This window comes from Haemaphysalis longicornis, unplaced genomic scaffold (assembly GCF_048455015.1).
Source record: "Haemaphysalis longicornis isolate Haplotype H1 unplaced genomic scaffold, Haemaphysalis longicornis Haplotype H1 scaffold_5, whole genome shotgun sequence".
NCBI classification, from domain to species: domain Eukaryota; kingdom Metazoa; phylum Arthropoda; class Arachnida; order Ixodida; family Ixodidae; genus Haemaphysalis; species Haemaphysalis longicornis.
This window is the reverse complement of record NW_027526385.1, coordinates 20,286,137-20,358,225: the sequence shown is the minus strand read 5'-3', so window position 1 is coordinate 20,358,225 and position 72,089 is coordinate 20,286,137. Positions and strand designations below refer to the sequence as shown.

The following is a 72,089-nucleotide window of genomic DNA, read 5'->3' as shown; positions in this document are numbered from 1 at the left end:
CTACTACTACTACTACTACTACTACTACTACTACTACTACTACTACTATTACTACTACTACTATACTCGGTTACAACTCAAGAACGGCACCACCTCATGTAGTGTATCACTCCGCCAAAGCGCCGGACCCGTGACGTCAGTGCGCGCGCGTTTTGAAAGGGGTTTGCTATGAATGCGTGATATCGTCTGCCTTGTCTTACGCAGTTTGTTTGTCGTCACTGGAGTCGTTTACAAGCATATTAAGTCCAAAAAATCACGGGAACGGCTCACGCCATGTTCACAATATTCCCAGTAACACCCTACTTGCGCCGCGCGGAGAAACATCCGGCTACGGTGATAAGGCACAGCGGCAACTTCCGGTGCTGTTCTTAAGTTGTCAGCGAGTATACTACTACTACTACCACTACTACTATTACTACTAACACCACCCCCGCTACCACTACCACTACTGTTATTGCTACTGCTACGGCTAATAATCTATGCAATTGAATTGGAAAACATGTATAGACATGGGAAGGCCACATGGCCGTGGTTGATGGGATGAATGGGGAAAAAGGAGATCGTGGTCAATCAGTCATGATTAAGGCTGGTTGGAGATGATGCGTGACATCTTGGAAGGGGTGTTCAGACTACACCTCCCACTATCCTTGCAAGACCACTCTCAGTTTTAAAAAATCACCTAGTGCACGCAGGAAATTCGCGTCTTCGTAATGGGGACATCAGAAGACGGTGCAAAGAAGTTGGAGGTGACGGCGGCCCATTATGGTTGCCGTGGATGCTGCAGTTGATATATGACGCACTGCACCGCGTGTCTTAGGTGAATGCTGGCCCACATTATGCAATAGGCTTGCACGTAATACTCATGCAGGGTTTAGGAGCCCGCACAATTGGCCATTTAGGAGTAAGAGGTGAGTTAACTATGCGGTTCGTGTGCCTGTCGAATAGAACATCGAGCACGTCTTTAGATGCACTTACTCAAAATATAAACTCATATTTCCTTAATGGTTTCATGAAGACGGAATACCAGTTGGGTTCATTACAAACACTGCTTTGCCCTGATAACAGTGACACTAATTTTACCGAAAACCTCGAAGAAGTAACGTATATACAAAAGAAAACAAGGGAAGCTGTGGTGACTCTCTAGCCACTTCCGGGGAACTTTTCTATGACGTCACAGAATCTTGTTTGTTCCATTGGCTGCCGGCGACCTAACCAATAGAAAAGAAACATGACGGGGCGATGGTAGGAGGGTCTTCTGATCCGTTTGGTTGCACCACTCGGATGTTAACGTAGAGTGAACGCACTTGTAATTACGTTTTCAGTGCTGGCCTATATTACGTCACTCCTGCCCATAAATGACGTCACTGTAGCGGGAAATTTGAAAATTTGGCAGAACTTCTAGTGTTTTTAGTTAAAAACGTACTTTGTGAATAGAATGGAGGTGAGTGAGGTACTGAAGGCCGGTGCTACCGATTTAAACAAGGATTTATTTGGTCTTTATGGTCCATTTAAAAAGAAAGAAAAAACGCGGTGGCAGCGCAGCGAAAGGTTCATCGCGACTGCTTTGAGTAGTTGTGTTGAAATTTTTTTCTTTATTTCTCCTCATTTCATTCATCACACTGACTCAAAAGCACACATTCATTGTCACTGGCTCGGCGGTAGTATCTGTAGTTGCAGTAGCATCCCGAACGGCAGCGCCCGTCCTTGACGATCCAGCCAACGTCACCCTTGGGGTCGCACTGATACTCGAAACACAAGCAGTCTTTGCAGGTGTAGAACTCTTCTGACTCTGGACACTGTCCACCTGAACGAGGAAAAGCAGGTGTTAACCACTGTTTCCCTGTGGTACACACAAAATAAGGAAGTCACGAGTTATTGCACACTGCAAAGATGGATGACCCGCGATCGATGCTCTTTAGCGCATGACATAAAGGCCATGCAGAATTCAAGCATAAATTTGCCGTGGTTAAACGCTGTTAAGCCAAATTTGTCGACCGAAAGCTTGGTTTTGGCGCCGACCGGGCGCAGTGTACGCGCACACAACTGTACCACAAGATAAAACAAAGACACCGCTGCGCGCAGTAGCCGGTAAAGGTGCGAACACGCAGAGAACTTCAATGCATCTAGCGCCTTTGATGCATCCGTACGTCGACAGCTCCCTCTGCCCCCCGGGTACGCACATCCCCCTTTGGTGTACAGAGGCTAATACCCCTGTCACACGCGCCAACCTAATGTCATTTTAGACGAATGAGATTCGTTTCAAATGACATTCGTTTTCTGCATAGGTGCTACACGAACAAACCAAATGTCATTTACGTGTGATGTCAATGGCAATCGGTAGTATACTTGGCGCACTCGAAATTGCATGGAATGGTGATGTAATCCAGATAAGCGTTTATACTTTGAGAAAAAGTATCTAAAATGCTTTAGCATGCGTTATGCGCACTCTTTTTAGGCCGTAATTTGTTGCAATAAGTCATACGAAGCCAAGACAAATAACAAGCAGATCCGCCATGATCCATACCGCAATTTGTCCACAAACATGGCGGCGCGCGGGGACGACGCCGCGATGAGCGACGTGAAAAAGGCTGTCGCCGAGCGAACGTCTCGCTCTCGGACCATTGCGTGCGTTCGTTTGGGTTTCCCGCGGCATTGCGGGCGCGCGCATTTTCCGTCCCCATGCCGACGGCAGCCATGTTGAAATGGTTGAAAGTTGGAAAAGCCGGGAACCCATGCGGTTACACTGAAAGCGGAAGTAATTCATTCAAAGTGCTCAATAAAGCAAGCGAAAGCTTTTAAAATAGGCAATATCAAATAAAAAGTGGCAAACAATAAGTTTCTTATTTTTTTAAAGATATTTTTTTCTGGTCGTCTGCTGTTGAGAGTACGCAGTTGGTCCGAATTCACAGTCGAATGAGTTCTCTGGACACATTCGGTACCGAATGTCATTCGCAGCGAATGTCATTAGACTGAGCCCGTGTGACAGCAGACGAATGTCATTTGAAACGAATCTCATTCGTCTAAAATGACATTAGGTTGGCGCGTGTGACAGGGGTATAAGGTAAAATCATCACAGGGCATTGCGAGGCTATGTTGGTGCACAAGTTTCTCGCTTGCGTGTATTTGAGAAAGAGGATATTTGTTTTGTTTTGTTTTCGTTTGATAACATTAAGCATGGCTAGCTATAAAAAAAAGTTATGCTGTCCGTAAGCCACGATTCGCTATCACAGCCATGATTGCAATCTTCTTTTCCGTTAATTGCTGGCTTAGCCGCAATTCGCTTATGTTCATTGTTAAGAGGGGAACAAGCAAGGCCCAACCGTAATGAAAATTTCGACCTCTTCAAAACCCTACTTCCGCGTAGTTGGACTAAAAACACCGCAAGATGCAAAATATGACAGCTGAAATATGCGTGTGCACCCCTCTATCGACCAGCTAAAGTCGGGATTTTGAAACCGAAAATCTGAGGAAAGCGACCATCCCAACCGGGCTCCTGAGCAAGCCTGCGGGCAAGCTCTAGATGCGCGCACGCTGCCGAAGTCGAAGGAAGTGCCCACAGCATAGCTCTACAGTGGCTCTACCGCTTCACCAGCAGCCTGGCTGGCCAAAGCACAAAGTAGCCGCCCGGCCGGAACGTCACATGCACTTCATGCGTGGAGGAAAGATAGCCCAGGAAAATCCCCGGGGGCCACTGCCGCATTGGAAGAAGTAGGAAGGAAGTCACGTGGTTTCTTAATGCTCATCGGAGGTCACTGCCAACCGCGTACTAAGCAACGGCGCCGAAGTCTGGCCCACTGAGACACCACGTCGCTGCACGGCCCAGCCGGTAGCCAATGTTCGGTAGGAGGAGGCAACACAGACGACAGTGGTGCGAGCGAAGGCGGTGGAGGTTGCGCGTGCCCCCCAAAAAAAAACTGAGCAAAAAAGAATGACCTCCGAAAACTGTGTTTCCGGCTTCAGAGAAATGACGTCAAGGCCTCTCCTAAGCTTTCCTTTCCTCCATGGCTTCATGGCTGTTTACGCGACCGCCAGCAGGCGCAGCATCGTCTGCTATGGAAATATATTTTAATGCTGCTGGCTGATTAACAAAACGTTTCGCGGGGCTGCCATGTCCCACTTGATTTGGTGGTACGTACTGCACGTTCGAAATAAATTTAACCGATATGAAATTTCGGTGCAATTGGCATTTAATCCAATGCAGGGATGGCTTAGTGAGACTGATGGCATGCCTTTCTCCCGCGTGACCAGTAGAATTATGATCTCTCTTCTCAGCGATAATATCGTGCCCCTTAAGGTGGGAGCGTCTCTGTGCATTTATGTGTTTTTATAGTACACCTGGCATGCAGTTCTATGCTCTTACCCATATCTTTTGAGTTAGATTTGTTTCTTGATCCTTCGTCGCCTGCTCTGAACGCCACACCTGCAAACAAAGAGGAACAGAGACACTTGTTGGTCATACAGAAGACAGGCGATTTAAACAAACAATAATGGCCAGCATTTAGTGAAGGGATGGTGGAGTAGGCATCTGTTGGTCGAGGTTACAAAGTGGCGAATTGAAATGTCGCCTACGGCTGCACCACAGACAAAGGGGGATAGCGGGGATGTGGATCACGGAGGTGCGTATTGACTGCTCTCGTCTTCTCAAAAGGAAAGTGACACGTAAAGAAGTGTGAAGTGTTTCCATATTTAGTGGTTTGGCAAAGTTTTGCCTACATAAACTTCTCGTTCGAGAATTCCGTTAAGTTTTTTGCCTGGCGGCTGGATCGATGGGCAGAAAGACAGGCAGACCAAAATTTTCTGGTTTGAGTTGAACAAGAAAGACGACGGTATTAAAAACCATCATCATCATAATCACCAGCTTGCCCACGCCCACTTCAAGGCAAAGGCCTCTCCCATAGATGTCTAATTATCCCGCTTCTGTGCTAACTGCGACGAATTTATCCCCGCAATCTTCTTAACCTCATCTGCCCATCTAACTTTCTGCCGCCCGGCCATGCTTCCCTTCTCTAGGGATACGCTCCGCTACCCTTAAAGGAGCCATGAAGAGAAAACAAAAGTTTGTTTTATTCGAAAGATTAGGTGTTTCATAGTACCCCAAGCGCTTTCCCGGAAGCAAATGATGCTTTATTCACTGAGAAATAAGGCAATTTAAGCCAAAATTTTAAATCTCCCGCTAAAATTGAACATTCCGGGACGTGTACAATGGCGTCATAGAGCCGGTCCATGAAACAGATACTTAGTATGTCAACTCCATATAGCACCCACACGCGGGAGTCGATCGAGACGGCGGCCATTTTAAAAATACTAGTAAAACCTAGTGCACCCGCAGCCCTAGTTGTGGAATCGCCTGATCCGGAGAACAAAACTCTCGCCGAGGAGCTCGGGCTTGCATTTAACAACCTCACACCACTAAAACACTCAATGCTGCTAAGTGCACGAGCGGCAAGAGTTGTGGGATAAGCGGTGGACGGGAAAGCGACCATTCCGCGATAGCCACAACAGACGAACGCCCAGCCGTCGGCACCGCTGCCTCGTCAGCCCCGTCGCGACGGACGAATATAGACTGGTACGTAAGTGCCGTATTTTGATTACGATTAATAATAGTTCAATTTCAGTAGCAGTATCACTTATGCCAGTTGGCCGGTGTCGTGTATGGAAAGCCATTCGCGCGAGCTCTCTGCTTCGACCAGAAAGATACGAGCGTCAATGCGCGGTGTTCACGGCATTTTTTTCCCCAAGGTCAGAGCGATTTGACGAAGTCGGCGACGAGCGCCAGCATGTCCCAGGAGTGAGCTAACGTAAGGGTCCCTGCCGTAATCACTTCCTCGGAAATGAAGCGAGCACACTCGTACTTCCTTTAGCTCTCTTTCTCCTCCGTTTGCAAAGTTCACAAAACGTAGCCACTTGCTTCGCCTAGGTTCGTCGTTGGGCAGCACATGAAAGGAGATCTCCTCACCGGCGGGGATGTCACACTCCCTCGACGATTTGCCCGTACTACATGGGCATTTCAAAACGCAGCAACGAAATTTCATTGTAAAGTACTCGAAGAAACTGAAGTTTTCAGTGGTTGTAAACTGGAAACGAGCTCGTAACGACAGCAGCAAGCCAACACCATTCGAAACTTACGCGACGACTGGCACTATCTCGTCGCTTCTTGCTGTTCCTTACTCCCCTCGTTTCTATTTTTACCTTTGCTGGTTGGCGATATGACGGCCAACCTCCTGTGAAGGGATTACGATACGAAGCAAGGTCGCGGCTGTGCGTGCTGGAACGGTTCGTTGGCCCCGAAGAGCCTCGAACCCGAAAATTCGTCTGCGCGACAGCGAGATGTCGAGCTCGGCCGGCGCTAGTTTCGTACGCATTGGCGCACACGCTTGCGTGTTCGTTCGGACCTTCAACCGTTTACTTCACCGTTCTTTGTCATAAAAAGAATGTGCAGTATGTTTCACGGGCATTTAGCTCGCTATGCAAACTGTAAGCCCTGCCTAACATGCGTTTGCTTTTGCCGGCCTCCGCCAATCGCAGAGCATTCCCAAGTGACATCACAGGTTCTGTTGCGGAAAATGAGCTGGTGGGTCGCATGGTCATTTCCTTTTTTCTTAATTATGTAGCTTATTTGAGCGAAGTTTGCGTTATAAGTGGTGTCGTTATGGTTCTAACGAGGCAATCTTTCGAATGAACCAAACTTGTGTTTTCTCTTCATGGCTCCTTTAATGACTAACGTCTTTAAAATATTCGGCAGTAACATGGCGGGGACAATGGGGCGTCAGGTCGCTGTCGCGATGGTCGTCAGAAACGTACATAGAAAGCGTATCTGTTGTAGTGTGTAGTGCCAATGCTTTGAGGACGACAGGAACTAGTGGGAATCATAGTGCGTGGGTGCGCAGGAGCCGAGGATTTCGTCCACCACTCGCGGCCGGAAGTATGGTCTGCCGTTTGAGGGAGAGAGAGAGAAAACGTTTATTGGCAGAGCATTTACGGTGTTCATGTAGGAGTGGTTCCCTCTTCAGAGGAATCCATGAGCTGTCTTAGCACCGGCTGCCCTTTCAGTGAGCAGGAGCTGGTCCGAGAGGCAGGGGCTGGACAGCAGTGTCTCCCACTGCTCTTCAGGACTTGAAATGGGGGAAGGGGTGTTGCTTGGTAACAGCGCAAATAAAACAGGACACAAAAGGAAGAAGGAACGGACACAGCGCTGTGTCCGTTCCTTCTTCCTTTTGTGTCCTGTTTTATTTGCGCTGTTACCAAGCAAGACAATGTACCAACTCGCCCAGTCGTCTGTTTTGGGAAGGGGTGGTATGTGCATGTTTTTTCTACACTCTATGATATGTCGTAGTGTACCAGGTTCTTGTCAGTATTTGCATTCTGCTGGATACTGGGTGGGGGACATCCGGTGAAGCCTAATTGGATGCGGAAAGGTGTTGGTTTGTAGGAGTCTGTTGTTTGTTGAGATTTCGTGAGGTTTAGGTGAGGTAGCGGGAAATCCGTCGATTAAGTTTGTAATATTGTATTATTTCGTGGTATATGTTACAAGAGGTACAGGTTTCTCCACATCCTCCGAGGCCTGTTCAGCAAGTTCTCGGGCTTTTTGGTTGGCAAATTCGTTGCCCTCCATGGAAGCATGTGCAGGCGTCCACACAATCCTTATTTTTCTGTCAGGGAATTTGGTTGAGAGCATGCGGTGCGTTGCTGGTGCCACCAAACCCGACCTGAAGCTCCTGCAGCTTCCTGTGAGTCTGTTCCGACCACCGTGGCTTCCGTCTGTGTGAGGGCCAGTGCCACAGCTAGCTCCTCCGTTTCTTTGGTTTATGCGGTTATTACGGTGGTATTGACAAGGAGCTCTGTCTTTGTGGTGACTACCACTATATTTGCTATTCTACCACGGATTGTGGCTGCATCTGTGTAGACCGTTTCGGGGAGGGTGCCGTATTTCTTGTCTAAGGCTTTCGCTCTAGCTTCTCGTCAACCGGGGTGGTGAACCGGATGCACGTTCTTTGGCAGTGGATTGGATAAGATATTATGCCGCCACCGCTCAGGAAGCTGCTTGTTCGGCTTCATGCCTGGGAAGCTCCATTTGATTCGGTTCAACAGTTTTAAGTGCGATGCACTTTATAAGCGACCCCAAACCATCCACCGCCGGCGGCGTCGGCGTCCGCAGCCCTGCTCTCCCTAGCAACGGCGCAGAGCGGAGAGCAGCGTCGGTAGCAACGGCGCTGCTCGCTCGCTCGCTGCCCCTTCGCTCGCTCCTCCTCTCTCCTCGCTGGCTGCAGCTGCGCGCGCACCCCTCTCTCTCGCGCGCCCGCCTTCTCTCTCAGCCACCTGGCTCGGCGCGCTCAGCGCGGCGCACCCCCCTTTATATGCAGCGATAAACCACCAGACCTCCGTGGGTCGGCTCGCGCGCGCTCTCTCGCTACAGTCTCCTGCTCGCTCTGCTCCAGTTTAGACCGTTCGCTGGCTGGGCGCCTCTCAAGGCGATGTCAGAATTACTACGCCGTGTACTCTCGGCGCAAGAAATGCATTCGCACTTCCTCACGATTCCCTTCGGGGAGGTGGGGGCAATTTTTTTGGCCGGTTTTTGTCATTGCAAGCCGTGCTTTCTGGCTGGATAGGTGGTCTTATATGAGCTCGTCCACCGTGTTGTGCAGACCCATGCGAAGGAGCCTACCGGTTGACGCGCTCATGGTGATCCCAAGGGCTTGCTTCGTGGCTTTACGGATGAGGGTGTTAAGTTTTTCCGTATCTGTCTCGGTTAGAGTCATGTAGGGCACTGCGTATGTCAGCCTCGATAGAACAAAGGCCTGGATGAGACGGATGGTATCGTCTTCTTTCATGCCCCGGTGTCTATTTGTGACTCTACGAATCATATGCACAACTTGTTGGGTAGTTCTAGTCAGGCGCTGGAGCATTATGTTCCATTTTGCATCCGCTATCGCAAAAAGCTCAAGCATTCTGAGTGAGGTGCAGGGCCTAATTGTGTGTCCGTCTAAATTGACTTCGATGTTGTCCGTGTGATTTTTAGTGCGACGACGCCGGACCACCAAGAGTTCTGACTTCTGCGGGGAACACTCCAGTCCACTTTCCTTTGCGGACTTGAAGTCTCCCTAGTGAAGGCAGTCTTGAAGTCTCCCTAGTGAGTCAGTGCCAGTCCAAATTGTTATATCGTCTGCGTAGAGACCATGGTTTAATTTGGGAATACTCTCTAGCCTTGCCGGCAGACCCAGGAGAGCAATGCTATATAGGAGCGGGGAGAGGACCGAGCCTTGGGGTGTACCTTTACTTCCGAGGGTGATGGGATCTGAGGTGATATCCCCGATTTCGAGTCTGGCTGTGCGGTTTGAAAGAAAGTCTGCAATGTAGTTGCATGTTCTCTCCCAGCATCCTGTGTTGTTTAGGCTTCGTAGAATTGCCTTGTGCGACACGTTAATAAAAGCCCCTTTGAGGTCGAACGCTAGTATTGCTCGTGGGGAGTGTCGAGTGGCGGGGACGAGGATTTCTTCTTTAAGCTGAATCAGCACGTCCTGGGTTCCGAGATGCTTTCGAAATCCAAACATGGTGTCAGGCATTTGCTGGGTTTCATCCAGGTATTGCTGCACATGGTTGAGCACAACCCTTTCCATCACCTTTCCCACGCAGGATGCGAGGAATATTGGCCGCAAATTATCAATATGCGGGGATTTGCCTGGCTTGGGAATAAATCTTATCTCTGCTTTTTTCCACTGCTGTGGGATCTTGCCATTAGTCCAAAAGTCGTTAAAATACCCCAACAAAGTCTCGAGAGCATCGTCGTCAAGGTTGGCCAATAGTTTGTACGAGGTGTGATCGGGTACGGGAGCGCTGTTGCGCTTGTTGTCGGAAATTACAGCCCGGAGTTCGTACAGTTGGAACGGTTTGTCGAGGCCTTCATTTGGCTTTCCAGTGTAAGGTAGTAGGTGGAAGCTGTTTTCGGTTAGGAGGTACTTTGTTTCGAGATCCTTGAGGAGCTGGTTCGAGTATCCTTGATATGAATTGATTGTGCGGATCATATGGCGATTGGTTTCCCCCTTGCTGGTTAGAGGGTCGATCAAGTGACGGAGGAGAAACCAAGCCTTTCTGGTGGATAAGGTTCCCTGCAGGCCGTCACAAAGTTGAAGCCAGTTTTCCTTGCATAAAGACAAAGCGTATTCAGCCGCTTCTTTGTTGATTTGAGCGATCTTTTTGCGGAGTTTTTTGCTGTGCCTCTGTCTTTTCCATCTCCTGGTAAGGCTTCGCCTGGCTTCCCACAGGTGGAGAAGTCTCGTATCCACGTGGGGTGTTAAATACGTAGTAGCAATCATATGGGTGTGGGTTTTGCAATCCTTCATTATTTCAGCGGCCCAATCACCGTAGGACGACCTCTGCCGAGAAGCACCATTCTCTTGCGTGACGTTGTAGAACAGAAAATCGACCACATCAGTAGCACAGTTGGTTGGAAGCACGCCAGTAATTGTGTATACTGTGTGGAATAATTTGTGGCCACTGTAATACATTTACTGCGTGTCGCAATAAATTTATTACAGAGCAGTAAATGTATGACAGTCAATAAATGTGCTACATTTAATAAATTATTGAAATACATTTTGTAACTACCATCTGATAAATAAATCTATTACAGGTGCAATAAATGTAAAGAGTCCGAACAAATCTAAATCTACTATACATTTCCGAACAGTAACATCGCTGTAAAGCAAGCCGTCCATGAGTTCGGGACATAACCAGAACACTCGTTTCTCCAATCTTTAATACAGCTCTAATAAAAAAATCGGCAATTTTTCGCAGCTATCTCTTTTCAACAGAAATACGCCCGTCAGGCGTTCTTCATTACAAGCATAACTCCAAACTCACACGTTTTCCACATTGACACAATCTTCTAATATTAGAATCTAGTATTAGCGGTGCCGAGTTTGGTGACAGAATAAAAACGCACTTACTCTTGGAGGCTGACGGGGTGATTAACGTGAGCAGTAGAACGATAAACAATAGAATTCCGATCTTCATGAATCCCGTGTATTTTGACGCCAGCAGAATTGCGCCACGTCACACCAATATCTATACATTAGAAATTTATTAATATCGCGTGTTCAATATTGAATGCAGTACGAAGACGAAATACACCGGTTTTCCGAGCCTCTAGTTGCGAATCCCATCTCCACCTGTTGTTAAACAACTGGCAGAAAGCATTACGGCGCCTATGAAACCCGCTCAGCGACGCCAATTCAAAATAAAAAGACATATCCTGCCCCTCGTTGCATCCCTGTCTATTCATATTTACTTGTGTACTAATTATTCCTGTCTAAACAAAGGGTACTATTTTGCGAGAAACGCGCTCCTCATTATTCGTAATATGTTTGCGTGAGTCACAAGCAAACGGGACCAGCATTTTAACCAGTTTTATTTTTCGTAGTTATTTGTGCAATTTACGATTTACATTTGCCTTCAGCAATAGCTGCTAAGAAATAAATGTTTCCGCCCAGGCTTAAGCCAGCAATAGCTTGCTTTTGCGAGCAACTCTATTCCATTTTCTACAAGTTGATGATGTTTCTGCTTAGTGTTTACCCCTCCGTTGCAGCAAAGACCGAGTCAGACTCAAGGCTTTCGGATTTTCGGTCCCCTTTGAGAATCCTCTTCTATCTAAATTTGCCTTGGCTGAGAAGTCAATATCCTCCCCCTCCCCCGCGGACTTCAATTCTTCGGTTACCTTCTCTCTTTATCTGTCTTCCGTGGTAAGAGAATCCCAGTTTTCATCTAGGACGTCGCCTCTAATATCTATGACTATCCCCCGTCGTGCAGGCACATTTATTCTTGCACTTCAGCGTAATAGACAAAGACAGGGGGGGGGGGGGGGGGAGAACACGACAGGATGACGCCGTACTCACAATTAATTTTATTGGAAACAAGACGCAAACATCAGTACTACGATAGAACCCACATGCTCTTACATCATGACGTACACTGAGATTATAACAAACTGCACTGCGCGAACACTGCACGAAAATACTTGGACGAAGAAGAATTTTGGTATTTGGATCGGTCCGTGTGTTAGTAATCAGTTTGTTATAATCTAGGTGTACGTCATGATGTAAGAGCACGTGGGTTCTATCGTAGTACTTATGTTTGCGTCTTGTTACCAATAAAATAAATTGCGAGTACGGCGTCATCCTGTCGTCTTCTTTACCCCCTGTCTTTGTCTATTACGCTGAAGTTCAAGATGCATAACTGGTACCAACTCCCTCGAAATGTCGATCCTTTTACATTTGTTCTAAACCCGATATTGCCGCCTGTCTACCTTTGCACCTTGTATCCAGTTGTTGCCATTCTTCGTTTGTTGGATTCTGTCAGGGAAAAATTACAGGCAGGCCACAAAACACTCCTGGAGCCTCCCTCCGGGTCATCTACCTTCATTGTATTCTACATGGGCCACCTTCCTTTTGTCCTCTTTTTCGTCGACCGTTGTGTCTACGGAATTGAGGGTTGGCTCTCTTGACTGCAGAACCATCAAGTTTGAGGTCTCAGTATTCCGGTACGCTGTTTTTCATGTTTCGTATTTCTGATTCGAGCAATAAGACCATTTCACCCCGACTGATGACGTCACCATGTTGATGATTCTGCCGTATGACTGTTGGTGATTGTAACTGCTTCTTTCCGGCATCGCCGTTAAACGGCATGATGTGCTTCAAAGAAAGCATGAACTGGACCATTGGGTGATAATACCGGCGTTGTGGGCGTCTGTAGCAGTGAAATAGATCATGAATTCATGTGACTGCGCCGAGTTCAACAGCACGTGCTTCGCTTTGTAAAACATGGAAGACCACGCTGCTAAGCAACGCCTGGGCAAGCGCAGAGCTGCGTGTAAAGCAGGCAATGTGGTCGTGGCTGCTGCCATATAGTTCCGCGTCCAGCGGCAGTGATACGCCATTAAAAACGGAATTAAACCCAAACAGTTAACACGCTCCAACCTATAATCACAAAACTAAAAAGAGCACTCGGCAGCATAAGATAGAAAATTATTTCCTTGCAAGCACAATTCATAAGTGTTTGTGTACCAGCTGTTTTTTTTTTTCTGCATGGTTCATCATCTTCATCATCAACAGCCTATTTAAGGTCCACTGCATGACGAAGGCCTCCCCCGTTGACTTCCACCCGCTTCTGTCCTGTGCTCCCCGAGTCCATTCTTCGCCTCCGAATTTTCTTATTTCATCGCTCCATCGAGTTAACGGCCTTCCCCTTCTTCTAGTCCGGTCTCTAGGTGTCTATTCTGTTACCCTTGTGTTCCACCTGTTGTCCGTTCGTTGTACCACATGGCAATCCCATGTCCATTTCTTTTTCTTAACCTGAACCATGATATCGTCTATCCGAATTCGATCCCTAATCCAGGATGCTCGTTTTCTGTCCCTAAGCGTTACTCCTAACATTATTCGCTCCATGGCCGGTTGGGCGGACTTGAGTTTGCGTTCTAATTGTTTAGTAAGGCGTCAAGTTTCAGCTCCGTATGCCATCACTGACAGAACGAATTGGTTGAATACCTTTTTTTTAGGGATAGAGGTAGCTGATTTTTCATTGTGCTTGCCTAATGCACCCCATCCCAGTCCTATTCTGCGCCTGCTTTCTTTCTTGTGGTCGGGATCGGCACGAACCATCTGGCTAAGGTATTTATATCCTTCTACTTGTGTCAGTGTTTCGTCTCCTAGGCTAAAAAAGGCGCGTTCAGCATGTTTATTTATCATCACTTTAGTTTTATTCATATTTATCTTTAGCCGCATAGCGAAGCTCTCTGATTGTAGTTCATCAATCGTGTTTTGGAGTTGCACTGCCGATTTACTGAGCAAAACTACGCCATCTGCAAAGCTTAAATGGCTCAAGTATTCGCCGTTTATCCGTAAGCCTAAGTTTTCCGAGTCAAGCCTCCTGAATACACTCTCCAGACATGCTGTGAACAATATTGGTGAGATGGTATCTCCTTGTCGCACTCCCCTTCGGATCGGGAATTTATCGCCTTGCTTGTGAAGTGTAATTCTGCCGGTGCATTCCTCATATATGTCGTATAGGAGTCGTGGGTAGGTCTCCTCTATTCCTTGGTGCTTTAAGGCGTCCATCACTGCGGCGGTGCTTACTGAATCGAACACTTGGTTAGTGCAAGTGATTTCTGTTACGCATGCCTTAGAAAGCGGACCCACAGAAACGAGGCTAGTTTGACGTACTCTTACAAAAACGCACAAAATCTGTGTGATCTCCATAATGTATGCAATAAGATGCACTTCTTCGGTCCTGCCTAATGGTGGCACCAAGCAATGTCTTTAATTGTAGAAATGGCTATGCGCAATCTCACTGTAGCCCCGTTCACCGCCTGTGCAGGTGTCCAAAGCATTCCTTGTCCAAGGCCCACTTGTCCAAGGCACTCCTCGGAAACACACTTTTTCCGGGGGCTTTTTCCAACCTTTTGCCTTGAAGCTCCACTGAAAGCTTGTTTGGGTCAATGTGCATCATATTACATTTTTTCTTGCGCTCGATCCCCAAACTTGTAAATCGTTTTCTTTTTTAAGATTGAATTTCCATTGCCTTTCCCTAGCATGAATTTATCCCGTCCCGGAGAAGAGGAAGAAGACGCGTTCGGCCGGCTGCGCTTGTTTCTTCTTGCAGTTCATTTTAAATAAGTTTCAACGTTTTGCGTGTCGAATTCGGTACGTCACATCAGTCAAGGACATGTTTCCTGCGGCGGGCGCAGCCCCGCCAGGGCTGCCGCCGGGCTCGCCTCCTAGTATGCTGCCAAGTGCTACGTCTGGATGTCACCTCTCTGGCCCCGTTCCGGAGGCTGCTACCGGTCACCTGGAGATGAACCCCTCTCATCAGGCAACCTCCGAAACGGCTTCTGAACACGCTCCTAACGTCTCTGAAGACGCCCCTAGCGCCTCCTCATTGGAATCGTCGCCGATACCAGCTGGTCAGGCAAGTCCCCTCTCATCTCCTTGCCCTTCTGATCAACCGCTGCCGGACGATGAGGATGCCTTCTCAGACATGACAGATGCAACCTCTGCCACAATTATTTATGCTCAAGAAAACTCGAGGAGTACGGACGAGCAAGAAAATTTCCAGACCGTGATGCCTCCTAAACGGCGACGTGGCTCTAAGAGACAGCATTTGACTCTCAGCTGCCAGCCTATCATTAAATTTCCGAAGCACGGGCGTATAGTAATTCTCAAACCCACAAAGGCGGAGAGCGTCATTACCCGTTTCAACCCGCTCGCTCTGAAAAGTGGCCTCGAGTCTATGGCACCAGATGGAGTCCTTCAAGTAAGGCCAAACTATCGGCTCAACCTTCTAGCAGTGGACACGCGAAACGCTGACGCTACTGCCCGTCTCCTGAAAATAAAAACCATTCAGGGCATCCCTATTCAGGCGTATGAGCCTCGCTCGAGTGAGTGCGGAGCAGGAGTGATCAGAGATGTTCCAGTTGATCTGTCGGAGCCTGAAATCCTCGTAGCTCTGCGTCAGAAAACCCCTGTCAAATCTGTGCGTCGTCTAGGCAAGTTATCCAAGAGCGTGCGGATTGTATTTGCCACTGAAATAGCGCCTGAACACGTTTTCCTAGGCTACACGCGCTACCGCGTATATCCTTATGTTGAGACGCCCAGGCAATGCACTAAATGCCAGCGTTTTGGCCACGTGGCAACCATGTGTAGACTTCCGAGCCGCTGTGCTCGGTGCAGTGGCAGTCACGAAAGTTCTGCGTGTGACGCTGATAATCTTCGGTGCCCCAACTGTGGGAACAGTCACGAGTCAACGTTTGCCCGCTGTCCGGTCCTTCGGAAAGAGAAGGCCATACACAAGCTTAAGGGGGACAAAAACATTGACTACAAGTCAGCGAAGGCGACCCTGCATGATCAGCGGGGGAAGGGTGCTGCCTGGAAAAAGTCCTCTTCAGGAACCCAGAAGGCCGCCAAAAGGCAACCGCCAGCCTCCAACACTTCAGATGCAAGCTTCGGCGATGACTTCCCGCCCCTGCCTGCTTGCGGAGCCGTGAAACCTGCGGCGCCCACTACAGCGACACCCATGCCGTCATCCCAGTCGGCACCCATGGAGACGTCGGAGTCGCTTCCTCCACCTGCAGCCGCGTCCTCAAGCGAGACCGCGCCTGCAGCTGCGTCGTCGATTGTGACAGCGACAGCGGAGTCTTCCGGACAGCAGGCAAACCAGAAGAGGCCCAGGCGCCGTGTCCACCAAAACTCTGGCAACATTTTTACGCTCATCGTTTCAGTTGTGGAGGCCATTCGAGTTTTCCTGGCTCCGCTTTCATCTCCGGTGGCCAAGGGCATAGGCACAATCATTGACCTTGTATTGCCTCTCCTCACGCAATGGCGATAGGAGCTGTGACACCAAAAACTCTGGAAATACGGAACAAGGCCACTGTATTTCAATGGAACGCATGCGGTCTTCGGAGCCGCCTTCCGGACTTCCGACGGTTCATACAGCAACACCGCTTTCCAATTATCGCAATATCAGAGACGCGGTTACGCGCAAACATTCGGCTCTCTGGCTACACTGTTTTGCAGTCTAGAACAGGTGAGGCTCTTTCAAGAGTTCTGCTCGCGATCAGGAACGACCTGACGTACATGGAGCATACCTTGCCTCCAGACGACACAAACGAGTACGTCACAGCGACTATTAAAAGTTCTGCGCAGCAGTTTACCCTTATAGCGGCATACATTCCACCTGATGCTGCATTTAACGTGGATAGGCTGCAGCACATTGTACGCACGACACCGGCACCGCACGTGCTAACTGGAGATTTTAACGCGCACCATCCCTCCTGGGGCAGCATTAAGAACACAATTAGAGGCAGGCGCCTTTTCGATGCGGCTTGCCGTAACGGCTTGGCTGTCATTAATACCGGCGAACCCACGTTCAGCCGAGGCGCAGTATCGAGCACACTAGATGTCACCATGGTCTCCCTCGGACTATCACGTAGGGCCCAGTGGTACGTCGACATCGAGTCACATGGGAGCGATCACCTGCCTACATATATCTTGCTGGATGGTCTCTGTGGAGGGCCCTTCAATCGAGAAATTCGTTGCCTGGATTGGTCTCTGTATTCTGCTCTTATTGAGGAGCTCGATGGGAATTTTGAATCGTACAGCGACCTAATAGACGCCATGACACGGGCGAGAAGCTCCTGTATGAAGTTTTTCCGCATACCCTCGAGGTTCTCTGTGGCCGATGCGGAGTACCAAAGGCTCCGCGCGGTGCGTCGCAGGGCTGAAAGGCGTGCTCGCAAAACACGAACATCTGAAGATATGCAAGCCGCTAGACGAGCGCAGAGGCACGTACAGCGACATATGAAGAAACTGGCTAAGCGGGAATGGCAGTCGTTCTGCTCAAAATTAGACCCCCGAAAACCTCTTACGAGAATTTGGAGCTTAGTACGCAGCCTACGTGCACCACCTACTGCTCTGCATCCTTTCCTCTCTATCGCTTTGCGACAGAACCGCCGTGATCTAGACGTCGCTGAAGATTTCTGCGCCAAGGTCACAGCCTTCTCGGCTCCAGTCTTACCTGCCAGATTGACCGATGTCTCTCCGCCCTCTGCAAGTGTAACCGTCATGGACAAGCAATTTACAATGGCAGAACTATTTGCTGCCTTGTCTTCCGTAAACAAGGCTTCTGCACCGGGCCCAGATGGCATAAGCTATGCAGCTTTGTCACACCTTGGAGACAAAGCTAAGCGCTTCCTTCTCGGCACATACAACCACAGCTGGGAAACGGGCCGCCTCGAACCGGGCTGGAAGCGCGGTCGCCTTGTTCCCGTGCTCAAACCCGGCAAAATCCCTACGGAAATTGAGTCTTACCGCCCCATTGCACTCCTGAGCTGCGTGGGGAAGCTGATGGAGAAGATGGTCCTTGCTCGCCTAGACTGGGACTTGACAGAGCGGAACGTGTATGCCCCACAGATGACTGGATTCAGACAGTCCCGCAGCAGCATCGACAACGTGCTTGCCCTTGTCAATGACGTTAAGAGTGCGAAAGCCCAGCGTCGCATCACTCTAGCAGTGTTCATTGACATTAAAGCAGCCTTTGACTGTGTGGCACATGAGGCAATAAGATCTGCATTGGAGTCGGTAGGCATCGGAGGTCGCATGTATGCGTGGATATCCGATTATCTGTCTGACAGATCCGTCTTTATGTCCACGAAAGACGGCGAAACAGCCCCTCACAATGTCACGCGAGGTGTGCCACAGGGCGGCATTTTAAGCCCAACCCTCTTTAATATCAGCCTCATTGGAATTGAGAAGTGCGTGCCACACACTGTCGAAATATCGCTCTATGCTGACGATATCTGCATCTGGAGCTCTGGCCGCAACAGGCGAGTTTTACAAGCTCGCCTTCAAAAAGCCATCAATTCTATAGCGGACTTCTTGACGAGACGTGGCCTCGAAATCTCGGCTAGGAAATGTGCGGCAATAGCCTTCACCAGGCGTGATGTCTCCCGCTATCATCTTTCAGCGGCAGGGGTCCCCATACCCTTTGTGGACTCACACCGATTCCTGGGCGTAACACTTGACAGGTCGATGACGTGGTCCCCCCACGTTCGTCTCCTGAAGGAGAAACTGGGCTCCTTTGCTCAGGTGCTACGCATGCTGACCAGCGGCTCAGGAGGTTGTTCTGCTGGGCCCCTCCTACGTCTCTACACGGCACTCTGTGAAGGACTGCTCCGATACAGCCTCCCAGTACTCGGCCCTCTTTCCAAGACCAACACAAGGCTGTTAGAAAGTATGCAGGCCCGAGCTCTGCGGTTTTGTCTGGGTCTTCCGAAGACAACTTCTACGCTGGGGACCATACGAGAGTCTAGGCGCTTCTTACCCAGTGTACTGGTGAAAGAGGAGCAGCTTCGCCTACATCTGCGGCTGGCGACTAGGGCCCATGGACATCCGCTGAGTTCTAGCTCTGCTTTAGAGGTACAAGACACTCTACCACCCTTGTGTCAGAAGTGCCCTGCGCCGCTTCATCTCCCGCCCTGGTTGTACTCCCCCTGGCGAATCGTCACCACAATACCGGGCATCAGCAGTAAATCAAGGTTGCCAATTCCAGCCCTAAAGTACTTCACTCTAGAGCACATGTGGAATTGCTACCCTAACCACAAGCATATCTACACTGATGGATCGGTGACGGCCACATCATCTGCTGTCGGAATCTGGGTTCCATCAACGCGCACCACAATTGCGGCCAGGTTAAGCCACAAAACAACGTCGACGACCTCAGAACTTGCTGCCTTGCGCTCTGCTTTGCAGTACATTCTTGGGCAAGAAGCTTCTGTGTGGGTGATTTTCACAGATTCACGGGCGGCGCTACAGCAACTAGCATCATTCCCGCGCGAGCAACTGGCCCACGAAATACACACTCTGCATACACAAGCTGCCAGAATGCTTCACGAGGTAGTGTTACAGTGGCTACCTGGACATTGTGGGGTGAATGGGAATGTGGTGGCCGACGAAACAGCTTGCGCGGCCCACACCCAATCTAGTGTCATCATCCCGATTCCTTTCTCTAGACGTGACGCCGCGACACTTGCGTACTCCGTGGCGCGGCAGTCACAACTCTCCACATGGACGGACGGGACAAAAAATTATCAGCCACTATACAGAATCGATCCCGCCTGCACTTTTCGAATGCCGTGTGGCCTGGGAAAGCGCGACGAAGCAGTCGTTCACCGCATTCGCCTCAACGTCGCTTTTACCAGCCACTACCTGCACAAGACGCGCCGGGTGGCCTCCCCTCACTGTCAAGTATGCAGTGTCCGTGAGGACATAGAACATGTTCTGTGTGTGTGTCCCCGTTATGACACCCCGCGGCTAACCTGGAAGACAACTTTGGGACTGCGTGCTGATGCCCCATTGAAGCTTTCTGACGCCATTGGTCCTTGGCACTCAACTGCCGCGGCAACACGGAGTACACGGGCTTTGGTGTCATTTCTCCGTGACTCCGGCCTGAACGAAACTCTGTGAATGTGTGCCTTAACTTCACTCCGGTTTGTGCGCCGTGTGCGTGATCCTGCATTTGTCAGTTTGTGTGCTTATTTGCTTTTGTAGTGTCTGTGTGAGTTTTTGTATTTTCGTTTCCCTTCACTTTTGCACATCTCATGTTCATGTGGAGTAGCAAGCCAAGCTCGCTGCCAGGCTGACTTCTCTTCATTCATTAAAGGCATTCCTCCTCCTCCTATCCCGTCCCGGTCATGTGCTTGCTTTCACCCTCTGTGTTTTGATGAACGTGCTTCGAAAATTCTGTCCATCGTGTCTTTCTCTTATTAATTCGGCAACATATACGCTTAAATTTGCATTTGCCGTACTAGTTATATTGAAATTCCGGCTGTTGTAGACCGCATCCGAAGAGGCAACTCCGTCTTTGTCCTAATGCCTGCTGCTGCTGCTCATCATAATATCACCACATTAAAGTCTTGAATACCTAGGCCATGTACCAAGCTTTCCCGGCTAATTAACAGACATTTTTAACGAAAAAAGGTACGTACGAAAGTGGCGCTTCCCTGGCACTCCTCTCAGCCTATTGGTTAAAGTTATCTTTGACGACACACTAATCAGTCTGTAGCTCTTGTGTATCGTAACTCTTCTATGTTTAATGCTATACAACCTGCTCGTGGATCCACAAAAAGTCGATATTATCTACGGAAGAAATGGGGATTTTCAAATGTATTACATGGGCTACAGTTTACTATGCAGCCAAAAATAAGATTCCGGCGTTTAACATTAGTTGCATTTGGTTAGTCATTATCCTTCGGTAGGGGTCGTAGTCTTGAGTGCACTGGTTGTCACTGCAGTCGTAAGCAATCTTAAGTAATCATAGATTGAATTTATAATCATTGGACCTTGTTCAGTTGAGTCAAGTCTTAATGACTCATCGTAGTGAATATGTCGTATCATAAGACTCAGTATAGTCATATTCCACCTATAGCAGTACAACACATACCCGCCGCGGTGGCTCAGTGGCTGAGGTGTTCTGCTGCCGCGGGTTCGATTCCCGGCCACGGCGGCCGCTTTTCTAATGGAGGCGAAAAGCAAAAACGCCCGTGTGTACGAGATTTCGGCGCACGTTAAAGATCCCCAGGTGGTCAAAATTAATCCGGAGCCCTCCACTACGGCGCGCCTCATCGCCTGCGTTGCGTCGGCGCGTTAAATCCTACAATCAAATCAATCAGCAGTACAACACCTTATGTTGCGAACGGACGCACGACTTTTCGAGGGAGGTAGCCATAGAATCATTGCGCATAAAAATTTTGAGTATTATTGGACACATGCCCCGGGGCGGAATCTTTAATTGTGTCCATTTAAAAAAATTCACGCTTGTCCACGAAGCGAATCATGACGAGTGGGCGAAGCACGTGGGGTAGTTCTTACCGTGAAACACCCGTGGCACTGCCCACCCGCGCATGTAAGTGAGTGACAACGCGTGTGTACAGTATAAAATTCAATTTAATCCAATCCAATCCATTTCAATCCAATCCAATGCTCCTCGCGCATACGCAACACTGGACACTGGCGAAGCCCCGGACAAAGCGAAGTCCTAAGGTGCTTCGCCCCTAAAATGTCCATTTTGCGCCCGTTTCAGTCGTGGCGTAGTTGCACTCGCAGTGCCTCCGAAGAAAGAAGTGCATATAACCGACGCCCGATTTGCGTGTGTTTCTTCACGTCCGATCAGCCCGCTTTCACCCAGTCAGGGCTCGCTCGAGATGGACACTGTAACGCATATGAAATAGGCAAAGCTGAGAATTCCACCCCTGTTCTGCTGGCCCCCGCCTCCTGCGGCTCAGACAAGTGCAGTACACTCTCGATAAACGGAACTTCAAGGGACCGAAAAAATTAGTTCCGTTTAACAGGAATTCCATTTACTGAGATAGATGTGTGAAAGTGCAAAGCTATGTGCGTACACACTCTTAGTACCATTGCATGGAACTCCAAGTACTAGAAGATGAATGTAGCTGATAGTTTTTCAGAAAGCAAGAAAACTACAAGAGGTTTAGGCACACCATTCACAAAGTTGATTTTCCAACAATGAGTCGCTGAGCGCTACAAAATGCATCAATTATTTTTGTTTGAGTCCTTGCGACTGCATCTTCACGGAGGCTAGATGCCTCAACTTCGCGAGTGCTTACGAGCCACCGAATTTATAAGAGGGCAACGTGGTAATGAAGCGCGAATAGCCCCACGATGGCACGAACGAGGCGGCAGGAGCTGAGCCCTGTAACATCGGCGTCTTGAATCGAGACCGAACGACTGGAACAAGAACTGCGATGTTGCATTCGTTGCGCTAACACGACTGAACACTTACGAGACGAGGCTTATGAGGACAACGACGCTAAAAAAACATGGAAGAAAAAACAAAACAAAAACGAAACAGCCAGAACCGTAGGTTGATTCTCATGCCAATGGGTTTCACAAGAAGTTTCATTTCCAGTTCCGTTTAAACGGTGACGCGGAAATTTTAGTTGTGATTACCGAGAATTTTTTTACGCTATTTGAATACAAAATCAACCAACTTACAAGCTACTGTTCCATTTAAGCGGCAATTCCGTTTAAGCGGTTTCCGTTTATCGAGATTATACTGTACATTTGAAAGTAGCCGTAGGATAGGCTAACACAGCGGGGGTCGAAGAGGCAATATTTTGAAGGCATTTGTTTCCAATGTTGAAACAAGCTTAGCTTTTAGCCCCTACCCCTTCCTTAGCCCCCTTCTGCTTCGCCTGCGGGAAGGGGACAAGAAGTATTGGAGGCTATGCCTATTTCTGTTTAGATCCCATAAGAGGAAACGCGTTGGTCCATTACGACAAACTGTAAGTGTACGCATGGTACAGTATTCTAAATATTTGAAATCGCCGCCCGAGCCGAATGGAGCCAGCTGGAAGCGCGAAGCCAAGCCAAGCCAAGTCGGGCACAGTGCCGCAAAGGCACGCAAGCACTGTTTGCGGGTGGCCGAGTACGGACGGATGCCCTGAAACTACATCGCAGCATGCCACGCCGGCGTAGTGCGAAAATGACGGAAGGTTCTTCCCATAGAAAGTGAAGCAGCGATATACGCGCAAGACAAAGTAGGTGTCTGCAAGCGGCGTTCATCGGTGAAATGGACGACGACGGAGCGTCGTCCGTACGGCCGTGCGAGAGGCTACTGCTGTCAACTGCGACGTTCCTGTGGGTGTTGTCAGCCCCTTCGCTAGCAGCCGGTGAGCCTCACCCCGCCTTTAAAGCAGGGTTTTTTTGTTTTGTTTTGCCAGGTATGACCCGTTTAACGGCAGTTTCACTGCATTTCCATGCGGTTATTCCTAGGCGTATTGCTGTTGAAGCGTCGGTCGGCAACCCATGTAAACAGCATGAGGTGGTTTCTTTAGCGTTGTTTGTTTTCTTTGTGTTCGTTGGCTCTCGCAACGTTTGCTAGCCCTCCGGGCAAACGTCCATGTGCCTGTTACTCGTGTTCTTTGTTTATAACTTCCGCTTATAACGAACCACCAACGAGGAGGCGTACGCCAGATGTTCAGTGGCACGATTGTTCTCAGAGTCGGGCATCGGTCACGCACGCAGTCGTTGCATCTCGCGTCCGCCGTCGCCTCTTTCATCCTTTCATTGTTTCTGAATTATGCGGTGTTGTCTGTGGTCATTTTCTTTTCTAGCTGTAATGGAAATCCTGTTTAACTTTAGCGGTATCAATCGTTCAGACCCCGGCCCGCTTTGACGTGCTTCGCATTCACCATACTTCCGTTCTCGGTTACTTGCCTAGCTCGTACGGGATAGTTTCAAACCAGCCTGAAATAGTTGCCGACGCGTTCCTTTCGCTGCTTCGGGGAAGCCCTCTCGAGTACGTTATCCCCGGTCGGAGTATTTTTTTAACTGATAAAATCGCGATTAAAACGAGTGTCCGATTCTAGCGTTCGTCTCGACCGCCACTGCAAAATTTTTCGATGACTTCGTACTTGCGACGGCACTCTTGCTGAAGACGTCGGTACCCGTCGCAGTGTTTTCCCTGACCGAAAAGAAAAAAAAAAAAAAGATTTCAGCGCTGACGGCTGAAGCGACGATGCGCGTATGCTCGTGTCGACACCTTCTCCCGGGTATGACGCAATGCCGTGTCGATTTTGATCGCGATCCGTGCTGGCGCCGGTGCAGAATCCGAGAGCGGTTACTTTCTGAGCATCGAAAATTTAGAATCCGCTTGTCACTTGTGTACAGTCACTCGCGGTTAACCGGACAGAATCGCTTGTGTGCACTGAGCGATTGTGGACATGAATGCCAACTCAGCTTTTCTGCCGTTTTCGAGTTTCTAAGCATAACTCGAAGTACTTTTCCACTCTCTACGAATTCTGACAGTGACATCTCCGCATTGTGTAAATTCTTTCGCTTCATGTGATGTACCGAGAGTGAGGTTTTGGGGATGATTCTGAGTATTTTTCTCCACTCAGAAGAAGGCTGCCGCATATGACACTGAAGTATAAATTGCCAGCTTATCAAACCATATAAATTTTTCTGACCCATGCAAAAAGCTCCACTTTGCAAGGAGGCAAGCATGCAGAAAGTGCCTATGGTTACGCCAGTCCTTAGAGTTTAATTCGGTTAGTTTAATAGTTTATTGAAGCATTGCAAAGTTAAAACCAGGATCATTAGTGGCTATGCTTTCTGTTTAGAGCTTAAGCGCCAGGGCTTTATCTTGTTATCTGAGGTTTTGGCAGTTTGTTGTGTCATACGGAAAGAACGACACGATAAACTCTGCGAGCACGCACAGGCAATGGATGTTTGTGCCACGTTCTGACTATCACCCATGTTCCAAAGATAACATGTCTGGTCGACTGTGGTAAACAATGATTATCTGTTGTCACATGATTGGCAGTACCAGTGGTGATGTTTAGTCCACATCGTACTACTGTGTGTGGATTTTGTCCCGTCTGTTGAGGCAGGGTGATGTCTGAAAAAGAAGTTTTGTTTTTGAGTTCTTGGTAGCTCAGAGAATTAGACTTAAATTTCCAAGTTCTTAGCGCTGCCGTCTAGGCATGCAAAAATTTTTTGGGAAAAAAAGTTTACCTGTCTTGGAGAGTAGTGACTAAGTGCATGGGGTAAGCCTGCTTTGTGCGATACAAAAGCCAAGGCAGTAAGCAGTTCCAGCTTCACCAACACCGCACAGACACGTATTAAGTGCAGAGCACTTTAGGGGCTCGTCGCCTTGTCGCCATAGCTTGCTCGCTGGACCACAGTAGAGCCACACAGCCTTCCGTCGTAGCGGCTGTCATTGCTGTGTAACCCAGAGGCTTCGAAAGCCAAGCGGTTTATATAGTCATAAGTGTTTGAAACTCGGGAACCGCTGCCGCTCGTCATACATCTCCCCATTGTCTAGCGCAAAAAAAACTGCATGTACATTTGAGGCAAAATATACGTAGTTGACCGGCAGCGCCCACGTTCATCTAGTTAGGAACGCTCGTTGGGTTGGTTTTTTACGATGGTAAGTGAAAAAAGATGGTAGTGCAACGCCGGCATGTGCAGGAGGAAAAGCAAGCACAAAAAGAACAGAACTGCCACTGGTGCAGTTTCAGGCAGGGTGTGCGTGAGCACTGCGAAGGCGGGAAATTTGAATTGCATTGGGTGGTAGCCGTGAGTGGAGAACGGCGCTACAGTCCATTATGGCGAATCACTGCTCTGCACTTCCGAAAGCTTTCACATTAAGCAGAATGGCTTTAATTTTTTTTAAGTGCAATGCGCTTCTTAAGCGACCCTAAACCTGCGTCCACCGGCGATGTCCGCGCACGTGGAGATGGGCGCGTGCAGCCTGGCCGCTGACATGGCACATACCCACGTGGGGGATTGGCCAGGAGTCTCCTCGTCTTCCTTGGCAACGGGGGGAGATGGGCGCGCGCTGCCTGGCCGCTGACATGGCACATACCCACGCGGGGGATTGGCCAAGAATCGGGCGTGAGAAGGGCTAATGCACCTGCTTAAAGGAGTACTGACACGAAATTTCAAAGCTGAGATCCGCTCTAGCACTCAAGTACAACGACAACACAAATAGGTGTCTGTGAATAAATGCATCTTTCTTTCTTTGTAGTTGTGTGTGTGTGTGTGATCTCTCTTTCGCGAACATTACCGAACCGCGCAAATTCAACTCGTGCATTCGCACTTTCACATTCTTCCCCTCGGGGAAATGCGGGGAATTTATATAGTTTGCTTGCTTTGGGTCTGGTAGTCTTAATAGGCTTTAATAAGGGTGTACTGAAAATGCAAATGACATATTGAGTGGTTTAAACCAGTTACGGAATGGTGCTACAGCGACTATTGACAGTTTAATCTCCCCGAAACTATCGTGATATCATATACTAGTAAGACTGCCCCGCTCAATTTTCCGTATACTCCATTTGGGGCAAATAAACGTTTATACTACTACTTCTACTCCCCAGATCGGTGAACCCGTATAACGCGCTACTGCAGCGCGTGATTTGGGTGTAATGACGGATGTAAAACCACTTTTCCACTCACATGTAAACTACGTGACCACGGTGGTGACCTGACCAACTCCTGTCTCCGTACGCTTGGTGTAATTTCCCGGGCGACTAGTGAAATTCCCCAACCAATCGTACTTTGTCTCAATCTATTGAACCCCAATTTTACCGAAGCTTGACTTCGCCCGTGCAATTTGTAATTGCTTAAAGGAGCCATGAAGAGAAAATACAACTTCGTTTAATTTGAAAAAACTAGGATTCAGTAGGTCACTCAGCTCCATCACAGCCACAAAAGACGTTTTTTTAACGAAAAAAAGCAAGAAGTATTTAAAAACTTTCAAATTTTGCGCCACAGTGACGTGTTATGAGCAAGAATGACGTCGTACGGGCCAACAATAAAACATAATTTTCAGTGCGTTAACTGCACGTTAGCATTCAAGTGATGCGGTCAAATGGAACTAGAGGCCCCATTACAGACGTCCACTCATGTGGCGTTGCGACAGGTCAGTTAGGCGGCCGCCAATCGCACAAACAAGGTTCTGTGACATCATAGAAAAGTTGCGGGACATTGGCGAGGGGGTCGCGACTGCTTCACACGTTTTCTTCAATATCTCCGTTATTTGTTCGAAGATAGCGATGATATTGGTATCATTGTTATCGGGACTAAGCAGTCTTTTTAATAAACCCAACTTGTATTTTATCTTCATGGCTCCTTTAATCAACTGAAATGCTAACAAAGCACCAATTATTCGCTTGACCTATGTTTGTTCATCAGCTGCAGTGAAGTTTTATTAGTTTTTGTTACAAGCATGAGGTACCCCAAGGTTGCAAACAATTTTACTAGTTAGCTGTACATTAGCGGGCACAAGAAGTATTGGTGAAAGCAATTTCCATATCCCGCACAAGTTTGTAGGCCGTAGGTGACTGAGGCGATGACTTCATCTACCTAGGTCATGTCAGTGGTTGCGTGTGGACACCTGTGGACTGCCGTATTTTCTGTTGGGTGTGACGCGAGCCAGCGTTTGACAGCTCTTCCGTGTGAAGAGGAGACAAAAGTGCGGTTACGCAAAAAGTAAAAAAATAGACCGCTTTAGCCGAGAGGGAGAGCGAAAAGGAAGTGCGTCAGTTTCCATTGTTTCGAAAAGGACGGCACGGTGGATGAAGAATGTCAGCTTGGCACTGTGGCCCCAAGACAGCAGTGCAATCTATTTGCACTTCTATTTTCTTTTCTAAGGCCCTATCGATGGCATCTCGCGGTTAAATTGGGTAGAAGATCAAAATGTGTGCCATTTAGTTAAGTTTTAAATGCTATTTAGAAAGTCAAGTACCCTCAGCGGGGACAAGCGCTTATTGTTCGAATAGGCAGAAGAAATATGAATTCGTTTTTCAAATTTTGGGGAGTTTTACTTGTTCAGGGCTCTGGATAACTTCTGACCACCTGGGTATTTCTAACGTGCACCAAAATCGAGCAGAAGTAATTTAAAATACTACAGAGCAATTCAGAGTATGACCGTTAAATGCGTACTTCTGTACAGATATGTAGCCAGGGGGGGGTGTTTCAGTGTCAGAACTCCCCCCCCGCCCCCCTTTCCAAAATTTATGCATGTGGAAAAATCACATATATTGTTTGGACATCCAGCACAGTTTCTTTGTTTTTGTTGTTTTTGTTTTTATTTTTTGTTCAATGGCACATTACACCCCCCTGGAATAAATTCCTGGCTACGCCACTGCTTGTGTATGGGTAAGAAACTTAAAGCACAGTGTATTTAAATTAGTGCCTCAAATTAGCAAACCCTCAGATTATCAGCTGCTTCGTGGAACCTCCGATGTCATTTCTTAACGTAGAATTAAAAAAACTGTAGACATGGAGGCGAAAAGCAAAAACGCCCGTGTGTACGAGATTTCGGCGCACGTTAAAGATCTCCAGGTGGTCAAAAAAATCCGGAGCCCTCCACTACGGCGCGCCTCATCGCCTGCGTTGCGTCGGCGCGTTAAACCCTACAATCAGATCAAAAAACTGTAGACGCACTACTTGCGACTAACCTTGTTTTCTTTCGAGCTGTGTGCTCCGACGAAAGCACGTTTGGGTAAAGAACTTGAAGGAAGCAGCAGGTGTGATAGAATTGGACGTAAGCAGCAGCTGCCTCACGTAAGGAAGAGTTACTGCAACAGTTTAAAGCCAGCTGTTCCGTACCTTGGAAACGATACGAATTTTGACTGACTTCTGTAAGCTGATGCTATGAGGAGGGTGTCTTTTCTGCTGGCTAGAATTTAAGCGAGAAAGCAAGCTGGACTGCTCTTGTGCTTGTATGTGCGCAACTCTTTTGAATTCGAATTTATTTGAATTTGAATTTATTTCATTTTGTGTTACAAGAAGAATGTGTACAATACAAGATTTCAGAAGGAGGTCCCAGTGTCAGAGACTGTAGGGGGGACCTCCTGTTATTCATTAAACAGATGGAAACACACGTTATAAGCACAAATATATCAATCAACGAAACGCAAAATAATATCAGCAAGATAAATTACGGTATATATGCAAGAAGGTGATCAGCAAGAAACGTTTTAGCAATCCATGGAAAAAAGGAAAAAAAAAAATCACCAAGATAAGGAATGGTAGAAATGCAAGAACATAAGCAAGAAGCATAGTAGCAATGCAAGGGAAAAAAACTAATATCAGCAAGATAGAAAACGGTGTATGATCATAAACACGTCATAAGCATCATAAACATCATAAGCCCGAATCATATTAGAAATGCACAGAATAAAGGAACAAAACTATACATGGTACAACCAAGTCACATTATTCAGGTTGGGATAAGAACAGCCGCAAATTATTTTTAAATGTATACATAGTACGACACGTTTTTATAGAGAGCAGCAGCGTATTCCAAAAGTGTATAGCCGAAAAGTTAGTTTGAAACTTTCCGTAGTTCGTTGTTACTTTTGGCAATAAATAGTTCATGTTTAAAGAAAATCGAGTGGAGTTACCACGAGGAAGTTGGTCAGTACTAATTAACTGAATGGGGAGGTTCCCATTAATGAAATTATAAACTAATAGGCCATGGGAATACTTAACAAGTTCTGAAACCGACAAGTTATTATAAGCACAAAGGCAAGAAACGGCGTTCGATTGGAAGTGGCTAAAGGTTATAATTCGAATAGCTTGATTTTGAATATGTTGTAGTGGAGATAAATGAGTTTTCTATGTATTTCCCCAAGATGATATGCTGTATGCTATGTGACTGTGTAAGAATGCGTAGTAAAGTGAGATAAGGATGCGTTCACTAAAAAAGGAACGAACTTTATAGAGCACTCTAATACCGTTAGCTGTTTTTCTTGCTGTTGATGCGATATGGTTATTGAATTTTAAGTTCTTGTCAAGTTCTACGCCAAGAAATGTCACACTGTCACATGGAAAGAGTAGACGAGAACCGGGGGTAATGCAAGGACATCCGGCAACGGTCCTTTGATGTGACGTGAAGATCATGAAGTTTGGTTTGGCAGCATTAATGCTCAGCAAGTTATTTTTACACCATGTCGCTGGTATAAACGTTTATCTTAATGAATGAGCTGTGGGATGATAGCGAAAGTAGTTTAATCTAAATTAATGGTTTAGCAGTGGTACCAAGAAATGAGATTAATGTTATCCGTGCTGTTCCTATGAATGCTGCTATAAAAAATTGTAGGTTTATATTGAAGGCAGTATTGATAGCATTGCTGCCTGAATTTATAGCAGAAGTCTGAGGCTCCTCCTAGTTTTTTTTCTTCTGTCAAGAGCATTTTGCCGTATGGGCTCTATCATTGTCAAAGGGCCATTGTTGTCTGCTATTTCGCACAATCCATAGCGGGGGTGTCTGGTCTTAAAGGTCCCTAAACAAAAGCAATACAAACAGAGATACCGGATGTGCAAGTTTGCTTAGTTTTTGGTCTGAGTGTTCTTGGTTCAAGTTCATCTCCACAGCACAAAAAAGAACGGGACAAAGACAGCAAGAAAACACAGGACAAACGCTGAAGCCCGTATAAGCTGTAGTAACATAGAATACCAGGCTAGTTGGTAGGAGTTGATTTTTACAGTGCAAACAGAATGGGACAAAGACAGAAGGCAAACGCAGGACAAACGCTGAAGCCCGTAAAACCGGGAATTAACTGCAGTAACGGATAAAACTGGGCTAGTTGGTACAAATTAATTTTCACGGCACACACAGAACAGGACAAAACAGGAGGAAAACACAGGACAAGTGCTGAAGCTCGTAAAACAAGAAATGAACTGTAGTAATTTAGACAACCGAGCTAGTTGGTACATGTTCATCTTAGCAGTGCAAAAAGCATGGGACGGAGACAGGAGAAAAACGCAGGACAAACACTGAAGCCCGCAAAAGAAGAAATGAACTGTGGTAATGAAGTTGCTATAAGTTAATTTTCACAGCGCAAACAGAACAGGAAAGAGACAGGAAGAAAACAGAAGACAAGCTCTGAAGCCCATGGAACAAGAAATGAACTGTAGTAACGTAGAAAACCGGACTAGTTGGTTCAAGTTCGTTTTCACAGCACAAAAAGAACGGGACAGAAACAGGAGGAAAACACAGGACAAGTGCGTTTCCTCCTGTTTTTGTCCCATCTGTGTGCACTACGAAGATGAACTTATACCAACTATTACTTTACCGCAGTTCATTTCTTGTTCTTGGTTCCAGCGCTCTGGTTAGCCCTGTCCTTGGTTCACATTGGCTTGTTACTCTGGACTTTCTGGAATTTGGGTGGATTGAAGAGGGACAATGACTATAATGTTATACAATGACATTTTAGTCCGTCATTCTTAATTGTATTTTGGGCACATGAACAGGATTTCTTTAGCAAATAGTAAAGGGGGAACTGTGTGAATTACGATGTGGAAAAGAAAAAGATGTGTTCCTCTCTGAAAGAGGCTTCTGCTATGGATGTGTCGCTTTTTTTTTTTTTTTTTTGCTTACAGCAGAAACCAGTTCAGTTAACTCAACATGCAAACACTTAACTTGGCATTTGACACGTTAGAAAGAGTGTAAGTTGCAGGAAATTCTGGATGAGAAGTTTTAGCCTTCGTTTTCTGAATGCAGATACTCTGATGCTAAAATATAGAACTAGGAAACTGTATTCTTGTGTGTTTTTCAACCACACGACTGCGAATTTCTCTGGTCTAAAGGCCTCAGTAAGAACTTCAGAACGGAAGGTGGTGGGTAGCACCACCCTGTTAGCGGCAAAAAGTTAGCGAATAAGGATGAAAGGGGTGATTGTGTTAGGCAGAAAAAAATCAAAGTTAATATTTCCTTTGAAAGAATTGGTAACAATGCAGCATACGAACGCAGCTAGTGATGTATGCATTCACGGACACCCAAGCATACTTTGCACACTGCTTCACAGTGTTCTAAATATAAATGTGTAAACTGAAAGGCATCCTTGATGGAGGGGGATCATCATTGCAGTTCACTGTCCACTTATTATCCATCAGTGTTTCTTATAGGGTACCAGATTGTCCTCGCATTGTTCCTCTAACAAGTCAGTCATTTAAAGTGCTTTGATTTACAATCACAGACTCACCGTGGATAGTCTGCGGGTGGTCCGACTCCACACGCCATAGAAACATGAAGAAAAAAAATGCTGTGCTGCTTCTCGGGGAGCTCACAGTGAGTCCAATAATGATGATTGAAGAGCCCAAATGTATAGTGTTGCGTTTGGCCGAGCTGGGTCCCAGGCCAACGCAGGGAGTCGACGCCAGATGCTGGAGAACCCGTTTGTTGAGGCGCACTTGCAACACAAGAGTGAGAAATGACGCTCGATAGGGCTCAGGTTTGCTTTTCAAGCCCCGCCATCACAGGGGAGAGTGGAAAAGAGCACAATCATAGTTAAGCCTGAAGTGTGGCGGCACACTTGTACTGCTTTGGTCAGTTTTGTCCTGCTTCGACACCAGTTCAAGACCAGGAACCTCCCGGAACGCCTCCGACAACACAAAAACGACGTTCGCAAGTCGGACATTCAGCGCAGTGCATTTTGGCCGAACCCTGCGAAAAAGCTGACCGCAGGATTAACTTGGATGGTGCGCAGGTGATTGTGACTGAAAGCAATTACTCAGAAAGAATACTCCTCGAGTCCTGGCACATACAAGGGAACTGGGAAAGCCTGAATAGATCACCATCTAAGCCCATGGCCTCCGATGGGCGAGGGCAAGAGGCGAATAAAAAGAAAAAGAAAGCACACCTTATAAAATACTGCTTCTTGTCTTACACAGTCCCCCCTGATGAAGCCGAGTAGGATCCGAAACATTGGGACCGCTTTCAGTAAACGCCCTGGGTTGGTGTATTTGCCTCTTCCTCAAGTTTAGCCCAACCAGACAGAGTTCTGTCGAGGATTTTCACATTAAAGTCACCCTTGCCATAGAGTTTCATACTTATGTACACTAAAGGAAAATCTGGCACCACTGTCTAGGGGAGCCACGCTTCGGTGAGCGTTCCATCATGTACCGGGCAGGCACGTTCCACTTGTCCTTGGCATGGCTCATGAACAGGCTGAAAAGTTGGCTCTGGCTGCAAAAAAGCAACTCTATTACTGTACAAGGTTCACAAAATTTGTTTTGTTATTATAATATTGAACCTCCAGAAAGACTAATTTGTCAGTGATTATGTGGAAGCTTCAAGCACGATGAACAAGAAAAAAAATGTGACCCTTTTTTGTTGATTTTGGCTTCGAGATAAAAAAGAAGCCATATGCCTATCTAAGCCAAGTAGGCGAGGAACGTCGCTAGCGGCAATGGCGCCACCCACGGCGGCCCGCGACTGCAGCGACAGATTTCCCTCTAGTATATATTATGAATCGCTATGACCCTTGCGCTCCGTTGCAACAGTGGGATGACGTACCACCGTCCTTGCCTTTTCCCTCCCAGAGCTGAACTTCACCAACGATGGGCCGGCGATCCTGGACTCGACGATCACCTTCCGGGCGGAGATTCTGGACGGGGACTTCCCCGAGCTGTACTACTACTTCAGCCACAACGTGCCGCATGCCGCCCAGCCAAAGGATGCCATCGTGAACGGCACGCTGGCCGTGCTGCCCATGACCTTCCTGAGCTCGGCCAGCCCCGACGGCGAGTACGTCATGGGCGTGCAGGTCATGAGGCGATACTTCTTCTCCCACCGCAAGATCGCCGAGGGGGCCTCCAAGTTCCAGCTCACCCGTGAGTACTAGTGCACTGCGCACGAGCAACTGTGGGAGTTTGGAGGACTTGCTTTTGTTCTAAGGCCGTGTCAGCAGATATCACAACTTTTTTTGAGAGACTCCTTTAAGTGGGACACTCAGATGAAACGGAGTGCTCATTTTAACGGGACACTCCTTTAAGCGGGACACCATTCTAAATGGGACATTCTGTTAAGCGGGACACGCATTTAAATGGAACACTCATTTTTAACAGGAGACTTGTTTAAACGGAACACATCTTTAAATGGGACACCCTTCTAAATGGGACATTACTTCAAGCGGGGCGTGCATTTAAACGGAACACTTCTTTTTACAAGACACTTGTTAAACGGAGCACTCCTTTAAATCAGACACCCTTCTGAATGGGGACATTCCTCTAAATGGGACATTCCTTTAAGTGGGACAGACATTTAAATGGAACACTTATTTTAACGGGACACTTGTTTAAATGAAACACTTCTCTTAATCGGACACCCTTCTAAGTGGGACATTCTTTTAAATGAGGCATTCCTTTAAGTGGGACACGCATATAAATGGAACACTCATTTTAACGGAACACTTGTTTAAACGGAGCACTCCTTTCAAATGGGACACCCTTCTAAATGGGGCATTCCTCTAAGCAGGACACACATTTAAATGGAACACTTATTTTAACAGGACACGTGAATAAACAAAACACGTCTTAAATGGGACACCCTTCTAAATGGGACATTCCTTGGACACTCATATAAATGGAACACTCGTTTTAATGGGACACTTGTTAAAGCAAAACGCCTTTAAATCAGAAACCCTTCTAAATGGGACATTCCTTTAAGCGGGACACGAATTGAAATGGAACACTTGTTTTAACGAAGCACTCCTTAAATGGGACATTCCTTTAAAGCGGAACGCTCATTTTAACGGGACACTTGTTTAAATAGAACACTCCTTCAAATGGGACACCCATCTAAATGGGCATTTCTTCAAGCAGGAAATGCATTTACACGGAACACTTAAGTGGAACACTCCTCTATGCGAGGCACACCTTTAAATGGGGCCACGCGGCTCAGTTCTCTCAGGATAGGAAACGTCTTGCACCGTTTTCCTTCTTTTGAATTCACCTCAGGAACAAAGTCATTTCGATGTAAAGAAACTGAAAAGAAAGGCGCTGCAGCTGAAATCAAACTTCCGTGCTCCAAATGAAGTTGCGGGAACACCACTGCTATACTGTTGGACCACACATTCTGAGCTTAGTCAGTACAGCTTTAAAAATAGGAGCCAAGTTGGATGACTCTCTAGATGACTCTAGTATTGAGCTTGACTGCTGCTGGGTGGCATTCTAAACACTGAGCTGTTTGAAAACGATTGAACGCGTTGTTGGCATTTGGAGCTACTAAATGTAACTAAGCTGAATCCAGAGGGGCATTGCTAGGGTGGCCAGTTCGTGTCATGAGCACGTACGCTTAAAGGAGCCATGAAGAGAAAATACAACTTCATTTAATCTGAAAGAACTAGGATTCAGTATCTCACTCAGCTCCATTAGAGCCAAGCAAGAAGTATTTAAAAACTTTCAAATTTTGTGCCACAGTGACGTGTTATGAGCACGAATGACGTCACACGGGCCAACAATAAATCATAATTTTCAGTGCGTTAACTGCACGTTAGCATTCAAGTGATGCGGTGAAATGGAACTAGAGGCCCCTTTACAGACGTCCAGTCTTGTGTCGGCGCGACAGGTCAGTTAGGCAGCCGCCAATTGCACAAACAAGGTTCCGTGACGTCATAGAAAAGTTGCGGGAATTGGCCTAGGGGGTCGCGACTGCTTCACACGTTTTCTTTCATATCTCCGTTATTTGTTCGAAGATGGCGACCCGCCGCGGTGGCTCAGTGGCTAAGGCGTTGCGCTGCTGAGCACGAAGTCGCGGGTTCGATTCCCGGCCGCGGCGGCCGCTTTTCTGATGGAGGCGAAAAGCAAAAACGCCCGTGTGTACGAGATTTCGGCGCACGATAAAGATCCCCAGGTGGTCAAAATTAATCCGGAGCCCTCCACTACGGCGCGCCTCATCGCCTGCGTTGCGTCGGCGCGTTAAACGCCACAATCAATCAATTGTTCGAAGATGGCGATGATATTGGTATCATTGTTATCGGGACTAAGCGGTCTTTCTAATAAACCCAACTTGTATTTTGTCTTCATGGCTCCTTTAAGCTGATGAGTAGCGCTTGATGCTCAGACGTTTTTCAGTGTGCCTGATCAAGGGAGAGGGAGGAGAGGTCACAAGTTACCCTATAGTAAATAAGGTTTCCAAAGAGGCGCCCTAATTTTATTTGAAGTGTACAGTCACAGCTACTGCTACAGGTAACACAGAGCATGTGGCTGCGCTCCGTGGAGCACTACGACGGACGCCGGGGGAATTCTTGCGGCATATGTGCAACCAGAGCCATCATCTGCAATGTTAACTATTACTTCGCTGCGTGCTCTTGTATGAAAGTACTGCATACATGGTGCCCTGTTAAAGTATTCGAACTCAGTTATCGAGGCACTCAGGCAGGATGCACCCAAAAATTTAGAACGATTTGTAATTAAGCTTCTAATAAGTCCGCAGCATGGATTTACTAAATCAACATTGTTTGTCCTGTGATATTGTTCTTTGCAAGGATGAAAATGCGAACCTCTGTAACGAAAATGACCCGGACGTGGAAGGCGTATTTCAAATTTTCAGCGTGCAGCAATGCGTGCCTTGATAACTCAGTTGGAATACGTCTTGGTACAGCGCCATGGCTAGATTGTGTACTTTCGCCACTCGTGGTGCAGTGGGAGGAACCATAGCAGGCACCGCACAGCTCTCACCGCTTCTGGCACTGGTTGTGCATGTGCCGTACGGTTGCTGTGCCCGTCATAGCACTCATTGTGGCCAAGCGTTCTGTGTTATGACTGCGCCTGTACGCCTCTACATGAAATGCACGGATTCATTGGTGTTTCTTATCAGTATTGCAATGGTACGCTCATTACACCAAGCCACGGATGCCATAACGATAAGCAGCACGTTGTTTACGGGCCCTAGCATATCAAGTTACACTGCCAGCTGTTTTCGTGTTGCAGTTAAACCTCGATGTAACGAAGTTGGTAAAATTCGTAATTTACTTCGTTACATCGAAATTTCGCTACATTGAAATTCGCAGTTAGTATAATGAAGTGTTCATCCCGTGAAGCATTTCCTAAAAAAGAAAACGTGGCGTGCATACATGGCCGCCGCACTGTTTCTGTTTCTATCGGGGCTTAATCATCTACACGGGCATCAGCGTGAACTGCATGGAGCGTTTTCTTCCCGCAAAAACGTGCCCCGCAACCCACAGGCATGCTTACGCAGCCGCAGAGACCACCCGTGCAATGCGGGTAGCTCCAGCGACCGCTTCTAACCGCTCACTGAAACGCAACTCGAGGGGCAAACGAGAGGGGCATGCGAGAAAAAAAGTGGATAACGTGGGCGAAATTTTCACTGTAAAACGTCATGGTCGCCGCTTACGAGAGCGCCCATCAAATATCCTCCGCGGCGGTAAGCTTTTTCGTCTAGCCTGCTGGCATCCCTGAGCGCTTCGAAGCTCCCGCCATAGGGTGCGCGTCTCCCCATTGGCGAAACCATGGCGAAACTGGTCAGACTCCTCCCACTGCCGCTCGCAGCGCGAGTCACTTCCAGCCGCCAGCACGCAATCTCGGACACCGGTGTGAAAAAAAACGCGTGTGCAAGGCTCATATTCACAAATGCTTGCTGAGATGATGAAACTCAACAGGCATGAGCGAACTTGGAACGAAGTGCAAAGTGGCGGCATGCGGCGGCGGCAACGCCAGAGGCGATTAGGCTTACCACCGCGGAGGATATTTGATGGACAATGAAAATTTCACCCACGTTATTTGCCCCTTGAGTTGCGTTTCAGCGAGCGGTTAGAAGCGGTCGCTGGAGCTACCCGCATAGCGCGGGTGGTCTCCGTGGCTGTGTTAGCGCACCTGTAGCTTGCGAGGCGCATTTTGCGTTTTTACGGGGAGAAAACGCTGATGCTGATTAAGCCGTAGACGATTAAGCTCCGACAGAAACAGAAACAGTGCACCAGCCGTGTGTGCACGCCATGCAGTTTGTAGGCAAGGGGCTTACTCAAAGACTCCGTGGCTGGCTGCATCCGCGCCGTTGGGCGACCCGTGTCGCCGTTCACGTTTTATTGGGAGCCCATTTCGGCGCTTGCGTCTCCCAAAATCTGCTTCTACAACTTAAATTTCGTGCCTGAATCTCCATGAAACTTCGTTACATTGAAATTTGGGCGAACGGGACTTCGTTACACAGAGGGTGGAAATACATGGTGTGCATACACTTGAAGTCACAAAAAATTCCGTGGTTCGTTACATCGAGGGTTTCGTTACATTGAAGTTCATTACATCGAGGTTTAACTGTATTACTTTTGGAGAGTATTTAGTGACTGAACCACTGCTGATTGCCACAGTAGAGGTGAGGGGAACTCAGAGTTGTGGGCCTATCAATAATGTGTGTTTGTAATGGGGCTTTAAGTGGCTTAGCGAAAAGACATTCTTATGGAACTTTTCAATGCGGAATTGCAGAAGTTTAAACAGTAAAACAAGGGAAACCTAACAACACAGAAAACACACAGGCTGGGCACTTTTTTTTGTCTTATTTTCCTGTTGCAAGTTTCCTTATTTTCTTTTGTGCAACTGTAAGGTAACTTTGATAGCTCACTCAGCGCCATCCCAGCCAAGGCAGATGTTTTTTAAACAGAGAGAACGCAAGAAATTCGGAAACTCTCAAATTTTGTGCTTCAGTGGCGTAATAAGGGCCAGCACTATTAACATAGTTATCGCTGTGTTAACTACAAGCACGTTAGCGTTTCAGGGATACGGTCAAACAGAATGAGAGTGCTCGCTACATTTGCTGAGTCATGCTTCTTGGCAGTGGCTTAGGCCGACAGTCGGCCATTGCACAAACATGATTCTGTTAACTAGGGTATAAGCTTGAGCATGTTGGTACATCATCATCTTTGGAACAGCGCAAAAGAGACGAGGACGAGACGTAGACGGGACGCAGCTCAGATCTGCGCTGTGTCCCATCCGAGTCTCATCTGCGCTGCGTCCCATCTGCGTCTTGTCCTCGTCTCTTTTGCGCTGTTCCGAAAAAGATTCCGTTGGCCAAAAGAAATCATGGGAAATCGGCTGCCACCTGATTATTTGTTGCAGAGATTGCGATGAAATTGCTATCAGTGTTGTCTAGACAGAGGAGTCTTTTTAACTCTTTTCGTACCGTAGGGGAAAAAAGAAAAATGTACCAAATTTACCGAAAAATGTTTTCCGCTCAATTTGTAGAGCTCTTTGTTTTTTTTTCTGAATAAAACGGCACCATTATTTCAATGAAATAACATTTCGTTATTTCTCTGTGTAATTAAGATTGCTCTAAGATGGCTTCACACGGCACCATTATTTCGATGAAATAAGGTTCCTTTATTTCTTTTTTGTGTAAAGAAAGATCGCTGGAAGATGTCTTCACCGCATGGCTCCAGTGTCTTGCAAAAAAGCACCGTCGGGGCTCCAAAATGACTGGTGATGAGTGTCATCGTCATGACCAATGACTGTACGCGTCATCGGCCATTGTGGTACAAAATCTCATGGTGACTATACTCATCAACGGGAGTGAAAGTGTTAAACGAAGTTTTTTAGGGGCGAAGCGCTTTAGGGACTCGGCTGTCAACATTTCTTGTCGTGAAGCAACAGGAGACGCCGTCATCTCCAGGAGACGCTGACATCTTTTGTCATCAAGTTGTCAAACGATGGTAAAAAACACGTGTATAATGAATAAAACCGGTTCAAAATAACTAACGTGATAAAGAACATGCTAAACATGGCTAACATGATAAAGAAACTGAAATATTTTATGGGTAGCTTGACTGCGGTAGCACGCAAGCGCTTGTGTTAACTTGGACGAGCGCAGCTCATCTTTAGTGGGAGCGGTACAACCCGTGTGGGCGAGCTTAGCTAGTCTACGGTAGGCAAACGGTTAATGAACTAAACTTGTATTTTGTTGTGTTGATTCTCATGGCCTTCTCGATTGCGCAGGGGACATTGTTGGGAGGATCGTGGTCAGCCAAGGTGGCCAAGTGCTGCCGGACGACCGGACTATCGTGTCCACAAATAAGACCACAAACTTCACCTTCGAGCTGCACGACCCCAGCGGCTACTTCAAGAACTCCACCAGCACTCTGTCATGGAAGGTGAGGTGGGGTGGGAGGGGGGGAGGGGGGTCATGATTTTGCGCGTAGCTTGCAATTTGATTTGCGGTTGTGGAATCTTGGCAAGTGGAACCTGAGGAGAGAGAGAGAGAGAGAGAGAGAGAGAGAGAGAGAGAGAGAGAGAGAGAGAAACCTTATTTCTTTCCAAGGAAGCTAGAAGGGGAAGGGGTGGGGGTGCCGTGTCCTCCTTTTCAGTTGTCAGCTAGGAGTCCTTGACCCCTGGTGGCTTCTTCAGCTTCTTGGATCAGTAGTAGTTGCAGTAGTTCTTCAGAGCTGAGCAGCGCCTGCTCCCATTGCTCCTCATTAAAGGTGTTTATTCTTTGTGTGGAACCTGAGGAGAATTTTAGTGACATGGGGTACATTTATCTGGGAGGTCTGATTGGCAGCAAACCCCCGTTTATGGGGCTTTGTGGTGAATTAGACCTCTATGATAAGTGCATTTCTTTTCAGTGCAGTGCGATGCTGTGTGGTGAGGTGAGGGTGTTTTGTATGCAGGTTGTTATGTTTGTACAGCTGTCAGGCACAAGTGCTTACCACCAGTGAATAGTTTGGTTTATTTTTTTGGAAATGGCACCTTCATTTTTTCCACAGGAGAATACTGCTGCTGTACTGGCACTTTTAGTGATTTTTGCAGGGCTAGTAATATTAGAAACTCCTAATGCTCTGTATGCATAAAATGTCTTTCTGAATTTATGAAACTCTTTTAAGCGTTGGATGTTGTTTTGGGGTAGAGTGTAGACCGCTTATAACGTATCTCGCGTGAGCCGCAAAAATCCGCACTATAAGCGGTACCGCACTATAACCAAAACATGCGCGAAACCAACCAAATCGCAACCTACCTCTCAGGTCATCATATTTTTCTCATCACTCAAATGCACAGCACTTAAAAACAAAGGCACAGTCTTTATTCGTCTTTTTTTTTTTTTTTTTCCACATCTAGCTGCTGCTGCAGGGCGTTACTCATATTGTAGGCGCAGCCTTACAAACGACGAGCGCGGCTTTAACTTCCGTTGTGATTGTGTTTTGGAGGACCATGGCTGCGTCTTTTGAGTCTACGAACAGATGCCGTGGGGCAACGTGATAAGAACGGCAGCGCAAATTTTTTTTTTTTTTTTACCCCACCTTGTGTTCACGGTGCCGCAGGCGGCTGCTATCAGCGCAACGTAGTAGCGGTGGAAATCTCCGGCTTTGCGCTGCTCGCTATCTGCAGATGTTTGGAAAGGGAAAGGGCGATGGCTTATCTGCACAACATTCTAAAGCGTGAACCGCATGGAGCGATTTCTTCTCGCAAAAACGTGCAGTGCTCGCCGCAGATGCGGCGACGCCGGCGCGGATACAACTGGCGTGATGTGTGCGGCGCAGTAAGAGGTGGCAACATGGCGTTGGCACTGGCCGGGAAGTGGTTCAGGCAACTCCAGCGACCGCTTCTAACCGCTCATTGAAATGCCGCACGAGGCGCAAGCGAAGGTGCTCATGCCAGAAAAGAGCTCATAATTTGGGCGAAAAGTAGAAATGCCATCCACGTTGCTTACGGAAGCACCCATCTAAAAATACCGCAGTAGTACGCCTAAACATCTCTGGCGTGGCCAGCTGGCTGCTCGGAGCGCTTCGGATGTCCCGCCATTAGGTGCCCGGGATTGGTGAAAGTCGCAGGCTCCTCCCACTGCCACACGAAGAAGCCGCTGCGAGCACGGTATCGCCGACACGTGCGCGAAAAAAAACGCATGCGCAATGCCGACGTGCACGAATTGTGTGCGACGACAAGCCATGCGGTTGCTGCGAGCGAACGGGGAGGGGGGGTCATTATCCCCAAAAATGCGTCAACCAAGCGTCAGTTGTGGTTATCACGTATGCGCGAAGTAAAAGGTGCCTATCTTTTTGTGTGTTGAAGTTCGGGTAGAGCAAGGGGTGCGCGCTGCTTCAGATGGTCGATTTTATCCTTTATTTTTTCTTTTGTTACCCAAAAACGATGCCCCAGCTCCGCTGGTCGATCAGTAGACCCGCCGAAAAACCGCACAATAAACGGTATTGTGCCTCGGCCGGCCGCATTTTAAGCGGTATGCTTTTGCATTGAGTTCTATGGGAGGCACATCGGTAGTCACAAAAGCCCACGTTATATCTGGTCCCGCACTATAAGCAGTTATAAATGGTCTACGCTGTATATGATAAAAATATTTCTTTTAATTTCCTCTCCAGGCACATGTTTGTTGGGTCTTTTTTTTTCTGTGTAAAAGCTATTATTGTCCAATTTTCCTTTACTTTCGTTTTGATTGCCTAAATCCATAAAGTTTAGACTTGAAAACAGAAGATTTTATGTCACATAGTGGGAACAAAATATTATTTGTTGATCTGCTTCCAACGTAATGTGGTTTATGGCAAAGTGTTCCATCTTGAACAGCTGTATTAAAAAGCTGGAAACTTTCATACGTAAAAAAGAAACACTGATGTTACAGCACCGTCCCACATTGCACTCAAGCAAGTTTCACCAAAGATATCGCCGCCGCCTGTATGGCCTAGGTTGCCAGAATACTTGCGTGCTGCGGTGACGTCAAGTGAATACTCCCTATAATGAGCTCGTTTCCACCGGGAAACAACTTGCAACTACAAACCCAAATTTTTGTGTCACGGCCAGGGCTAAGGACAAAATCTGCACTCGTCAGCAAGCACTACTGTGGGGTGTCGGGGAGTTCTGTGTGCCCTGTAGAGACGATTTCAGTGTCGTGATTTTGTCAAGTGATGACAGGAGATGCCAACGAGCGAAAGTCCCACCCTTTGAGAGAGCTACCAAATAAGTTGCGGCTTCAGCGAATGAAAAAATTTGGCTGGTTACGATCCCACTTAATCCGAAATTTGTGCACACAGTGAACTGCAGTCTTCTGCATGATGGCGCATACAGGCTGTGTCTCGTGAAGAGATCGCCGCATCAGCGGACACATGAAGGTGCGCGATATATTCTGACACTGTCTTGTATCATGTCGCCGCTGGGACTTCGCCATACTTTCATCCCCCGCTTTCCTATGCGCTCTATCTTCAGCGGCCTCTTCGTTCTCTCAATTATTTCATAGTGCGGGGCACCGGAGAAAATTTCTCGCGCTGTCTCAGCATGCCCCCCTCTTTCTCATTTTTTTCGCTATACTTTCTTCCTTGCTTCCCTGCTCATTCGGTCTTATTTCTCTTCGGTGTCCCCATTGTTCGCCCAGTTACGAGGGATCATGGCACCGTGGAACCACAGGAGCGGGTACTTAAGTGCTGCACACTAAAAAACGTTTGCAATAGCATACCATTTCAAAGTTGCAGGCAAATGCTACTAGGTATTAGTCACGAGGGAGTATGACACCCTTCATATGTAGTGGCGCATCACCATCTGCATTCAGTGCCACTATCATCATCATGAGCGAACGCCACCATCATCAGCAGCAGTGCATGGACCGGCACGTCAGTTCTGCCACGTCTTCGCCACTCCCAAGGTGTCTTACGCACCCTCAATAGATGTAGGAGGCCACAGTTCAGAGTCCACAATTCCTTCCTTACACACTCTTTGTAGTAAATCGCAAGGCCCCCTCCCCCAACCAATTTGTCATTTTACAGGGGTGAAAATGGCACTTTTCGCACGTAGCAATTTTTTGTGCGTAACCCAACCTTCTTCACACATACTTGCCATGATTTGAAGCTCAAGAAAAAAACAGGGACAAAGAAACAGAATAGACGAGGCAGGCGCCTGTCGGGTCTACTGTTTTTTCGCCCCTGTTTTTTGTTGCTCTTCAAATCATGGCGTTTATTCACCAACTATCCCATCAAAAAGTCCTTCGTCGCAAATAATACTTCTTTGGCACAGCATTGAGTGCGTGTTGAGTGGTGTAATTTTAATTCTTGCCTACTTGTTTTTGTTTTGTGTTCACTTGGCTTTCAGCTGGACTATGGCTCGTCCATCTATGCACCATACTACACCAAGAACTTCACCGACACCGACAGCCACTCGGTGTTTCTGGTGGCCTTGATTACAAGGCCTAATTCAACTTCTCCCACGGACATCAAGTTCGGGTCGTTCGCTCGCACCATTACACCGAAGGGTGAGGAAGAGATCTTGTTGCTAGTCAATTCACAACAGTAGTGAAGTTAGATGGACCTGAGATATTCGTGTCAATTGAAAGTGATCTTTGCAGGCGTGAGCCTATGCTGTCGAGCCTTGTTGCAAAGAATAGCATTGGGAGGGACGATTTTTTATTTATTCTATTTGTTTGTGTGTTTGTTTGTTATTTAAAGTACTTACATCATCCATTGGAAATTGTACTTACATCATCCATTGGAAGTACTTACATCATCCATTGGAAATTGTAGAGAGGTTAAGGTAGGACAAAATAAAAGCATCAAGTTACAACCAAAACAGTAATCATGCACAATAGTGAACAAGAGGAAACGTGTACAATTACAGTTTTATGACATGTCGTCTTGTGTACATCTCAATTTTTCTTCAACCCTTTACACTCTGCCGCTTAACCCTTTGAGGGTCAAATTTTTTCGCCAAATACGACCCCCCAGGGTCAATTTTTTTATTGCTTATTTTAATTCTTCAGATGAATCTTTTTCGAGAAAAAATTATAATTTTTTTACGGTGACCATAAGTGACAAAAAAATCGTTTATGTTGTTACATATATGTGGTTTATTCATGAGTAGCACAAGAAAAATTCTAAATAAGAACGAGAGAGTAACAAGCCGGCACCTTTTGAGTGAATCAAAATCAGATAGACATCAGTTTCACGGGTGCAAAAAGCGGGAAGCGCCCGGAGGACAATACTAAAACCAGCCGCTGAGTGCGCGCGAGCACGCGCGGCCGGATGCGGGAGCGATAGGCGGCGCACCGCTCATAAAAAGCAAAAAAAAAGGAGAAAAGAGCCTCATCAATTTCGTTGGTGACCTTAGTCTGTGGCAGGCAAAAGAAGCGAGAGGAGCCCGGGCGCCCAGTTGGCAATACCCAGCGCGCTGCTGAAGTAAATCACAAACAAATAAAAAGAGCCATCGGCGCAAGAAAAAAATTTGACGCATTTCCGAAGTGTGGCAGCACATGCCAAGCAACAGAAGTTGGCGAAAAACGCGCGCTTTTTAAAGATACAAGCAATGCCGTACATTTACGTCGTTGATTATTTTGAAAGTGTTTGCCGATGCCGTACATGTACGGCCGTGACCCTCAACGGGTTAATTGCTTGTGAATTGGTTGTGAATTGCTTGTAATTTTATCTTAGACCGGCCACTAGCCTTTGCAGCTATCATCCAAACTGTGTTTTTTACATAATTCGTGCATTATGGAATAAAGTTTCCCATTAAAAAAAAGCACTCAACACACCAAAATACAAAAATGCGGCAGTACAGCAAATGCAGTAATCGTGTGAATCCTAAAAAAAGCAACCAAAGGAAGTACAGAATACTCTGGGAATACGTGACAAAAGTGGGAGTTAGTTCATGGGCTCAAAAGGCTGTCTCAATAGCAGTAAGGAAATTAGTCAGAAAACATTCAAACCTCTAGTGCGTTCCAGTTGTTCATGAAGTTGGGAGAAAAACGTGCATTTAAATGCATTTAGAAAACAGTAGTATTTTCTAATATTACAGCTCTAATTTTATAGGGTTTAAATGTGCCAGATATTTGCCAGATTTTCTTACACCTGCGCTGCCTTCTTTATTTTGATGGTTTCAAAAAGCACTTGTGAGGCTAAAAGGAGGCTGACAGTGTGTTTTGCAACAACAGTATTATACTGACTTTTTATTACTGCTCAAGGAATGTATCGGTAGTGATTTTCTCCTGGCAAGCCGAGTTGTCCGCCTAATGTTCCTCGTGTTGCCGCGCTTTCTCGTCGTGCCAGATCCGATCACAAGTGTGAGCGTCCAGGGGAATGTCTGGCTTCGCCGGGGCGACGTCGTCTCCCTACAAGTGTCCTGCAATGGAAGGTATGTCAGAAAAAGCAAGTTTCTTCCTTTCATCAGCGGCATTGTTCATGTGTTAAAAAAAAAGCATACCTTGTCAGCATGACAAACCCTTCCTTTCGTCGAAGTGGCTCTGAAACACCACCAGGCAAGGATTATAAAGGGAATGTGAACTTAGGCTATTTCAACAGAAGAGGGCCAAGCTCCGTTTAGACATATTTCATGAGTGAATGAGGGAGCAGGTTTGTCGGTCTCATTTTTCCAGTAGAGAGGTTGGCTTAGATGAAGCAACTAGCCATGCTTGTGGTCGCACCTCTTAAGTTGCATACGGCATAGGTTTAAGACGTGCTCCTCTCAACCCGCCTGGAGAGGCAACATTTCCGCATCGTATCCTCGCACATTTGGTAGAGCACCACCAGTCCATAAGTTTCCTAGCACTATCACAGATGGCGCTGCTACGCATTTTCCTGCAAAAGGCGTCAAATTCCATTCAAAATGAAATGTCGAGCAGCCAAGAACTCACCGCTTTATAGCGTGCAGCAAAAAGGTGTAAATGCAGAAGGTATAGCGAGGTTATGAAGGTGAAAGCTTTATATGTCTCATTGGACGGTGACCTTTAATGACCCCTGACTTTAACACGAATGGTACGGAACCCCAAGGAACGCCGGAAGCAAACCAAAGCATACCAGCTGTGTATGGGAGATAGTTAACAATTTACCGTATTTACTCACGTAATAAGTCAAATTTTTTTTTTCCAGAAAATTTCCCATGAATTGGGGAGGAGGGTTCATTATGCAGAAAAAAGTTGCAACAGATTTTCAAAAGTTGAAATTTCATACAATAAAGATGCCGGAAGAAGCGCTGTCAAAGCCTTACCTTTCTAGCAAAAACACTCAATTAATTATGTAATGAAATTTCTTCTTTATGGCCCCCTACTCTGCATGGAGCTGTCCTCCTCACTGAAGTCGCTTGCCGCTTTACTTTTGTCGTCGGCCCACTGCACATAGTCTTCTGTGCCGTCAAGGCACTCCAAAACCTCTTTTCCTACACCGGGAAACCTCCCTTCTTTGGGATAACCAAACCCACGACGATATCTGTTCATCGCCCAAGCCTCTTGTTTTCGCCAGCAGCGGAGACGCACTGGGTCAACACGAAGTGCCGCCCAGTCGCGTGGTTTCCATGTGCATCAACGCATGTTCCACCACCTTAGTTTAAAGTCGACTGTGTAGCTCATGCACTGGCCCATCATACGCCACGCACCAGGAGCACAAAAAAAGGTCGGAACACAGCTGAACAAAACCATTGAGTGTAATGGCGAAGTCGTGGAACAGCACAGAGCAGGGAATGAGTGCGGAGTACGTTTTGGACTTTGTTCGCACTCCACCGGAACAGCACAGAGCAGGGAAGGAGTGCGGAGTACGCTTGGTGGTTTGTTCGCACGCCACAGCATTTGAAGGTTTGTTTTGTGTTCAGCAGGTGGCGCTCCGCAAGCTCTCAATTTTTAAATTGTGAGCCACGGCATTCGCGCCCACGTCTCCGGCTACTGATAAGATTTCTTTTTGTTACAATGCTTTTTTAGCATTTCTGCACGTACTGTGGCACGATATCAAGTTACTGTGATCGTCTACGGCATCAGCAACCATTCCAAGATAAAAACACATTCCCTCCACTTTTTTTTGTGCAAGGTGGCAAGAAAGTAAATTCTCAAGAAAAGGGGGGGAGGGGGTTCATCATGTGAGTAAATATGGTATTGATAGTAATAATCAGTAAATTGGGATAAGGTGGATGAATGGTTGATTAGCGAGTGATAGTAACGATCAGTAAGGTGTATTAAGATGGATTAGGGTAACGTAAAATAGAATAAGGTGAATTAAAACAGATTAAGCATAGGCAGACATCTATATAAAAGGTACCCATCACAACAGTACACTAGACTTTTGCCTTCAAAGCACATAAGAAGACTTAAGCACCGTGTTGTCTGCTTCTTTCTTCGGCCTAGGGACTTTTTCCACCAAGATGAATTAATACCAACTAGTTTGTCTTTCAGTACTGCTGCAGACTTAAGTCCCTTATAAAATGTTTATTGGCACAGTCAAGAACAAGAAAAGGCCCTTGCTTTTAGTACCGTGTTGCACTGCACCTTGTAGCTTTAAGCAACTTGTGAGGTGAACTACATGCTCACTCACCATCAACTCCCTCCCACGTGGCATCCCCCCCCATCGTAGCGCCCCGTACCACTACTGCTGGAAGTACCTGCCGGGCAACACGACGAGCAACTCGACGGCCAACCTGACGTGCGACGAGCCCATCTCGACCAACCAGTGCCAGTTCCCCCTGGTGCACTACTTCCCCCAGGACGGCTCCCACTTCATCGCCATCCTCCTCTCCAACATCGTCCAGCTGCGCCCCTACGTCAAGAACATCGAGGTGCACATCTACGACGGTGAGTGGAGCCGCGTCCCGCACAGGCTGCACAGAGAGCCTGTTTCAGGGCCTCTTGATTCCCGTGTGCACTGCGATTGTAATTGAATGTGTGTTGCCCGAATCTCCGCATGTGCTGAGCGTAAAATGTACGTTTGACCTAATAAAGGTACCATCCTGGGCATGTGGGTACTCCATAACTAAATAAAATAATTACGCAAAAAAAGGGGAGACATGGACGAAGCGAAGATGGACACACACACCACAAACTTCCAACTACCTTGGAAGTTTGCACCGTGTGTGCCCATCTTCAGTTCGTCCGTGTTTCCCCTTTTTTTGCGTAATTATTTTGAGTACGTTTGACCTCGACGATATGCGAGGAAGCGTAGAGATGACCGGCCTCGCTCATTTTTTCGTGTACTCGTGGTTGTGCTTGCCCGCCCACTTGTGCGCTTGCTTACCTGTGCCCTGGCTTGCTGATTGGCATGTATATTTGCTTTTGTGTCATGCTGCCTAACATGTGGATGTTGGCATGGTTCAGGGATGCTTAGCTTTGATATGAATTAGTAATTCAGCTAGTGCCAACTGCTGAATGAGGGCTTCTTAATAAACTTTGTGCATTTGAAAACACTTTCATGGGGTTATTTTGGTTATTTTGAGCCAAAAAATTAAACCATGGATCAGGACTGTTTAGAGCCTGGTTCAAAATGCGCACAAGTTCCTCCTTATGTAACAGAGCCAAAAGCCGTTCGCGTCTGTGTCATAAAAAAGAATGGGAAAGCGAGGACAGGCGTCGAAAGCTTTTGTTTGCATCGGGCAATCACATCTGAAACTATGTTTTGACGTAATAGTGCAATTCATGAAAATGTGCGTTGCCAAATGAAATTCAGAGAAACAACTGATTTCTCTCCCTTGATGCGTCACTTTTGGGGATGGTATGCCAGTGCAGCGCCTTTTTCAGACACTGAACGAGCAGACTATTTCAAGAACGTCTGTGCTGTTTGGTCTTTTATGTTGGTTTTTGTTTCCGTGCGAGGGATTATTTCAAAGTTTAGTTGGTACTTCAAAATCTCCCCTCGGCGACTGTGAACTAAATTATGAAAATTCACGTCTGCCAATGCACGTGCATCGTGCTAACAGTGCGTGTGTGGAAAGACAGTTGAGAAACGCGCCGTTTTTACAAACATCTTCACGAGAACCTTCCAGTGCAGTTAAGTGTGAAGGAAGTTGAAGCAATAACGGTAATTTTAAGGAAGTTCATGCAAGTAAAGCTGGTTCTGAAACTAGCTGTATTTGGACAGACTTGTTATGTCTTAAGATGGGTCTACCCCAGTGTTTTTCCCAAGAATTCAAGTGGAACTGCAGACTGCAGTTTCCCACGTGCCTGTCGACTGGCCACATGCACTCACAGTCACTTTTTCCGATTGTTTCACCTGAAAAGCGAACCTATTGCATGCCAGCAAGCGAAACGAAGGAAACAAGAGCCGATAAGGGAGGTTTTTCTTTATCGCTGAGCAAACAAAGATAAAGCTCTTTGTGGGCAGAACGTCGAGCCATTCGTAGCAACCTCTGACCCCCGCCCCCCAAGAGATTGAGTGTATTGTGTTAGAATGCATCTCTCATCGTTTGTGGTTGCCCCACGCAAAGCTCCTGTCAGTTGTTACACCAAAGGCAATTGAACTGAAGGCACGTCAGATGAGAGCATTCATTCAGGCCCAGCCTCTCTTGTGGGGCGGAAATCATGAGAGTGTTCGCCAAAATTCTGCACATTAGAAGAACTGCTGGTAGGGCAAGTTGGTGGTGGTTCTTTCCGTTCAAAGAGAACATTTTGCTTATTACTGTTAAATATCTACAAAGGGCTAAACCACCAGTCTTGTCCTGTGTAGGGCTTTGTGGCGAGTAGAGAAATGTACAGGCAAATAAGGGGCGCATTTCGATGGTTTCTCCGGTAATTGCAATAAATCGTGGGGATGGGGAATACTAGGGATCATTTTAAAACTCTTCTAAGCACCTGTCTAGTTGTGTCCGAATGTGAGGTTGTTTATTCAAAAAACGCAGTTTAGAGACCTTAGAATCACGAACCGTGAATCAAATGCTAGAAAATACAGTGTAGACCGCTTATAACGTATGTCGCGGGAGCCGCAAAAATCCGCACTATAAGCGGTACCGCACTATAACCAAAACACGCGCGAATTCAACCACATCGCCACCTATCTCTCAAGTCAACCTATATTTATCATCACTGAAACGCACAGCACTTAAAAACGAAGGCACGGTCTATATTTCGTGTTATTTTTAACATCAGCCGCTGCTGCAGGGCAAAAGCGCAGTCTCACAAACGGCGAGCGCGGCTTTAACTTCCGTTGTGTTTGTTTTGAGACCATGGCTGCGTTTTTAGCATATATGAACAGATGCCGCAAGACGTGATAAGAACGCCAGCGGGATTTTTTTTTCATCATTACCCCACCTTGTGTTCACGATGCCGAAGGCGGCTGCTTATCAGCGCAACGTACTGGTGGTGGAAATCTTCGGCTTCGCGCGGCTCGAATGTTCGGAAAGGGAAAGAGCGGTGGCTTATCAGCAACAACGTTCTAAAGCGTGAACCGCGTGGTAGATTTGGTATCGCGAAAACGTGCAGTGCACGCCAGCGCGGATACAACTGGCGTGGTGTGAGCGGCGCGGTAAAAGGCGGCAACATGGCGTCGGCACTGGCCGTGAAGCGGTGCAGGCAGTTCCAGTAAGTTCCAGCGACCGCTTCTAACCGCTCGCTGAAATGCCGCACGGGGCGCAAGCGAAGACGCTCATGCAAGAAAGGAGCTAATAATGTGGGCGAAAAGTGGAATATAAACTGCCATCCACGCTGCTTGTGAAAGCGCCCATCAAAAAATACCGCGGTGGTAAGCCTAAACATCTCTGGCGCGGCCACGGTGTGGGCGCGGCTAGCCGGCTCGGAGCGCTTCGAATCTCCCGCCATTACGTACGCGTCTCCCCATTGGTGCAAGTTGTCAGGCTCCTCCCACTGCCACGCGAAGAAGCCACCGCGAGCGCGGAATCGTCGACACGAGCACGAAAAAAAAAAATACGCGCAACGCTGATGTGCACGATTCGAGCGCGAAAACGGGCCATGTGGTTCACGATTAATAAAAGCAACTTGCCGCGCGCGGATGGGAATACTGTCGCTATCTTCCGAGATGCATCAAGCAAGGTCAGTTGTGGTTATCAGGTACGCACGAACTAAAGGGTGCCTATTTTTTTTTCTTTGGGTGTCTACGTTAGAGGAGGGCAAGGGGTGCACGCTGCGTCAGATGGCCGATTTCACCCTTTTTTTTTTCTTTTGCTACCCTAAAACGATGCCTCAGCTGCGCCGGTCGATCAGCAGACCCGCCGAAAAACCGCACTATAAACGGTATTGTGCTTCGGCGAACCGCATCTTAAGCGGTATGCTTATGCATTGAGTTCTATGGGAGGCAAACCGGTGGTCGCAAAAACCCGCGTTATATCCGGTCCCGCACTATAAGCGGTTACGTTATAAATGGTCTACACTGTAGTACAATGAGGCAAGAATGAATTGATGCCTCTAGGCCATGTCATATAGAAAAAGAAAAATGGAGTACATGTGCAACAGATAAATTTATTGAATGAAGATATATGGTGGGGAAACTCAGAATGACTGCATTGTCTTTTACTACATGAGTAACAGAAAAATCGAGGAAAGATGCACGCTTTAGTGGAAAGTTGAAGATAAAGATACGGCTTCTAACAGGTTTAAGATGGCAGCGACTGAGCGCTTGTCTAACAAGGCCCATCAATTGCTGAACTAATTACATTTAAGCTTCGAATTATCAACTGTTTAATATGCTTCCAGTGTTAAGAATTGATGCTATGGCTCTTATACTTTATTTGGTTCTAAGAAATGTAGTGGACCGGAAGAGTATCAAAAGTGGTATTACAGCAAGTGAAATAAGCATATACCTGAATACACTTGGGCAAAGCAATTCATTGTCAGGTAAAAGGTTGCCCCGTCATTTGAAATGCACTTAATTCAAGCATAGGTACGAATTCTTTCTAGTTAACTCAGGGGAATCCATGCTATTACTGGTACTTTAATGGGTTGTCAAGGTCTACTCTGGAAGATTCCTCCATTTAATCCCATTTAATTCCTGTACTCTAATCTACGCATTAAAAAAACAAAAAAGTTCGAGGACAAAACCCACACCAGCAAAGTTATCGCAGGTTTAAACCAATTCAAAATAAATAAAATGGGCGCTAGGCCAAAAACAGTTTTAGAAATAAGCCAATTCGATGTTGCTTTAAAAATAAAAACAAAAAAATCACACTCCGCACCCAAGGGCGGTACAGTCTACTAAAAGAATCTTATACATCAGAGCTGATTTTTAAATCTAACAATATGAAAGTGAAGATGTGAAAATAGCTGGAGGGTGTTATGAAATGAGAACACTAAAAAATACATGCGAAACAGTACGCGAACAATGTCATTACAGCAGTGACATTGTTTGTGTAATATTTCGCATGTATTTTTTAGTGTTCTCATTTTATGACGCCCTTCAGCTATTCATCCATGCGACCACTGGTGCTTAAGGGGTTGTCAATGTCTGCTCTGAAAGTTTCCTCCATTTCAAACCATGCTTTGCATACTGCTACCTGCGCTTGCTGATTCCTTGCTGCAAACGACTTAACTGACAAAAAAAACTGGCAATCTGCCGCACTACACCAGAGCTTGTGTCACCATTTTGTGTGCTTGAATTTTCCTTCTGCCAAAGCTACTCTCAGAGTGGGGAAGGGTGCAGTCTGAATGCTGGGCATTTGTGTATCAACCTTGTGAAAACACACTTGGTGGTCTGACCCAAGTGTAAAGACTGCTCTCCTTACATTTCCTTTGCATGCTTGGAACTAACCCTTGGCATTGCATTATTTTGAGCCTGCATCAACATTGTGCCATGCCTTCTTGGCTTCGAGAGAATTTCACACTGTGTGAAGCCTGCTTCCTGCCCGCTTTAGTAGTTTTCAGATCTTGCGACATTCCAGCTAGCGCATTTCTCGGCATCCTGTGTGGCGGTTGGATTGTTTGAAAGTACTGACAGCTTTAGCATGCTCGCTTTTTGCAGTGGTCTCGTTGGGGCTTTGTATCACTTGGTTGAGGGCTGGAAACTCATCTCTCGTGAGAATCCATCTGTCATGGCTTGGTTTTTATCTCTTTGAAAAGGAGTGACAAAACCTTCCTTGTTGCTTTTGCTTTGTGCTTCTGAAGTAGGGGAAACATGGTTTGCAGTAGTGTGGCCCTTCTTGTGTCCCATTGCTTTGCGTTTCATTCGAAGCATGTGTTGACCAAGTCTGCTAGCCAGTTTTTTTTCCTTGGCACAGTTGTGATTCTACTATGACTTGGATAAGCCAGTATTTGTGTGCAAAGCTGTGTCAATGTGGCTTGTTAGTGCCTGTTCGATCTGGGTGCATCTCTCCTTGCCCCTTGCTGCGTCTCTGCCTGATCGCTCGATTCGTTCTCCGCTTTCGGTGCTGGACCTTTGGATCGGCATTCGCTGCGAAAGCAAGTGTCGTTTGTGCCGACTTCACCGCTTTTCCTCCCCGAATCACCCTTCTGTCGATCAATTGAGTGACTTCATTTGAAAAACCTCTTTTCCACTCGTTCCTCAAGTGTGTTTCTCGTTTCTCGGGGGCATGGACACAGCGGTGTTTTTTTTTCTTTTCCCGCCCTTTCTCTCTGCCTTTCTCCCCCACGTTTGCAGTGCCCTCGACGAGCCTCCTGTCGACCATAATCCTGCCGATCACTTGCTCGCTGCTGGCGTTCGTCATCTTGGTGACAGGCATAGCGTACCACATCCACACGCGCAACCGACTGCACGTCGAAGTGGCCGACTTCGACTTCCAGCGACCCGACCTGGAGCTCACCGAGAAGACCTTCTGGGAGCATCTTCTGGGAGCCTGGAGGGACGCCTTCCCTTCGTTCTCCAAGGGACCGCTCAACGCCGCGGAGAGTGCAGGAACGATCGGAGAGGAAGACAGCCTGACGATGCCGCAAAGTGCCGGCCTTTACGCAAGCGATGACGGGGAGAAGTTTTCGGAGAGCGGGTGGCTTCGGAGGGGCGTCGGCGACGGGATGGCGGATTTGCAGCCGTCGACGCCCGTTGAGAAGACGGTGACGGGTGGTGGTGACAGGACAGGCGTGGCGGAGAGCTAATGAAACGTTACGGTGCTTTAGTTGTCGCAGTGACGGGCGGGATTAGAAGAGGCTGTGTCTGCGGCTACGGATGCGGCTGTGGATAGCCGTGGATAGTTGGGAGTGGTTCGAGGAGAACGATTCGGGAACACGGCGGCGCTTTAATTACCATGGTGATGAGTGAGAATGGAGAGGGACGTTGTTCAAGGACTGTTCTGGTGCTGGTCACTGAAGCTTATCACGGTGTGTTGCACAGTGTTCGCTGGTACAAATCTGGTGGAGATTCCTTGGAGATTCGTTTGATTGCGAGGCAAGATGCAGATGTGGTTTGTTGACTGTACACTTTTGCCTGCAGCTTTTGCTGGTGGTACTAGTGCTAAAGCTTTCAGAAGTGCTTTCTTTGGGACTAAAGTGATGGTGGCAGATTTGGAAGAAAGAGGGCCTTCGGATGGTCTTCGAATGTATGAGTACTCTCAAGGGCATACTTTTCTGTTATTATACGAGATATAAGGCTTAACTTTAACCAGAAGTTGGATACAGTGGTTAGGGGCATGGTAGCCTCCTTCTTGGCTGGTACTGGCCATTAAATATTTCGGACATGGGGTTGTGAGTGATCTAGTTTATGTTGGCCTATTGTTTGTGTGTCATTTAGAGTGATCTGTTATGCTAACTTGTAAAAAGTGCGGAATGTCTTGAGAGAACATGCTGAAGGTACCAACACATCACTGTGGAGGCTTGGAAGGTAGTGTGTGCTTTAGGTGATGAATTGTGGGCTTTTGCACCCAGTGTCCTCATGACATTCACTTGATTGCATTTTTCCAGGAAGCCGGTAGGAATAGATGCTAATGAAGCCTTGAGGAGTTTTTATTCAAGGACTACCAAGTTTACTCAGTGGGATTCTGCAGTTATACTTGTGCGCTAGAAATCTGCGCCCAGCTGAACAAAAAATTCCTCTCCTGTAGAATTTGTGGTGAGCGTAGTGGTGAGCGTAGGCATTTTTAAATGAATTGAATAACTGTGCCAAAGAGCAACAGAATAGCTTTTTTGAATAAATGGGATTTAATGGCTGCATTGCTCTAATATGAGAACAAGTTTAAATAGCTCATTAGAAGCAGAGCTAGTTGAAACCTTTTTATTATGGTATAGTTGTTTCTACTCCAGCGCAAATGCAATTGCAGTGTGGGGCGTCAGTCCATATCAGTGTTTGAGAGTTCCGGATGCAAATAGCCACTCTTTTGAGGTTCTCTACCATACGTCAGTATATGATCAATATTCTCACCTGAGTTGAAGAAAGTACCAATGTCTATACAGGGAGTGTTGATTTCAAACTCTGTTTGTTTGTGTTTTGGTGCGAAATGTGTGGTTGCTGTGGAGACTTCACTTTTTGCGCTCAGTTCCAGAGGTTTGCAGTTTCTGTAGGATAGCTCGGTCATTTCAGCACATGGTGTATCTTGTGAAAATGATCTATGTTCGAAACAGGCCTTCTTGTAGTACAAACATTTTGCTGTCACTATGGTCCTACTTGAAGCCCTATAGTTGAGAGGTGTCTGTCTCTGAGGCGTCTGAATCGCAGCCTGCCTACTGCAATGGCTAGGTTTCTAATATAAGTCTCAAATAAAAGAGTAGTTTTGGTATGAAGCTTATCTTGTTTGCAGCTTGAAACGTGGCCAATCAGAGACACTATGAACACGTTCTTTGCATAGCAAGCACTTATCAAATGGGCTAATGTCTTTTACGCTAATGTATCGTGATTATTCGAAATCACTTCCAATATTAGCATAAGTACAAGATATCAGCTGTGAATAATGCATGCAAGTAGAATTACCGAACCGGAAAGCCTAGACTATTGCATGGTATGGCCACATTGAAGATACATTGGCTTGCAGTGAAGCTCCGATTCAGGAAGTCTCGTTTCCCTGAGGCGTCCGAATCGCAGTCTGCCCTTCTGCAATGGTTAGATTTCTAATATAATTCTCAAATAAAAGAGTAGTTTTGGTATGAAGCTTATCTTGTTTGCAGCTTGAAACGTGGCCAATCAGAGACACTCTGAGCACATTCTTTCATAGCAAGCACTTATCAAATGGGCTAATGCCTTTTATGCTAATGTATCGTGATTATTCAAAATCACTTCCAATCTTAGTATAAGTACAAGGTATCAGCTGTGAATAATGCATGCAAGTACACTTACCTAACAGGAAAACCTAGACTATTGCATGGTATGGCCACATTGAAGATACATTGGCTTGCAGTGAAGCTCCGATTCAGGGAATCTCGTTGCTCTTCTTCTGATATCACGCCACGCAACTCCCATAAATGCCTCTGAGGATTTTTCACACTTTGGATATGCTCTCCTTTGAATTAGGGTTATAACTGACACCCATCTTTGAAGTGATACTCGGGAAAAGGAATTTCTTTCGATGTAATATTTTGCCTCTCCATACCTTGTAGAGGGCCACCAATTATAGTGGCTGTAATTGAATTGGAAATAATTTAAACGTGTTCAGTGTTTTATTTTTCTCGTTGTTTTAGGGAAGTATTAATTGAAATCGTGAGACTTTACTTGCACTTGGGTGTGTACATTTGTCTGAATTATGTAGCTGGCTATCGTAAGAACAGACAGTGAGAACGTTTTCTGCATGTTGGTGTCACTGAAATCAGTTACCTTATTTGCAAGGTCTTTTCAGGAATATCGTCTACTTTCAGCATTTTAGACTTGGTGGCAGAGTGAACTTGTTGGCCATTTACTCTAAAACAAGGGCTAGCTCAAATGGCTGTAAACGTTTAATGCAGTGTACCATGCCTGTTCTAACCACTGGTGTGTCAGGTTACTGCAAAAAACCTTCTGTATTCTATAGATTTATCTATTTATATATATTATGTCTACACATCTTTTACCTTACTTTTGGGTTGCATGTTTTCCCCGAGTGTTTAATCTCCCTTGTAGCTATTCAAGAAAGCTTGTGGTCTCTCCCATGTCATCGTCAGCATCTTCCTTCCTTCCTTCGTCATTAGTCATTTTATTCTGTCCTTGAGGTTTGAGCATGTGCGCCTAGGATATCTTTCCCAACCGCCAACCTCATTAACAGGGCCTGTGTCTTGGTATCCCATTCACTGAAGATGACAAGCCCAGTCCCTATATACTTTTCCCTCCACTATTGGGTTGTATAGCAATCTATTGTAAATTTATCAGTCTATCATACACTTGCACTGACTACGATAAAGGGCAGCTTTTCTTGAGAAGTTCGGACTTTTGGACAAAAGGACTTGCAGGCCAATGTGTTTCAATTTTTTAAAAAAGTTTACCTATGCTATAGGTGTGTGGCGAAACACTTGTGATACTACGACTTTACAGTGTATGGTGCGTGTCTTCTTGCTCTGTGTTTTCACTTTATTCTATTCTCTTTTGTTCGGTTGGCGTGTTTCTGCATCCATAATCTCTTGCTCTGTTGATGGATCCTTTTGTGTGTCTGTTCTTTGAAAGGCCTAGTCTTGTGCGGAGAGCACTTTTTACCTTGTCGGCCAATAAACATACGAGGGTGAAATGCCTGTTTCTTTCTTTTAAGTTGGTCATAATGTGGAAATGAAGTCAGGAGGCCTTGAAAAAGATTTGCGGACGGGCTTGACCACTGGTTCTGAACATTTCAGCATCATAGTGCACTGTATTGGGGTCACTGTCGGATTTTAATCGATGTAATTTTTTCGGCGCTGAATGGCATAACTGCAAACTTATTAGTTTCTCCACAAATTCATTTTCAATTTATTACTCTCCTCTCATTAGGACACATACCTATTGTCATTGAAGTGATCTTGGGGCTACATAGCGGTTGCAGCTGTTTTTACCATGCCATTCGGTCTTTTCTAACAACCTTACTTGCAGCGGTGGCTCAGTGGCTAAGGCGTTGCGCTGCTGAGCACGAGGTCGCGGGTTCGATTCCTGGCCGCGGCGGCTGCTTTTCTGATGGAGGCGAAAAGCAAAAATGCCCGTGTGTACGAGATTTCGGTGCACGTTAAAGATGCCCAGGTGGTCAAAATTAATCCGCAGCCCTCCAGTACAGCGCACCTAATCGCCTGCGTTGCGTCGGCGCGTTAAGCCCCACAATCAATCAATCTTTTCTAACAACCTCATGTGTTAATATTGAAAGTGGTACGTCTTGAAAACTTCAGTTTTTTAGTGTGCACCACAGAGTGGTGGAAAATGAACCACTGTTAACAACCTCGGGCTGTGCTGCACTCGGGCAGTGCAAACCCAGGTTAACCCCGTTGTAATTTTCACCATCGCATCCTATATTTTTTTAATGCCAAACGAATTGTCTGCTTCACACTTTGAGTGAGTGGGACGTCTGTTTCCACCATATGCCGTAAGGTGGGGCTCTGAGCTTAACCGTGACCACCCAACCATAACTAAATGTGAGAGCAGCTTGTGCCTGGTTGCCAAAGCAACCAATGTTTGAGATTGCCGGAGTAGCTTGACATTCTTCTGATGTTTTCACCTTGTCTACCCCACTAAGCACACGTCCACCTTTGCCGCACTTTTAGTCCAGCTTGCAAAGGTCATGCAACTCGTGTGCTTTCAATAGTAACGGATAATGTGCAACCGAAAGCGTTTGTCTCATGCACTTACTGTTTCTCTGGCCAAGGCTAGGACAGATGTCTGTGGTCAAGACGTCACCATAAAAAAGCATTTCTCTGACAACTCATTTGTTTATTTGCTATTCAGCTTACGAATACTATTGGAGGCAGATGCCTTCAAGGCTCAATGCTTGAGCATAATATGCATGTCCTTTGCATTTACGTTAGCTTGAAAGCTTTATTGAAAGTGCACGTGCTTTCAAGAGTTCCACTCAATGCACCATTGAAGACACAACAGTCATTGTATACTTACCATTTAGCTTATCAAGTCACAGCAAAAATGTGCTTGGGAGAGCTGAACATAAGCGCGCATACGAACACGTACACGTCTTTGAGGCCTTCGGGCGTTCCTTTGTGGCATCGGCTGGCCATTGTGCTCCAGGGCTGGCGCTCACCTCGACCATCATCCTCTTCCGTGGTGGCAAGAACTTCACTGCATATTCTCATACCGTCCTTCATTTTCACCACAATCTTCTACGGATTGCGGCCTTGACCGGGACGGTCACCTTTAACCAGGGAGTCATTTAGTTAAGTGCTTGCAATTAAGTGCTTGCAATGACAGAAACAACAAAGATTGTGCGCCTGCTTTGCAACAAGGTATTGCTTGTATTCACTGGCGAGGTGCGCATGCAGGCAACCGCGTGAGTGCGCCGTCTCTGGTTACGTCGGGCTCCGTGGGATGGCGGTACTTGTCCGTGCTAAGCACATGACTGTGTTGCACGATGACAATCTCTACCTCAACGAACGCAAAGTATTGCCTCGAGTCCAATGTGAGTGCGACTAATAAGAACTCTTTTGACACGAACGCGTTTAGAATCTGGTTGAAACGGAGCAGATGACGCACGCCGGCGTTTTTTTGCTTCAGCGTGCGGGCGCAGTGGCCCAAGCCGCGCCATGTTCGTGGCGTATCGGCCATGTCTCTGGCTGTTTCCACTGTTTCCAAGCGAAGAAATTGACAGCTAAACTTTTCAACGAATACCTCCTATAATGTGGTAGCGACCAAAAATTGATGCGATGCATTCGGCAGCTCGAGAACACTTTTCTGGGACCAGTTGCAAACGCGAAACAGGCGAGCATCACGCAGTTCGCCTTTCCGCAATAATAAAAATTTGTTCGTTTTTCCTGCGAATTTTTGAGCCTGTATTACTAAAGCTCCCCTGTACAGTGAAGCTTTTGTTACCGGCATTATCTCTTGTTTCAATTAGCTGGGGGCAAATTTCATGCATTTTGCTGAATTTGAAACTCCACTTATCTCGAAATTTTCAGCCGGTTGTACGACTTCGAGTTGAGGGTTTACTGTATATCGATCGCATCTCTCTATAACAGATCTCATCACCATCTCTCCTGCTGCCACACTAGCAACACGAAGGCTATGTAGTGTCTCGCTTCAGTGAGCATAACTTTTCAATTAAAGTTTTGAACCCTTTCATTCACACGCAGAGTAACGAAATAGCATTGCCTAACTCACCGCAACCGTGAAACAACAATGTATCTGATCGCATCTACAACCTGATACCAACACTCCGTAAACAACACATTGAAGGGGACAAAACCCAGTCAAACTATCATAATGATGCGGAATATCTTTGTCGGCTTATTTTTAAAGCATCAGCTCTCAGCATTGGGATTAAGTGATGTGTGGCGGGGTTTGCGTGTGCTGAAAAGCCGATTCATGTCCAATTGACGATGGCAGAAATAAGCATAGTAATACATATGTAATACACACTGTTACACAGCGGAAAGACGGGAACTAAGAAAAATGTGAACGATGCATTTACAAATATTTACAATTCGGCCGGGAAATTAAGCTAGTATGTCTACGTGCCAGCCACAGCATTGTCGTCATCTGTGGTAAATTCCTCTGCACTACCCGCCACTGCCTACTTCTTTGCTTCCCGTAATATTACTACTGTGTTTACCGTTCTATCAATATCTGTCTACAGTACATATGGATAGATACATAGATCATGTATTGCGTAGTATCCATATTACTATTACAAATAATACGTAACAGAACAAAGTTCTTTATGCCCATGCATGGGATCCCCCAAAATTTGTTGTAACAGCTGAGCAAGTGAGCAACTTCAATCAATTGTGAAGTTAACAACTTCATTCTTATTTGTCAGCCAATCACTTCGATAACAGTAGTCCCATGATTGTGTGGATAGCTCTCGTCTTTCTCATTCTCTCCCGCGTGACTGCCAATCCCAGTGTCCCAGAAGCGGCAGCTGTCCACCATCCTGGTGCCCATCCTGTGCTCCCTGTTTGCCCTGGTCATCGTCGCCTCGGGCATTGCCTACCACATGCACACCAGGGCTCAGCTGCGCATCGAGGTGGGTGCGAGCCGCTGCTATGCCTACCGAGTTTCACGCATGCGGGGGCTTCATGTACGAACCTGTGCCTCATGCAGACTTGGCAGTAATGACATTACAGTAATTAAATTACTTTTTGCTGTAATGAGTAATGTGACGAATTACTTTTGAGTGTTGGTATAATTTAGTAATGTAATTAATTACTTCAGGCCAGTAATTTCATGAGAATTACTCAATACTTTCCCAATTACTTTTGACTACGATATAGCCTGTCCGCTTCTCTTGCGGCACAAAAAGCTTGCCAAGAAAAGTTGACCAAGTAGGGTTCCAATGCCCAGAAAGTATCTGGGTATTGAAACTCTACGAACGCAAAGGAAACAACGCTTCGATGAGAGCTCTGCCTGCTTTCTCGTGCCTCTTCATTCCCTTTTCATGCGTTCCGGGAGTGTCGTGGCGACAGTCAGTCGGGTTAAACAAACACATACAGATTGTGTTCAAGGCTTCGTTACACTTGCCACTGGTGTAAGCTCGCTGCTAGGAACGCGCATTTTTTCATGAGTGTAAATAAAGTGTATATATGAGTATATGAGTGTAAAGAAAGTGTATATGAGTTGGTAGTGTGAGGAATGAATTTGTTAATTTCAAAGTAATTTCATTACTTTTGAAAAGGAATAGTTATGTCATTACTTTCAGCCACCTGTAATTTATAATGTAATTTAATTACATTTTAGAACATTCTGTGAAAGTAAATGAGTAATGTAATTTAATTACTTTTCAGAAGTAATTTTGCCATCTCTGGCCTCATGTGTCTGTACAGCTGTCAACTTACATTGGTAGTTAAATATCCTTGGGTGTGTCATATCATGCACCTGTCTTTTTTTGTGTTTGCAACATCAGGAAATGTATGTAACAGCAACCTGGGTGGGACAAAGAAAAACTTCTTATTGCTTTAATGCTTTAATTTTTAATTTAATAATACTTCTCTTTAGTGATATGCATCCTATAGTGGGCATGAATAGACTGATTATTTATTATTATTACTATTATTCAGTGTGAAATGCTGACAAAGCGATCATTTCTATGTTTTTGCAGTTCACTTTATTCAATGTCTTATCTTCTCTACATGTGTATTCATTATATACTTCATTTTCACACAGTTTTGCATTGTTATTTATATATATTTTTGTAACGTATCTGTGTACGGCAATCACTGGTGTGGTGTCACATGCCCTACTTCTAGGCACTGTACTGTTTTATGTGTGTGTATGTGTGTTTGTGTATGGGTGCACGTACATTTGGGTGTACAAAAGTGTGTACTGTACTTTTCTTCTGTGTTAGCAGCGCTATCTCATGATTTCATTACTTGTGAGTTATGTGCATCGTACCTTGCTTGTTCTTTTTTCATGTGCAGCACATAGGCCCTCAGGCTGTTCCTGTGCTCATTAATAAATGATTTATTGATTGATCAATATTATCATCTACTGTGACATGAGGAAGGCCTTTGATATAGTCAACCACTTATTGCTTGCCAAGGTCGTCGTGCCAGATATGTCAACACTTCTATTTTTGGTTCTTGTACGTTGCTACCTTGAAGAATGATATTACTATAGAAGTGTTAACAGACAGACATCACTTTAGCAACCAGTGGTGTGCCCCAGGGTTCTGTTCTGGGCCTCCTTCTTTTGCAAGGTGCTTGCACTCTTATGGTTGCCGTATTAAAATTAAAATTTGGCGAATAACTGCTTCATTTGATCACAACATCTATTCTGGTTTATACGATACGTACGTATTGTACACTCGATATGTATAAATTGCCTTTACAATGTGTACGCATCGTACATACATGTTTGGATCACAACCTCTTTTGTTTTTCCGCTCATGCAGGTTGCCGACTTTGACTTCAACGCACCACCTTCGGACGAACTGGTCGAGATGACCTTCGCCGACCGCATCCGCCGCGCCCTTGTGCAGGCCCTGTTGGGCATCAGCAGCAGGGACACGCACAGCGAGGGGGACTTTGGAGACCTTCCCTCCGGCACCCGGCATCCCGTGTCAGGGAGCCGGGAGGATCTACACCTGGTCAGGAGGTCTTACGGGACCATCGTCTGACTCACGTGCGTAGTGACATGGGCAGGCAGGCCACCAGAGAGATCCATGTACCCTTGGCATCATGCAGGAAGTTCAGGGAGTTGAGTTCAGTTGCGCTTTGCTACCTAACTTACTGTTTATACAGGGCTCAAAGTTTCATAGAGTAATACCTAGAGAGGAATCTGGCACTGTGGTTGTCCACCATGATGGATGATATGGGTAGAAGTGGATACAGCTTTACGTTTGGTGGCTTGTGGAAAGCTCTGCGAATTCAATCGTGCACGCAATTTATTTTTTGTCGTGGTAATGATTTGCACGCCTTTACTAGTATAGGCTTTATGCAGAATGTTGAGAAAAAGGACTCGGAAATACATTTTCCTTTGAACTCAATGTCGCACTGCGGTGGTGCCATGCTGAGCAGAAATATTCTAGTATAAACAAAATTGTAAGTCCCACGGTTTGTTGATGATTCGTTGCCGGTGTTTGAGCATGAAAGCACAAAGACAGCGGTAGATGTGGCAAACTTACGTGCGAATGTACTCCATACGTCTGCTTGTTTATTAGAACCGCTCTTTTATGTCATTCAGCACCTGTATATGTTGACTTAACTTTAGTGTGCACAGTATAATTTGTAACCAGCAAATTGCTCGATGAACAGTTCACTGTTACGAGGCATAATTTGTGCAGTCATATGCACGTTTTGAGCCCAAGCTATCCATTTCCACTTCTGCCCATCAGTCCTGTGAAAGTGTAAATGCCCTCTCACCGTTCGTGTTGACACCAGTGCCAGATTCCTCTCTAGGTATTATTGTATGAAAGTGTATGATACAGGATACATTTTTTTTTTCTGAATCAAATTTTGGGCACTTTATGTGCCGAAGCTACACAATGGCAATGTGTGTGGCACACCATAATGGAGGACTGCAGATTAATTTAGACCAAGCGAAGAGCATGTGTCGTAATCCCTCTACCCAAGAGTTTTCATTTTTCACCTTCATCAGAAAAACGGTCGTGAAGACCAGGATCGAATCGTTTTGTCATGCAAAGCATTCATCTGCTCATATGTCACGGCATCTCCATCGACATTGTCATGATGGTTGAAAGATCTGGTAGAATTGTCGTCCAGGGTGAACTTTTTGAGGGGTTGCTTCTCTTGGGGCTGTCGTCCACACTTCAGTTCCACTTTGTTATTGGGAGATTCAATCTTATCAGCGTGGGACCCGCCGCGGTGGCTCAGTGGCTAAGGCGTTGCACTGCCGAGCATGAGGTCGCGGGTTCGATTCCCGGCTGTGGTGGCCGCTTTTCTGATGGAGGCGAAAGGCAAAAGCGCGTGTGTGTACGAGATTTCAGCGCACGTTAAAGATCCCCAGGTGGTCAAAATTAATCCGGAGCCCTCCACTACGGCACACTGCATCGCCTGCGTTGCGTCGGCGCGTTAAACCCTACGATCACTGTTATCAGCATGGTTACAGGTTCATGTAGAGGACAAATGAACACTTCTTAGTGATACAGGAGGAGTTCGAGTGATGTGTGAGGACAAGACTGAAGTCAGAAGGAGGCCTGCTGCTAGCCTAAATGTGCAGAAAAGACATACATTATGTATGTGCAGAATTTTTAGGAATAGATGTGTACACAGGTGTGTTTTAAGGCTGGAAGCATTTCTGGGCTAATTGCTGAAGAGCTAACGTCTGGGATTGCTTTTTTTTAGGTCATTTTTACATTTTTTTATTTATTCCTTGTTGGTCTTTTGACACATATTGGCACCCTGAAATTTAGGACCTCTGCTGAACTAAAATCGTTCAAGCCACAAAATTGCTGGTCCTATTCTTAACTCCTCCAACTGAAAGCCTCCATGAGGCTTTTCATCCTGTTGTGTTGCCATGTTGGCACATCTTCAAAGGTACTTGACCAGGGTTGTGTGTGTCAGTGGAAAAACGATGAACCTGGGTGAATCCCGGGGCTTCACCAATTTACTGAGTGATTCGTGATTGGTCGAGCATTTGCAACATAACATCTATGTATACACCTGTGAAAGGAACAAGAGTGCGTACGTTGTGTTTGACAGTTGTCGTTAAGGTTATTAAGGTTAAGTTGTCAGAATCATTGCATGTGTTCTTAGTCTTCTTTAGAGAGTTGAATTATGGTGGAAAAGAAGTTTTTTCGCAGTTTGTGCCAGCAGTATGTTTCAAGGCATCTTCATAGTCGTTTCAGCTGGGGTTATTTAGTCCTTTTGCAATGTTGGTGTGGCTGCAAAAGCACATCACAGTTCTCGTAACAGGTGCTGTTTATGGAAGAAGAGGATCAATCACAGTCAAAGCATTGATCAGTTCGTCAAAAAAAGTTGAACGATCGATTACCTAGTTTTTCCAATAACAAACTGGGAATGATATTTTTTTTAGCAATTTTCGTACAAAATTTTAATGAAATTTTTCTAGCTCTTTATTTGCTTTGTTGGAGGCCAGCCCATCATGAGTAGAGTGAGCCCTTAGCAAGGGAAGGTTGTAATGTTCGGGTGATTGGCTGCAGCACTGTTTCGTTACCTGAGCAGTTTAGGGGAAGCCTTCAAGGTGGAGTAAAGCGTGGATGTTGGAGTAAAGAATGGATAAAGCATGGGGGAGTGAAGCGCGGACACGGACGTTTATTGCTTCAGTACCTGAAACTTAAGAATTTCTTTCAGGGCCAAGTAAACAGCTACCATAATTGTGGGAATGCCCGTACAGTGTCCAAAACTACCATTCTCATTCAATGCAGTGGGATGTACTTAGTGTGGCAGCGAAAGGTAATGCAGCTGAACGCATGCTGGGATTTCACATTTCAAGCCAAGGGGGCATTGATTTCTTTTGTGGCAGATAACATGTGCAATTAAGATGCTTAGGGATTTTTACCATAGATTGCAGCGCATTGATATTTGACCAGTGCATGGATTTTGTTCGCTGCCAAAACTTCCTAACTTTGTAGCCACCTTAAAAACTAATGTTTCGCTCCAGTAGTCAAAATCCAAAAATTCTAACATGCTAGAGATTTCACTGACCTCAGCTTTGAATGATGACCTTTCCTCTATGTAAGTCACCATCATTTGTGATCAGATTGAGGTTTAATTGACCAAATAATTGTTTGTGTTTTCGTTTATCCAGAATATTGCGCATCCAAGTCATGAATTTCTGTTAGAAGTTTAGTGCAAGAATGAAAATAAAATCATTTTCTAAGCAAGATTTTCGAAGGAATATTGAGCAGTGCTTATATGTTGGTAAATAATGCTTCTTAGCCGTGGATGCATTTAGACCTCTTTGGATTGCAAAATTGATCTGGGTTCAGATATTGATGCGTGAAAAAAATTTGCTATCGTACTAAACTGTTTATCGCAAACTTGTTTGGGGATGGGCGCTGTATGTGTTACATCTACTTTCTCCTCTTTTCAGTTTCTTTGTTGGGTTGCAAAAGCTAAAATTTTACATTGTACAGGGAAGACAAAATTTCAGAGTGAGCAGAGCACAGCTTCTAGATTGAACTGCACTGTCATGTGCCTACTCAGCAGCCATCATGTCTGTGAATATTGTTGCACACGTATTAAGAAAAATTTACCCCACGGACTCCACACCAGCTGCCTGTGTTATGCGGCACTACCAAGATAGTCCGTTTCAAGCTCTGTTTACTTTTGTTCATTCACGTAGGTAACTTTCGTCGAAGAACATGTAGTATTGCTGCAATGCTGGAAATTTAATTTCAGCACGCAGTGTTATGTGGGCGGTCTGTCTAAGCTCTGCAGGTGGTCAACGTAGGAACCAATGAATTTTATTAGTTATTCAAGAAGCGTGACTAGCAAGATTCAAGGAATTGGCATTTTCCTGAAACAGTCATCTGTGGTGCAAGCCAAAACGAGTGCTGTTTCCTCGTGGGTTTTACTTGGAGATGCTGTGCGCTTGGTGCGACACTACTCTACATTCGTGCAGTTTTTAGAGAAATCTTATGATCCAACGCTAAAAAATTTGAGAGCCACTTATAGTATAAAATGAACCTGTTCGAAATATTTGCTGCGTAAAAAAGTGTGCTTGAAATGTTTTGGAGTAAGTAAAGCCTACGTACAAAGTCTCAATCACCTGACAATACGGTTGACTGTGCTACACCTTCAAAATGCGCTCACTTGTTTAAGCCTAGTACTTAACAGTTTGCTTGTCATGAAGCATCCCTTATGGCTGCACATTGCGTGAACCATAATTTATGGCTTCTTTTCATCTTCCCCCTTGAGGCAGTATAGGTGGCTAGGCTCTGATCAGGTTCATTGTAGAACATGGGTGGCTAAGCTCTGATCTGGTTCATTGTAGAACATGGGTGGCTAGACTGATCAGGTTCATTGTAAGACATGGATGGCTAGGCTCTGATCAGGTTCATTGTAGAACACAGCTCAGAAACACACGCATAACAGAAGAAGAAACGTATTACACAGGCACAGACTATCAACTACGTTTTATTGAAATTGAACAGAATTTATGTATGTATACAGAGCGTGGGAAACAGCAAAAACAGATTAACAGATTAACGCTGTGATGATCGTGGAAAAAGTGTTGAATGTTCATGTTTGTGGTTTCTTCGCGTGTGAGTTACTGGTTAATCTTTTTTTGCTGGTTTCTACGCTCGAAATATAAATTCTGTTTGATTTCAATGAAACGTAGTTGATAGTATGCGCCTGTGTCGTACGTTTATTCTTCTGTTATGCGTGTGTTTCTGAGCAGTGTTTTACAATGAACCAGTCCCAACTCGCTCAGTTTGTCATTCTTCTGATCAGGTAGCATTGTCAAAGACTATGCCATAGCTTTTGTGGAGCAAATTTTTTGTTCATCAGTGTGTGTTTTTTTATAGTTCATTTTGATGCTTGCTTCTTACTAGAAACTGTTTGTCAGCTCACTTATAACTGATTCTAGTATATATTTATCATGCATTCATACAGGTGCCTGTGATCAAGCGGTGGCGGCATCTGACAGCATCCACACCCAAGGCGATGCACCAAGTGGTAGAGTGGAAGATTGGGCGAACCAGTGATTCATTGCCGACATGATTGCACAGTGCAAAAATTTGAGTGCCGAAAGAAATACACAAGACACTCATTGACTTCAGCTTGTCTTGTGGTTTTTCCTTCTGTCCTCATCTTTTGCGCTGTGCATTCACCTTGGCAATGTTCACTAAGCTTGCACAATTGGGCTTGCAGCATCACTAGTTTTGTCGGTTGTATTAGTACTTTATTGTGCTAAGTTTTACAGTGAACCAGTGAAAGTTACGCAGTTTTTGATGTTCTATGTTTTGTGCATAATGCTACGTTTTGTGCATAATTTGGTAGCATAATGCTCGCTCTCTGGTTGTGTGCTCTACTGCTGACCAACAATGAACTTGTGTTATGTTTGTAGTCTAATATGTTTTAAGCCTTTAGCAGTGCTTGCTGACAAAACACCGTTGGAATTTTAAGAACGCTTGTTCCTCCGGTTTTAGAGTCAAGTTTTCAAAAGGTTCATTTTTTTATTTGCAAGCCTGCATCCTGTGTTTAGATCGAAAATTTCGCCGACAGGTGGATTCAGAGATGTATGCTTGATGCCTTTGAGCTCTGCCAAATGTGTGCATTGAGAAACTACTCTGGTCAGTTTTCTTTTGTGGCTGCCAAATAACTCTCGTTTTGTAGCAGCAGTTTAGCTAGTCAAAAACCTCGCTGTTGACCTGCGATGTTGACATATGCAAGTTTGGCAACTTTGTCACGCCCCCATTGCACCGTGGGCACATAGAGTTGTATAGAATATGCATTCTTGTTTTTCAAGAAGCAGTCGTTAGGGACAGTATGTTCTTGAAGATAAGCAACATACTTTGGTTAACAATTTAAGGAGTTGGGTTCAAAATTAGTGCTGAGGGCAAAGTTAAGGTATGTCAGCAAAACAGGTCACTTAGAATGGCCACCTGAATTGTATACAGTTGTGCTATCAAGGTGTCATGCTTGTGGGTTTTGTATGCTTAAGTAACGGGCATAGGTACAGATAAGTGATAAGTGCCTTCTATGTGCCTGTTTATTACCAAACGATTGGCAATTGACCCAGAGTGCATGAAGTCACATTAGAAACAGTTTTTCTTTCAATGATGTCATGTAGTACTAAATGAGCGAAAAGAAGTGCAGGGCTTCGTTTTCAGTGCAACCTTAGATCACATCACTGTGAAGACAATCAGGCCCAGGTTCCATGCGCTGATGTCACCAGCGATACGATTGAACCTTTGTGCAGAATTGCGCAACACAAGTTATTGATAGTACTCTTCTTTTTTGGCCTTTTGTTGTCTTTTTTATTTCAAATATCCAAGAAGGCACATCTTTTTATTGGGAAATACTCATTGTACTACACTGACTCCGTCCACACAGTAGGGTGAAATTCCTAGCCCTCGCTTTGTTAAGAGCTTAGGGGTAGGGGCGATTGCCTAGTGCCTTATACAGCACGCAAATGCATTTTTTAACATGTTTAACCGCGTAGGGGAGAATGTCTTTATGGGTAACAATATTGCAGATTTGTTATAGTGTGGTTTTATTTTTTAAGCTCGAAGTTATTGCCTCGCAGGTCATCAAAATGCAATTCTCACGGTGCTAATAGCACTGAGTACTGGGCATGTTTTGCCTACAGTTGGGAGAAAGTCTCAGATAAAAATTTTCGAGTTTGGCAGTTACTGGGAACTTATTTCTTCAGGGGAAATTTGATACAACGAAAAACTTCTTTGATACAATGAAAAACTTCCACACTTGATTTTCTTATCGAGGTTATTATTGCAAGTTTTTGTTTAGCACTTGCACAAGGTATACATAGCCATTGGGAATCGCAATTGTTTTAAAAAAACGCTAAGTATTTTTAGCATTGATAGGGTAGCATTTAACAGGTATGAAAATACGGTTGTTGTTTTTTTCATCACAAATTTTTCATGATTGCAGCTTGGTGTAAAACGTGAATGGAACCAGTTTAAGAATGCTAAAACCTTTTGCATTCGGCTAAAACTGATGATAGTACAAGTTTTATCTCTTTGGCATGTTCCGTGCTCAATTGTGTCTAAGAAATAATCGAGAGTGTTCCTAGTTACCCTTTTAAATGCTGATAGTATTTTCATACTAGTACATCATTATAACAACCTGTCTAATATTTAGGCAGTTTATGTTGTTTAAACACTTGATATTGCGCGATATAAGTGATTTAGGGCTATACGTAAGCTTCTACTTTTTGTCAACTCTTCCGAAGTGGAGAGCTGTGATTATGTATATAGCAGTTTCTTTTATTCTTGTTTTTTGTACCCAAGCACAGCATTTAGCACAGCACTTTAAAGCCTGCAAGAAAGGTAATAAGATGTCCTATTATGCAGCTATGATTCAATGGTGTAGATTTTGTAGATTGCTGTCAGAACTCTTTTGAGACTCGGTTTTTAGATTTTATGCTCTAAAGCAGCTTGTCTTTGTACTTACCTAGTAAAATGTGTGCAAACACAAATCGTTCCTGCTCTTACGATTTTGTTAAATAGAGCACTGCACACTATAAGGACATGATTATCTGCACTACAGCACTATGACGGTTGTTATTAGCTCTCACCTTGCTGCATCTAATTAGCACAACACCTTCCAGGCTTTAAAAAAGTTTCCTGTTTTCTATGTTAGTTAATAAGCTGTGAAATGCCTGTTACTTGTGTTTGCATTTCTGTGTTTTATTGTGAAGGGCATTTATTGATTGTGCTGGTTACCTCATGCCAAAGCTTATTTCAGGGCTTTCGTTGATGTACTATCGTGTCCTGCTCCTTGAACAGACGTGTGGTATTACCTTTGTTACTCACACGCACATTGTTATAATTTTTTAGAATTTACATGTTGGTTGTGACATTGCCTGTTTGTGTTAAGAGTTGCAATATTGTTCCCTATATTTACTTTTTAAAGATGTATATTTTGCACTTATTGTGTTATTTAAGAGTGTCGGTCACGTTTAAATATCCTTCACATGGTTTTAGCAGTTACTCTCTGGATTGTTCTTTGAGAATGGTTGGAATAAATTATCTCACTCAAATACTTATTCCTGCAGGTTATGGATGCTACAAAATGTATTTCTGGCACTGTGTGTGAGATCTTTTTCTCTCAATTTAGCTCAAAATCTTTGATGAGCTCAATCTGGAGCTTTAACCAGATGTCCTGGGAACATTCAAAATACGATTTGTTATCTGCCGGACATCCTCGTACATTTCTGCTTGAAAATTTCCTATTTGAAACATCCTCAGAATATCTGAAAATGCAGCTCGGACATCTGTCGGATGTTCCTAAGATGGGCAGTGTTTGCTTTGAACCATCCCAAGGACATCCGTAATATATCCCTTGGGTGCGAGTGCCGAACGGATGGTTGGATGTCCATTACCAGATGTCCAAGAAATGGGTGATGGACATGTATGATCCAATTGGGTTATCATTATCAAATAGTTGTGGTTCTAGCTCTTTACGATTTACAATAGTCGCAGCTTTTATGTCTAAACATGTTTTCTTTATGGGCATTGTAATTTTCGGAGATGTGTGCTGGACCA

The 72,089-nt window shown here is 45.8% G+C and overlaps 1 protein-coding gene across 3 annotated transcripts; it reads left to right on the top strand.

Annotated features, from left to right (window-relative positions):
- Positions 1-22,928: 22,928 nt before the first annotated feature.
- LOC144137951 (transmembrane protein 130) lies at positions 22,929-71,586 on the top strand. Of its 3 annotated transcripts, none has more exons than XM_077669989.1 (9): positions 22,929-23,230; positions 33,396-33,686; positions 39,795-39,949; positions 43,878-44,037; positions 45,824-45,908; positions 48,110-48,327; positions 61,339-61,460; positions 63,324-63,518; positions 68,473-71,586. In XM_077669989.1, the coding sequence occupies exons 1-9, from the start codon at positions 23,131-23,133 to the stop codon at positions 68,578-68,580; spliced, it is 1,434 nt and encodes a 477-aa protein (XP_077526115.1). In that variant the 5' UTR covers positions 22,929-23,130; the 3' UTR covers positions 68,581-71,586. The 3 variants fall into 3 exon arrangements, with proteins under 3 accessions (XP_077526115.1, XP_077526116.1, XP_077526114.1); XM_077669990.1 differs by having other exon boundaries at positions 63,324-63,553; XM_077669988.1 differs by lacking the exons at positions 61,339-61,460; positions 63,324-63,518; positions 68,473-71,586 and adding an exon at positions 54,068-58,040 and having other exon boundaries at positions 22,930-23,230.
- The last annotated feature ends 503 nt before the right edge of the window (positions 71,587-72,089 follow it).

Coding starts and splice junctions, on each gene's coding strand:
- LOC144137951 (XM_077669988.1), top strand. CDS start 23,131: ATGGACGACGACGGAGCGTCGTCCGTACGGCCGTGCGAGAGGCTACTG. Junction 44,038..45,823: donor TCGCACCATTACACCGAAGG/GTGAGGAAGAGA, acceptor TCGTCGTGCCAG/ATCCGATCACAAGTGTGAGC. Junction 45,909..48,109: donor CAAGTGTCCTGCAATGGAAG/GTATGTCAGAAA, acceptor CCCCCATCGTAG/CGCCCCGTACCACTACTGCT.